This window comes from Cetorhinus maximus, chromosome 11 (assembly GCF_964194155.1).
Source record: "Cetorhinus maximus chromosome 11, sCetMax3.hap1.1, whole genome shotgun sequence".
Lineage (NCBI taxonomy): Eukaryota > Metazoa > Chordata > Chondrichthyes > Lamniformes > Cetorhinidae > Cetorhinus > Cetorhinus maximus.
This window is the reverse complement of record NC_135889.1, coordinates 65,732,352-65,804,440: the sequence shown is the minus strand read 5'-3', so window position 1 is coordinate 65,804,440 and position 72,089 is coordinate 65,732,352. Positions and strand designations below refer to the sequence as shown.

Here is a 72,089-nt window from a genome sequence, read left to right as displayed (position 1 = left end):
ATGGTAGATGAAGCCGTATATGTAAGAAACTTCGGTAGTGGTCCAAGTTGGATCCCAGGAGTTATCGTCGGTGAGACCTTTCATACCAAGTTGACATGGAAGGCCGGGTCATTCATAAACACGTGGATCACCTGAGCAGCAAGGAGACGGTGCCAGTCAGTGTTGCCACCAAGGAATGTTATCGAACCCATAAGCACAGAAGTACCTGATCGACCTGTTATAGACATAACTCATGTCTCCATTGAATCAAATAGTAATGAACTGCTTGTGCCAGAAGAGGTACCTGTTATTGCAGTTCCTGTTAGTGTCGATCCTGCAGGAGAGCCTCAGGCTAATAGAGTTACACTACTCTACCCGAAACAGAAAATCCCCTCTACAGCTTGATTTGTAATTGCTGGGCCTATGTGTATAAGTGTATAATCTGAATTCATGACAAAGTGCAAGCGTGATTATTTCTACGGTTTTTGATTTATTTTCTATTCACCTGTATAAAGTAGTTTGTGTAAGGAATGTAAAACAAGGAATTAAAGGGGGAGGGATGTAGTGATTGTTGCTGTAAGGCCAGCCTTACTGAGTAAGGGTCAAGTGGTCAGAACAGCCAATCAACACTGAGTGCGGGGAATCTCATAAAGGGATGGAGTTTTCCTAGTCTCGGGAGTGTATGCTAGAAGCAGGCAGCTAATCCAACAGCTCTGTAAATAAAGTTCGCTATTCAGCGAAAGAAGCCTCTCGGTTAGTACATCTCTACACTTGCCAAGCTGAGAATGATCTGTTTATTCCTTCTCTCTTTTCTGTCCATTACCAATTCTCAGTCCAGGCTAGCATTTCACTCTAGTCCCAAGTGTTCTAATTTTGTTTCTTAACCTCCTGTGTGGGACCTTATCGAAAGCCTTCGAAAAATCCAAATGCACCACATCCACTGGTTCCCCCTTATCTTTTCTACTGGTTACATCCTCAAAAAACTCCCGACAGGTCTGTTAAACATGATTTCCCTCTTCATAATCATAAATCCATGTTGACTCTGTCCAACCCTACCATTATTTTCTAACTGTCCAGTTATCACATCCTTTATAATAGATTCTAGCATTTCCTCTGCTACCGAAGTCAGACTAACAGGCATGTAGTTCCTGAACTAAGTCCCACTTATCCATTTCTCTTTTCTTTACTGATCTCTATTGGTTCCCAGTCCTTCAGTACACTATTCAAATTCCTTATCCTTATTTACAAATTAATCCATGGCTTTGTCAAGCCCTCATTCCAATCTGTGCCCTTCAGCCCTCTCATTCTAGCCCCTGTGCTTCCCACACTCTGATAACAGAAGCAAATTAAGGCCATTACTACCCTGGGCTATAGAGATCAATGGTTTGTGCCGCCTGAAATTCACAGTCCAGCAGTGATGACTATGAGAACAACTTACATTTATATAGTGCCATTATCATAACAAATTGTCCCAAAGTGCTACACAGAGGCATAATCAAATAAAAGTCAGGCCAAAAGAAGATATATTAGGATAGGAGACCAAAAGCTAGGTCAGAGCTTAAGCACAAGAGAGAGGTGGAGAGTAAGAGGGTCTTAGAGATCAAATCACTGGCTGTGGGTCATAGCTGACTCAAGGCACATGAACCTATGGTGAGGCAAAGGAGCGGGGAATGCACAAGAGGTCAGAGTCAATGGAACTAAGAGTTCAGGGGAGGATTGGAGGAAATTACGGGGATAGAGATGGGGATGGGTAAAACCATGAAGGGATTTAAACATGAGGATGAATATTTTAAATTTGTGCTGCTACCGGACAGAGCCAATGTAGGTCAGTGAGACAAGGAAACCTAGTGCAGGTTGGGATACTGACAGCAGAGTTTTGGCTGAGCTGAAGTTCACAGAATCTCAAAATGATGTAACAGAGGAGGCCATTCAGCTCATCGTGCCCGTGTTTCTCTTTGAAAGAGCTATCCAATTAGTTCTACTCCCCTACTCCTTCAACAGACCTGAAATGTTTTCTTTCAAGTATTTATCCAATTCCCTTTTGAAAGTTATAATTGAATTTGCTTCTACGACCCTTTCAGGCAGTGCATTCCAGATTCCAGATCATCATAACTCACTGAGTTTACAAAATAACCTAATTTCCCCTTTATTTTCTTTTACCACTTACCTTAAATCTGCCAGTGAAAACAGCTTTCAGAAGAAGATGCAAGATAGAAGGCCGGCCAGGAGAGTGTTGTAATAGTCAAGTCTGATTTACTAAAGGCTTGGACGCTGGTTTCAGCAGCGGAAAGATGTTGGGGTGGGTGAAGTGTTACTGTATAGTAGTTACAGGTAATCCAGAGGCCTGGGCTAATAATTCAGAGAACATGAGTTCAAATCCCACTATGGCGGTTTGAGAATTTAAATTCAGTTTACAAAATATATAAGTAAAAACTGATGCCACTAAATGTGACTGTGAAGCTGTCAGTTGTCAAAAACATCCACTGGTTCACAAATATCCTTTTGGAAAGCAAACCTGTGATATTTCTCTGGTCCGACCTATGTGTGACTCCAGTTCCACATAAACGTTGTTGGTGCTTAACTGGCTTTGAAGTAATCTAACCAGCCACTCAGCTGTATCAAACTGGACAAAGAATAACAAGCAACACAGTGGGAGCTCTTTCACCTCAAGCCCTGCAATGGTTCTAGAAGGCGGCCCACGACCAGGCCAATGAAACTGGGCAATAAATGCATTTGTTAGCAATGCCTATGTCTCAAGAACGAATCTTAAAAATGGGCTTTGGAAGGAGTGGAGACAGGTGACGTCATGGAACAGAAAGTTAGATGGTGCAGCCCATTTATCCCTGGAGCCCAGCCTTAAATTTCTTGTGTTGTCTAAACATCAGTCAGGGTGATGAGTTAGCAAGGAAGGGCTGGAATTGAAATTGGACATGTTCAACCAGGAAGTTGTGGGAAAGATGGGCCTCTTTTGGAGGCAATTGGACATTAAAAGATTTTGGGGAGAAACAAGAGCTTAGAGATGGGATGGCAGATTGCAAAAGCTTTCTGAGCAGAGTCACGATTATGGTGGTTTCAAAAGGGAAAGGAACACTGCCTGAAGAGAGGAAACCATTTACACATCAGCTGGAGGTCAGTGGTGATAATGGGGTCAAGGAAACAGGAGATGGACTTGGGAAAAAGAGAGAGAGAGAAACGAGTGTGATGGAAGTTCAGGGCGATACAGGCAAGCCTGAGGCATGGTGTGGTTTGGCTTGGACTTGGGGAAGGAGAGTAGAAACAATGAAGCCAGATGAATAGAGGGTCTCTAGGTGACCAAGTCCATAAGCTTCTTCCACTTGTTGTTGGAGGTGAGGGTGAAGGGGGCAACAGAGAAAGGTTTAAGTAGATGGTCAGTAATGGAGAAAAGAAATCCAGGGTGATCTTGGCTCTCAGAGATGAACCTAGAAAAGTGGGCAGTTTTGGCAGACAATGATGCCTGCACAACACACTGTGATTCAGCCAGATAACATCCATCTTAGTTTATAATCATACTCTGTGGTGGTCATATAATATGGAAACAATAGACGCTATGATGTATACAAAAAAGGAAAATGGAGTATAGTGTCCTACCTCATTCTGTAGGGATGAAAGAATGTAGCTTATATGATTATAAGATCATAATAAGAAGTGTCACTGTGAGACCAACGGGAGAGGCAAGAGTTCAGCAGGGATAAAAGGGGTGGAGGAGAGAGTGAGAGAGTCACTGCGAGACCGACGGGGGGTCTCCAAAGAAAATCAAAGTGTGACATCATAAGGAAACACCTAAATGATTAGTTGCCAAGTGTTTTCTTGTTTATTTTTCAAAACAGTATGTAGCTGGGGAGTCTTATATTGTATTTTTATGTAAGGTTTATACTTAATACACCTTACTGGTGATAATGAGTAGATTTTACCAGTATTAGTAAGGTTTATTGATAGTAGTAGAGTTTATTAGCATTGGTAAAGCTTTTTTAGTATTGGTAAGGTTTATTAGCAGTAACAAGGTCATTAATTAATAGAGGATTGTCAGGAAGAGATATTAATGTATATAATGTTATTGGAAATTACTTTTTTAAAATAGAGGTTTAGTTTGTGTGTGTTAATTGAATTAAAGCCACCTAGTCTGGGTGCTTTGATGTATAGTAGTTCTGAGATGTAAACAGTAGGTAGAGGGTACATTTGCATTTTGTTAAATAGCACATTCAAGAGTGTGAGTGAAATCTTGCACCTAGCTAGGAGACACCAAGCAATGTTTATATTACTAACAAAATTGGCACTATGAAAGGAGTTCAAAGGGCCTGGTGATACAATGAAAATTTACATTCAAAGGGGAGGGCTGGGTATAACAGAAAGGAGTTTTGTGTGTACAGGTCAAAGGCATGTAAGATCTAAGCCTGTAAGTCTACAACTGTCTACAAAGGAACTAAATTGAAAGGAACCTCATTTTGAATTTGTAAGATGAAAAAGCTTTGCCGGGTGTCTGGTTAAGTCTATTGGTTATTGTTGCCTTACTAATTTGGGAATTTGTTATAAGTTATGATAGCAGTAATTTGTAGCCATGTGTCTGTGTTTAATTTGTTGTAAATTAATAAATGTCTCATTTAGTTTGATATAAAAATCTCTTGAGAACTGGTGGTCTTATTCTTTAATTTAGAGCTGCAACTCAAAATATACCAACTGAAAATATACGTTATGACATTTGTTTAGAGTTTCCCTCTGGGCATTTAAATAACTCAGCCTTTACAAACTGCTGTGTCATAACAATTGGGGGCTCGTCCAGGATAATATTTATAATTCCTTGATTGGTTTGGAATTGGTGAATCTTAAGGTTATGAGTATGGGAAGCACTTTGAATTCAGGAGTTGGTGAGGTTTTTTAAAAATGGTGAGACTGCAAGATGGCTTTGGCAATTGCTAAGACATGTCTGGGAGTAGAAGATATAATTCTGATTGTGTTGCAACAAGTAACCAAGAGCAACTTAACAGGGTTAGCTGATGAGTTAAAATTGGGGTTATCTGCGGGGGCTAGGAAATCAGATATAATTAAAAGTATAGCACAGCATCTACAGTTGGAAATGAAACCTGACACCAGTGAGTCACAGCTGGAGGAAGTGAGAATTCAGTTACAAATCAAGACACTTGAATTTGAACAAGCAAAGGAACTGAAAAAGCTCGGATTAGTAGCAAAGGACAGAGAAATGGCTTTTAAAAGGGAATAAGTAAAATGGGCAGGAGAGAGAAAGAAAACAGGAAAGGGAATTAGAAATTGTGAAGGTAGAGGAGGAGGAAAGAGAAAAAGAGAGATGGAGAAAATTCCAACTGAAAATGTTGGCAGTTAAAAAAAGAGATACCAGGAGGTAAGGAAGGACTTATCTCCAGAGTAAAACCCAGTGGGGAGATGTTTAAATTTGTACAAGCTCTTCCAAAGTTTGAGGGAAAAAAGATATTGAAGTATTCTCTATTTCATTTGAGAAGTTAGCTAAACAGATGAAATGGCCACAGGAAAACTGAATGTTATTATTAGTCGAAGTTGGTAGGTAGAGCACATGAGATTAATGCTTCGCTATCAAATGAAATGTCGGTGAATTATGATGCAGTGAAAAGGCTATTTTGAATGCATATGAGTTGGTTCCTGAAGCATACGGGCAGAAATTTAGGAATATGAGAAAACAGCCTGGGCAAACTTATATTGAATTTGAAAGAGTAAAATGAAGTAATTTTGACCAGTGGATACGGGTGTTCAAAATAGAGTCAATGTATGCAGCTCTTAGGGAAGTCATTCTTTTGGAAGAATTTAAAGATTCAATCCCTTCAGTAGTGAGAACTCATGTGGAGGGACAGAGGGATGATTCTGTGAGACAAGCAGCAGAGATAGCTGATGATTATGAATTAGTTCATAAAGCTAAACCTTCTTCTCATCACCCTTTCAGATAGAAAAGGATAAAAAGTGGGAAGGTGAAAGGTAGTCAGGGAAGAGAAGTAGTAGCTGGAAGTTCCCAGAAAGTTTTTTCTTAAAATAAAAGAAGGTAGAAGTGACATTGGAAAATTGAGGTATTTTCATTGTAATAAAGTGGGGCACACGAAGTCAGTGTATTGGAAATTGAAGGAAAAATCTGTTGGAATTATTGAGGTACAGAAAAGCTCTGGAAGTAAAAGTACTGTGGGTTCTGAGGTTCAGGCACAGGAGAAACCATTGGTTTGTGTACAGGTGAAACAGGGAGAATCAGTGAAAGGGAAAGGAGTGGAAATGTGTTCCCAGTTTACTCAAGACAATTCTGAGGAGCAGGTTGCAGAAATGTTTAAAGACTTTGTGTGTGAAGGGAAAGTCTTTCCATGTGTACAGGGTGGAGTAGGTAAAGATATTAAAATTTTAAGAGACACGGGCTAGTCGATCTTTAATGTTGTGGGATAATGATATTTCTTGTTCAAAGGGAGTATTGCAGGAGCAGGTAATAATAAGTGGGGTTCATGGAGCTGCTAAATCTATTCCATTGTGTAAGGTAAATTTAAAGAGCAAATGGAGGCCAGATGAAGTTATAGTTGGAGTGGTGGAAAAATTGCCCTTTGCAGGCATTCAATTTGTTCTGGGTGATGATATAGCTGGATTGTAAATCTGGGTAATGCCTATGGCAGTTGAGCAGCCCATAGAAGTGTTTTGAACAGAGGTATTACAGAAGGAACATCCTGGATTGTTCCCTGATTGTATTGTAATGAGATCAAAGGCTCATAGGGAAGAACAAGATAAACAAGAAAGGCAGGCAGTTCAAAGGCAAGAAGGTGGTGTCAAAATCCAATTAGCTGGCATTGTGTTTGATAACATTGTTCAGGAGGAAAGACTACAGGACAATTCAGCTGAAGTGTTAACTCAAGGAGGTTAGTGGAGTTACAGTAAAATGATTTGCAATTAAAACAGTTATATCAGAAATCTTATTCACAAATAAAAGCAAAATGTATTCCAGTATGTTATTACCTTCAGGGAGATATTTTAATGAGAAAATGGAGGTCAGATCACGTCTCAGCAAATAAAAGCTAGAGTGAGGTATATCAGATTGTTATCCCATTAGGGTATAGAAATGAGATTCTGAGAATTGCTCATGAAATTCCATTGGGGGGACATTTAGGAATTAAGAAAACACAGGAAAAGATACAGTTTTTTTTGGCCAGGATTGCGTAGGAATGGAGTCAAATTCCATAGAACCTGTTATACATGTCAAATAACAGGAAAACCACAAGCAGTGATTAAGCCGGCGACTTTAATCCCAATACCTGCATTTGAAGAACCTTTTACCAGGGTCATGATTGATTGTGTAGAACCCTCCCTGAGATTTAAAGTGGAAATCAATATTTATTCACAATAATGGATGTGTCTACCAGGTTTCCTGAAGCGATACCTTTAATAAATATTACAGCTAAGCTGGGAAAGGCAAATTTAGCTATGCATGATGTATGTATAGAAGTTTCATCTTCAATAAGGCAACATCTTTATAGATTAGGTCCAGAAAAGTTCTCATTAGTACAAAAAGAAATTGATTTAATACTTCAAAATGATATCATTGAGTCTAGTCGCAGTAACTGAAGTTCGACTATTGCACTGGTACTGAAACTGGATGGGACACAAAGACTGTATGTGGACTATCGAAAAGGTGAATGCAGTGACAAAAGTGGATTCATATCCTATACCATGGCTGGAAGATTGCATTGAGAAAGTGGGACAATTGAAAATATTGACTTGCTAAATGGATATTGGCAGGTACTGATGTCAGAAAGAGCAAAGGAGATAACAGCTTTTGTAATGCCAAGTGGACTATATCATGGCATTAAGGTCATTGGCATTTGGTATGAAGAATGCACCTGCAACATTTTAAAGACTGACAAAGTAATTGCAGGTCTAAGCAATTGTGTTGTTTATATTGATGATCTAATCGTTTTCAGACAGATGTGGGAGGAGCATTTACAGCATCTGGAAGAATTATTTACTCAAATACAAGCAGCTAATTTGGTGATGAACTTGGCTAAAAGTGAATTTGCAAAAGCACAAGTTACATATCTAGGCCAGACCATTGGACATGGTAAAGTGGCTCAGAGAGATGCGAAAGTCAAGGCTTTCGCGGATTTCCCAGTGCCTACAACAAAACAAGGAGTTTTGAGATTTCTGGGCATCAGTGGGTTTTACCAGAAATTTGTACCAAATTTTAGCAGAGTGGTTGCTCCACTTACTGAACTATTAAAAAAAGAACAATAAGTTTCAATGGACACTGGAATGTCAGAAGTCATTTGATAGTTTGAAAACTGTATTAACTACAACACCAGTTTTGGAAGTACCCAATTTTGCCAAGCAATTCAAGTTGGCCGTTGATGCAAGCGATATAGACATTGGGCTGTAGTGCTGCAAGATGATGACACTGGAATTGAAAAACTGATAGGGTATTTTTCACGGAAGATGAACGTACAACAGAGAAGATATTCAACAATCGAAAAAGAGACTTTGGGTTTGGTGTTAGCATTGCAGCATTTTGAAATTTATGTTGCAAACAATTATCAGAAACAATTGTTTATACAGACCATAATCCTTTGAAGTTTTTGGACAAATTTCAAGACAAAAGTGCAAGGCCTTTCAGCTGGGGTCTATTATTACAACCATTTAATCTACAGATTATACATGTTGCTGGTAGAGAGAATCTATTTGCAGATGTGTTATCAAGAATTTGAAGCTTAAAGGTAAATTGGACATTTTTTGAAAACCTGGACAGTGAACAGGAGTGATTCCTGTTGATATCAAGGATTTGTGTATATATGTTGTTTTGTTAATGCATGCATCTGGTAATGTAATAGGGTAATAAGTATAGGGGATAGTGTGAGATGGATTATTAAAAATTAAGCTGTCTTTAAGAATTATGATGGTTCATCTTTTGATCAGAAGGGGATGTCAGTAAGAGATATTAATGTATATAATGTTATTGGAAATTATTTTTTTAAATAGAGGTTTAGTCTGTGTGTGTGTTAATTGGGTTAAAGCCACCTAGTCTGGGTGCTTTGATGTATAGTAGTTCTAAGATGTAAACAGTAGGTAGAGGGTACTTTTACATTTTGTTGAATAGAGCTTTCAAGAGTGGAAGTGAAATCTTGCACCTAGCTAGGAGACACCAAGCAATAATTATATTATTAACAAAATTGGCACTATGAAAGGGGTTCAAAGGGCCTGGTGATACAATGAAAATTTACATTCAAAGGGGAAGACTGGGTATAACAGAAAGGAGTTTTGTGTGTACGGGTCAGAGGCATGTAAGATCTAAGTGTGTAAGCCTACAACTGTCTACAAAGGAACTAAATTGAAAGGAACCTCATTTTGAATTCATAAGATGAAAATGCTTTGTCTGGTGTCTGGTTAAGTCTATTGGTTATTGTTACCTTAGTGGAGATTAATTTGGGAATTTGTTATAAGTTATGATAGCAGTAATTTGTAGTCATGTATGTGTGTTTAATTTGTTGTAAATTAATAAATGTCTCATTTAGTTTGATATAAAAATCTCTTGAGAACTGGTGGTCTTATTCTTTAATTTAGAGCTGCAACTCAAAATATACCAATTGAAAATATACGTTATGACATTTGTTTAGAGTTCCCCTTTGGGCTTTTAAATAACTCAGCCTTTACAAACTGCTGTGTCATAACAAGAATTGATAGGGCTGCTCCAATGTTGAGAGTGCACATCTTGTGCTATGTGGGGACTCCAGGATGCTTTCCGTGTCCTGAATAACTATTTGTGCAGGAAGTGTCACCAGCTGCAGCTCTGGCCTTTGGAACTTGAGCTGCAGCTGGCATCACTGTGGTGCAAGCACAAGCTTGAGAGCTTTGTGGATAACACGTTTATAGATGTGGTCACCCCACAGCTTACAAGTAGGGGAGAGAGGGAATGGGTGACCACCAGACAGTGACAATGGAACAGGTAGGTAATGCAGGAGCCCCCTATGTGCATCCCACTCTCCAACCACTATTCAGTTCTGAAAACTGATGAGAGTGATAGTTCATTTGGGGTCTGCAGCCAGAGCAAATTCCATGGCACCACAAATGACTCACCTGTACAGGGGAGTACAAGGAAGACTAGAAAAGCAACAGGTGGTTCAATAGTTAGGGAAATAGATAGGCATTTCTGTGGCTGCAGATGCAAATCCAGGATGGTGTGCTGCCTTCCTAGTGCCAGGGTCAAGGATATCACTGAATGGCTGCAGAGTACCCCAAGAGGGAGGGTGAACAGCCAGCAGTCATGTCCTCCCTGAAATGAACGACATAGGTAGAAAGAGGGATGTGGTTTTGCAGTCAGAATTTATGGAGGTAGGCCAGAAATTAGCAAGCAGGACCTCAAAAATAATAACCTTGGATTACTCCCAGTATCACACACAAATTAGTAGAGAAATAGCGGGATAAAGCAAATGAATGTGTGGCTGTAAGGATGGTGGAGAGAGGGTTTTAGATTTTTAGGACACTTAGACCAGCTCTGGTGGAGATGAGACCTATACAAGCCGGACAGGTTGCACCTAAATAGAGCCGGGATTGAGTTCCTAGTGGAGCATTTTTGAGTGCTATCAAGGAGGGTTTAAATTAGCTTGACAAGGGTGTGGGAACCAGGAGATAATATCAGAAAGGAATACCAAGGTGCACAAAATACTGGGATAGCACTAGAATAGGGAATAGTAAGCTAATGGGCGGGGGGCAGAGTAAGAGAGAAAATAATAAATGAAGTTTAAATCAGGGTTAATGTGCATATATATGAATGCGTGGAGTGTGGTAAATAAGACTGGTGAGTTACAGATGCAGATTGCCACATGGAAATAAGATGTGGCTATGGTAGTGATCTGGCTTAAAGAAAGGCAGGACTGGGTATTAAATATTCCTGGATACACAGTTTTCAGGAAAGGCAGGAAAGGAACAAAAGGGAGATGGATGACTGTATTAAGGAGAGCATTGTAGTGCTGAAGAATGAGGATAACCCAAATGGGTCAAGGAAAGAATCTATTTAACTAGAGGTAAGGAACAAAAAAGGTGCAATTTCATTACTTGGTATAGTCTATAGGCCACCAACTAGTGGAAAGGATGTAGAGGAACAAATTTGGAAGGAAATTACAGAGGGGTGCAAAATGTTTTGGAGTAGTTATAATAGGGGACTTTAATTATCCAAATATAGACTGGCAGAGTAGCAGTGTAAAGGGCAGAGAGGGGAATGAGTTCCTAGATTGTGTTCAGGAAAATCTTCTATAGTAGTATTTCTCCAGTTCAATGAGAAAGGAGGCCCTGCTAGACCTGATTCTTGGAAATGAGGTGGGCCAGGTGGATCAAGTGTCAATCGGAGAACATTTAGGAAACAGTGATCTTGGTTTAGGCTGGTTATGGAAAAGGGCAAAGAATAATCCAGAGTAAGAATAATTAATTGGAGGGAAAAACAATATCAATGGGGCAAGAACAGATCTGAGCCAAATAAATGATAGTCAAAGGTTGGCAGGGTAAACAGTTGTTGAACAATGGCTACCTTCAAAGAAAATGATAATTTGGGCATAGTTGAGGTATATTCCTACAAAGGGGCAAGGCTGGGCAAACAAATCCAGAGCTCCTTAGATGACAATGGATAAAAATTAAGATAAAGAAGAAAAAGTGTGCTTATGATAGATGTCAGGTAGAAAATATGGAAGGTTCAGAGCGGAGGTGAAAAAGCAAATAAGAGAAGCAAAGGCAGAGTATGGAAAGAGCCAACATAGAAAGAAATTCCAGTCTTCCATTCGGCATATAAATAGTAAAACGGTGGTAAAAAGAGTAGGGCTCATTAGGGACCATAAAGGGGATTTACGCATGGAGGAAGAGGGCATGGTATTAAATGAATACTTTGTATCTGTCTTTACCAAGGAAGATGCTACCCAGGCCATGGTGAAAGAGGTATTCAGGCACTGGAAGGGTTTAAAATTGATAATTGTACTTAAAGTTGATAAGGCACCAGGACTGAATGAGATGCATCCAAGGAACATAGGAGCACAAGAAGGTCATTCGGCCCATCGAGCCTGCTCTGCCATTCAACACAGTCATGGCTGATCATCGTTAATGCCTTTTCCCCACACTAGCCCCATATCCCTTTATCTCATTGGTATTTAGAAATCTGTCAATCTTAGCTTTAAACATACCTAATAACTGAGCTTCCACAGCCCTCTGGGGTAGGGAACTCCAAAGATTCACAATCCTCCGAGTAAAAAAAAAAAATCCCACCTCAGTCCTAAGTGGCTTTCCCCTTATTTTGAAATCGTGCCCCTGGTTCTAGGCTCCTCAACCAGGGGAAACATCTTACTGCATCTACCTGGTCTATCCTTTTAAATATTTTGTAGGTTTCAATGAGAGCACTTCTCCAGAGAATGCAGGCCTAGTTTCCCCAATGCCTCTTCGTAGGACAGTCCCACCATCTCAGAAACAAGTCTGGTGAGCCTTCGTTGCACTCCCTCTAAGGTAATAGGACCAAAACAGCACACACTACTCCAGATGCAGTCTAACTAAGGTTCTATACAATTGAAGCATGATAATTCAGATATGGATCAATAATGAAGTATACGGAGGGAAGTGAGAGTGGAAATTTTGGATGCACTGTCCATAATTTTTCAGACTTCCTTAGACTCAGGGGTGGTTCCAGAGGACTGGAGAATTGCAAATGTTACACCCTTGTTCAAAAAAGCATGTAAAGAAAAGCCCAGCAACCACAGGCCAGCCAGTTTGAATTCAGTGGTGGGGAAACTTCTAGAAACAATAATTAGGGACAAAAATCAATAGTCACTTGGCCAAATGAGAATTAATTAAGGAATGACAGAATGGCTTTCTTAATGGAAAATCATGTTTAACCAACTTGGGAGTTTTTTGATAAGGTAACAGAGGGAGTTGATGAAGGCAATGTTGTTGATGAGGTGTCCATAAACTTCCAAAAGGAATTTCCTACAACAGACCTGTGACCAAAGTTATAGCTCATGAAATAAAAGGGACAGGAAACAGAGAGTAGTGGTTAATGGATGTTTTTCGGACTGGAGGAAGGCTTGTAGTGGAGTTCCCCAGGGGTCAGTGTTGGGACCTTTGCTCTTTGTATGTTAATAACCTAGACCTTGGTGTACAGGGAATAATTTCAAAATTTGCAGATGATACAAAACTTTGAAGCATTGTGATCTGTGAGGAGGTTAGTGTAGAACTTCAAAAGGACGTAGATAAGTTGGTGGAATGGGTAGACAAGTGGTACATGAAGTTCAAAATGGAGAAATGTGAATTGATTCCTTTTGGTAGGAAGCATATTGAGAAACAATATAAAATCAAGGGTGCAACTCTAAAGGGAGTACAGGAGCAGCGGGACCTGGGTGTATATGTACATAAGTCATTGAAGGTGGCAGGACAATTTGAGAGAAGTTAATAAAGCATAAAGGCTTTAATAGGGCCATACTGTACAAGATCGAGGAGGTTATGTTGAAGTTATATAAGACACTAGTTCAGCCTCAGCAGGAGTATTGCATCTGGTTCTGCGCACTGCACTTTAGGAAGGATGTGAAGACATTGGAGGGGGTGCAGAAAATGCTCATGAGAATGGTTCCAGGGATGAGGAACTTCAGTTATGAAGATAGATTGGAGAAGTTGGGACTGTTTTCCTTGGAAAAAAGGGAGAGATTTGTTCGAGGTTTTCAAATTCATGAGGATTCTGGACAGCAGGGAGAAGCTCTTCCTACTTGCGAAAGGATCGAGAACAAGGCACAGATTTAAAGCAATTGGCAAAAGAAGGAAAAGCAACGAGTAAAAAACTAGAACACACTGTCTGAGAATGTGGTGGAGGCAGGTTCAATTGAAACGTTCAAAAGGAAGTTTGTGATGAATTATCTCAAAGCTGGAGCAAGAGGGAGAGGAGAATCCCCAGGAAAACAATGTGGAAGATAGGAAAAGAACAGAAATAAATCCATATGCTGCAAATCACTTTGGATTGGTTTTAGAAAAACTGGATGCCTGCTGAAGAGATTGAGTAAAGTAACAAAATTGAGGTTTTTGGTTGTCATTTAAAGTAGAAAGGGTCAAATTCTGTTCAGTTGTTTAAAGTATAAGTTGCCTACGAGAAAAAGTGTTTAGTTAATGTTCTTTTTTCTGTATTAAATAAATAAAATGTTTTAAAATGTGAAATCTTGTTGTATTGTCCTTTCTTTCAGCTAATAACTGGAAGTTTGAACTTCTCTTTAAACCATTAGTGGTGTCTACAGAGACCGTAACAATAAGCACAGGCATAAGTATTCTGGAAACTCTAGCATCCAGTCCACGCTGATGGTTGGGATGGGGAAGCATTGAAGACTGTTCTGATTGAAAGATAGCAGGCTGTTTCCCACCTTAGCTTCAGTAATGTCCATAATGTAAATATTTTAGATCTAGGCACAGATTGACTCCCCAGTGGGTAGTTAACCTAAAATTATGTTAATTTTGTGATTTTTTTCATCAACACATGGTTTTAATTCACCCACCCTGCTGTAGTGCAAAAGCAGAGGCAGAATAGAATCACTAAGTTGCAACTCACTATTTTGATCGTTGGACATTTGATGTTTTTGCAGGTTCTCCTGAGAGACATTTGATACTTCTTTTAAAATAATCAAAGTATATATCTAAAATAAAGTATAAAATTACGAAGGATATTACATTCACAAAAAAAAAAATGCTGGATGAAAAACTCTCCATTTAGGTTGTTGGTCAAGTTGTATAAAGTCATGGATTTTTTTTTTAATACAAGCCAAGTAAAACAAAGAAATCTTCAATTCTGAATTTAATGTTTCAATTCCATCCAGTTGATCCATCAAGAATGGTTCATTTTGCACACATCTCATTAGCACATTATGATTAAGATAGCCAGCTGCATCTATTTGTTTCTCTAAACATCTGTGCAACCAAGGGATCATTATGAGCTCCCATTACAAGTACTCTAGTTATTATCATTCTTGTATGGCTTCAATTGCTTTACAGAAAATTAGACTCCACACATGTAGAGTGTTCCTTGCAAAACAGTCTTTATAATTCATTAAAGTTCCATAATATTTCAAGTTTAGCAACACTGGAAATCTTCAGCTTTCTATAGTATCAGAAAACACCTGTCATATAAAGTAGCATACTTTTAGGACTGTCAGCTGTTTGGAAATTATATTCCATCATTCTGCAGCCATTGTTCATGTGGCAGCTTGGTTTAGTTGGTAGCACACACCTGCAAGTCAGAGGTTGTGGATTCAAGTCCCAAATCAGGACTTAAACACAACCTAAAACTTCACAGCAGCACTGTTGGAAAAGCCATCTTTCAGGTATATTAAATTAAAACATCTTCAGTTGGACAAGGATCCCATTGTACTACTCAAAAAAAAACCCCGAGTTCACCTAGTGTTATCATGAATATGCCTCATAACGAGCTCTTAACAAATGAAATGAATAATGAGCCAATCTGTTATTTGTAGGACCTTGCTGCTTATTTGCCAACACAAGAACAGTGAATGCATTTATTGGTTACGAAATGCTTTGAAGCATCCTGAAAATGAGATGAGGTGCTACATTTCTTCCCAAATTTCTATTAACTCTTTCTAATTACATCCCATATAAAAAAAAAATCACATTTCGGTAAAATCTTGCAGCATTTATGATAGTTCCTGATCACATGTAAAATAAATTTGCATAAATATGTTTCACAATTCACTTTCTTCCTTCACACTCTATTGTACCTCTCAACATTTTGGATTCCTGGTTCAACCTTCCATACCCTCTATGACTCACAATCCACGTCCAACAAATTAACACATTTGAAAGCCTCCTGACACTGACCTCAAGACCCAACCCACATTTTATCCATTCCTGCCCCCAACCCCCATCCCCAGCACCCAAACTCTTAAGAGATTTTGCAATCCCACAGGTCTAATATATGCAAAAGAACAGGTTTTCCCCCTCATGAAAACCCATTTACCAATACATTTTCAGAGATGTATAGTATTCATTACAACATTACAGCTTAAATTACTGTAAGGGCAAGCACCTCCGACTCTCCTGGATAGAGAATAAGTTAGTTGCTTTAAAACAGCATCTCCTCTGACCAAGTGTGAACTAGTGTCACAAGAGATCCGTTTGCCCATTTTGCAATTGGTATCAAAACAAAGTGCAGATAAACACAACAAGCACCTTAACATCGAGAGAGGGGAAGAAAATAAGAGACCCTTTATCAAAACTGCATGTAAAAGTACTGTTTGAAAATAATCTCCAACTACAGCACATGGCACTTGTCTAAAAAATAGATCTTTTTGGACCTGCTTTCCCAGGGTGTTGACTGAGTTCACCACACTGTTGGAATCAGATGTTTAGAAGTTAAAGCCTTATTGCAGGACTTGAGCACATACTCCAGGCCAACATATTTACAATGCAGCATCTCTTTAGTACCATACTAGAGGTGCCTCTTATAATGAGACATTAAACTGAAGCCCCAACTACATGTGCTGGTGATTTAATTGAACATTAAAGATTCCACGGTAATAAGAGGAAGATATTATTGTAGCAACCTTTGCCAATATTCTTTTTACCATCAAAAACAGATTAGTCATTTAGCTCATTGCTGTTTGTACATCTTGTGGAAAATGGCTGCTGGCTTTGTTAATAAAGCAAAGACTGCATCTCAAAGTAAAGTATTGCACATGAAGTGATTCAAGACATTTCTGATGCAAATCCATTCTTTTTTCTTGCCATACCCTAGGGTCTATTACATTTTGTATATTAAAAGTGGAAAAATCCAAAACCAACTTGAATTTATGCACCCAAAAGTATACACTCCATAAAATCTTGTTTATTTTTATGAACAGTAGCTTATGTTCCATTAGGAATTGACGTGGGGAAGCATGCAATTTTCTTCATTATGCCCAGCTAGATGCAAAAGATCCGATGGCACTATATCAAAGGGCTGGAGAGCTCTCCAAGATGCCCTCACCAATATCTATCCCCCAATCAACATCACTAAAAAGAAATATGGTGCGGGAGCTTACTGTGCACAAATTGACTGCTGCATTCCCTAGATTACAACAGTGACACCACTTCCTCTGCCGTTAAGCACTTTTGGATGTCCTGAGGTCATGAAAGTGCAAACTTTTTCTTTCTTTTGCAAATATTAAGTTGTTGATTGAATTAGGTGATTCAATCTTAACCGCTATTCTGTTTACTAGGGTCTGCTAACATGTTACTATGGAATAAACAAATTGCATATTTGATATTCTGACCCTTGTGAGAGTTCTTGAAGTAGCACAGCTGCAAAAGACACAAATATTTTATTCAAGTCACAAAAGGATATGATCTTTAGTTCTTGAGGTGCATTTCATAAATAACGCTTGTGTAAAGAATAGATGGTCAGACAACTTAAAAGTGCCTGACGCCACCGAATCCAAAAAGGGTATTTACAGCACACCCGAGTTTATAATGACCACCCTTTTTACATTTCCTTTCATTGCCACCCCAGCTGAATTCCTCTCCTGGATTAAACCTTGTGGTCTCGAGAAATGCCAATTAAATATAGATCCACCTAAGCTGCTTGAATATGAGATCATGCAGTACATGGCAGAGTACCCCATACCTATTAAAGCAGTGTATCCTGCGAATTTAGTGAGAAACCCCACAGCTTTTACTAAAACAAGTATTGAGATGCTCAGCCTGTTACTTTTGACTTTTAATTGAATTTAGGATGTCCCCAAGAGCAAAATGTTATCATAACTTTGGTATTTTGATGAGGGCACTACTTGATGGGAACACATTTGGAACCATCTCCCTCATAAGCTTTTGAAAATTGGGATAATTGAAGCTTGCAAGACTGAGATAGATTTTTGCTAAGTAAAGGTATCAAAGGATATGAAGCAAAATTTCCATTGATCTAACCAAGATGAAATGCATACCTCCATCCCAAAATGGTCTGGTGCTGGTTGTACCAGCAAAGCTGTACTGCCAAATTGTGGGGATTGCTGTGCATGTGCCTAGAATCAAGTTATCAGCCCTGATTTTAATTTAACCCACCCTGCAGGAATGGCACAGGTTCTGGTTGAATGTGTTTTACATCTTGTCCCATTTTACTCTTCACTGAAGAACCTAGTTGAACTAGTTAAAAGCATGGGTACTGTATCTGACACATACTTGCATACAGTTGCCATTTACCTTGACTGCCAATAGTGTTTCAGGAAACAGTTGATGAAGCTCTCGTTTATATATAGCAACTTTAGCACAAAAACATCCCAAGAGGCTTTATCGGAGGCCAAAACAAAAGGAGATATTTGGAGAAATGGCCAAAACCTTAATCTGAAGGAAGTTATAAGGAGATCCAAAGGAGAGGATTTCCTTGCCTCTGATGACAATGGCGGTAGATTCAATACATTACTTTTCAGAAATTCCTTCAGAGCCAAAGGGGGCATAAAATATGGAGGATGGTGATCTGGGACACATTTCCTCATACCAAAAGCTACAAAAACAGAAATGCGTTTGTCATGTAAAAGACACTTTTTGAACACTCAAATTATAACACCATTCAATTGTCCGAATAATGTAATTTGCAGCAGAAACAGTTAAGCACAAAAAATGCCCCAATTATGAAATGTCTTTATAAGATAACAGTTGGGGTTAAGTAATGTGGTGCTGGACTAAATTATTTTTATAAAAAAGTCAATTTTGTACATATTTACTGTGTATGAAGTAGTTAAAATTTAGAACAATTTAAAAATCTAACTGTAAACGACATAAAAGAATGGCATTGCCTACAACAGTACACCCAAGAAATTTAAATTATTTGCTTACGAATGGTTTGCAAGAAAGTTCAAACCCAGCTGAGCTCGAGAAAAATTCTCAAGATAGTCCTGCTACCAGTCATTGGGCACTTATCCTAAAAGAAAATCTATAACAACTGTTATTTAATCAGAAATATCCACAGGTGATCACTAAATAAATTCTAACAGACTAACTTTAATATTTTATATGTTGATTTAGATAGCGCCATGCATTTAAATGTGTAACGTTAATTCATTCTAAGGTTTCAGGTAGACAGTTGACCCACCCAAGTAATGAAATTTTACATTTTAAACAAATACATTGACACCTGCAATGAATTAAGATCAAACAAGGAAAAAAAACATTTCTGTAGTTCAATTTTATACAATTCAAATGGAGCCATAAAAACAACGGACACAAATTTCGCTGGCACTCAGACACCTCTTGGGCACTTGGAACACTTGAAGTGCTCCATGGGCTGAAGTTGGGTTTTCTCTAGTTTGAGAAAGATGCAGTCATTAATATTACTTGATGCTGTTAGTTTACATCAAACTCAAAGCAGATACTGTGTTGAAACTGTACCCACAGTATATATAAATACAGAGTTGTTTCAGTATAGGTTCTATTACTATTTTATAAATACAAATTGTTCTTTTAAATGTCTTTACATGTGGACAAATTATCAGACAAATGTTTATCCACAGAATTATATGTTTCATTTTGTAAGAAGTTTTTACAGTTTGCAGTAGAACACTAAATTTAAATAAGAATACTCATGTCATGTAGCGCAAATAAAGAGAAACATCAAGCCTTATTTGGAATGGGACACTAGCAAAATTACAATTTTGTTCCTTAAACCAGTAACTAGATTTTTATTTCATATTATAACACATTTTTCAATCCACATCATGATCTTGACCAATGCATTCCACTCATTTCCTTAAAATACTCTTCAGCTGTTACCCTACCTTCTCCAGTGTCTATGTTTTCTACTCCAACCTATTTCAATCAAAACATTAAAAGTTTTTCTGCATCTATTTCTAAAAATGCTCTGCTTCCTTCAGCCTAGATAATAGCATAATTTAATTAGTTCCTGGCCTTAGTTGGCACTCACACACACACACATTCAACAACTCATGGCAGGCAAGAGATACTAGGATTTACAATTCAGAAGTTAACTATCTGATCCACTCACCTTAAAGCCCTGCTTCTCTGATACAAATAAGCCTACTTCTCCCAAAATTTCCTCAAATTTTTCATCATACTCATAGGTTTGTTAAAGCTTAGCCAGAACAAATAGCTTGAGATAAAACAGAACAGCTTGGCTTGAAAATTACTTAGGATTAGTGGCTGAGACATTTTATTTTACCACACAGTACTACACCAGCCCAATAGCCTGTTTCCATAACATTTGAAAGGAGTTTTTTGATCACTGTCTTACATGAAAAGCCCCTCAATAATATGTTCTTGCCTCATTCTTTTTCAACTCTAATGTGAGACCCTTATTTCTTCAAGGGGACTGAGCTACTCAATGCTTTTATCAGCATCTTAAATGGCATCACACTTATGTTTAAAACATTTCACATGATTACATTTATTCAAATGCTGAATCTATTAGTGCTTTACATTCAAGAATTTCTATCACTGATTTGAAATCCTGACAAAATTACAGGATTTCCAGGTTATATACACAAAAGCAACATTAGATTTTGGCACACCAGTTGACAAGGTAGCTTTTTTAAAAATAGAACTTTCCTTCTATACTGAAAAATACCAGCAGAATTTGAAATTAAATGAATTAGGACAAGCTTTCCAGTAGAATTTATTGCTAAATCATCTCTTTCAAATATATTCTGTTATGTTCACAGTGACACCTACTGGATTTCAGCTGAACATAAATTTTCTCCTACATTATTCCCTTTCAATTGTCATTAAAATCAGAGTTGTTTTTTAATGATACAGTTAAGTACTGACCTAGTGATCTGCAAATTGTACAAGTTAGAAAAGTTTACAACCAAGATATCGCCTATAGATCCAACAAATATGTAATTGAACAGCACACATGCTGTACCAGATACAAACCTCAGCTGAAGAGGGGGAGTGGGAAAAGAGAGGTAATTGAATCTGTACTTGATAAAATAATTTATTTTCCATTTACATCAAAAGTAATCCCATTGCTTAACAATGTGGTAAACTGTCTAACCATATTAAAGGTATGTATTTACCTCATCCTTACAATTATGTACAATGTTTTAACGCTCCTTGAAATGTGATCATGCCAGTCTATCTTTCACAATGTTTTAATTTCAGAACATTCTGCAGCTGAATAAATACATTAATCAACTCCTGCTTTGAAAAGGTCTACAGTTAAGACTCAGAAAAAGCTTGTGCGTCTGTGGAAATGGAAGATGGTTCTTCATTATTTGCATTAGGTGATGCAGTTGCCTGGATGCCAGCAGTTGTCATGGAAACAGTTGCAGTATCCAAGATGAGGGCAGGGGTTTGTTCAGCAGGCGGTGCAGAGGCAGAAACATGAAAACCACCTCCTCCTGGAGAGATGGCTGAAACTGTTTCAGTTAGACCAGCCTTAGCCTCAGTAATCAAGGATGATTGTGAGGGAAGCATAGTGGGCATTGTTAGAGGGGGCAGTCCAGGAAGAGTTAGTGGCGGCAGCTGAGCAGCTGATGAAAAACCTAGAAGAAAAACATGATAATTACTTCATATTTTATATACTCTAATTTGGAAAAGGGTGTGTGTGCAGCACAGTGTCAGTGCAGCTGAATTTATGATCTGTAACCATTCTGTGATTATGATATTCAGAGAATGGGTTTTGTCACATGGATATTTTAAAAGGAAAAATTGAATCTTTTTAAATAATGGCTGAAACAGAAAGCAGTTTCCAATAAAGTGACAGAGTGCTGCAGCAGACATGTGCTGACACACTAACATTTTTTTAAAAATTTATTCATGGGATGGGAGCACCGTTTGCAAGGCTAGCATTTATTATCAATCCCTAATTGCCGTTCAGGTGGTGGTGAGCCACCTTCATGAACTGCTGCAGTCCATCTGGTGTACGTAGACCCATAGTGCTGTCAGGAAGGGATCCCCAGCATTTTTATCTAGTGGCGGAAAAAGAACAACAATATAGTTCCAAGTCAGGATGGTGTGCGACTTGGAGAGGAACTTGCAGGTGGCAGTGTTCCCATGAATCTGCTGCCCTTGTCCTGCTAGGTGGTAGATGTCATGGGTTTGGAAGGTGGTGCTGAAGAAGGCTTGGCGAGGTACTGCAGTGCATCTTGTGGATAGTACACACTGCGACCACTATGCGCCCGCAGTGGTGTAAGTGACTGTTTAAGGTTGTGGATGAGGCGCTGATCAAGAAGGCTGCTTTGGTCTGGATGGTGTTGAGCTTCTTGAGTGTTGTTAGAGCTGCACTCATCCAGGCAAGTAGCCAGTATTCCATCACTTTTCTGATTTGTGCCTTGTAGATGGTAGACAGACTCTGGGGATTTAGGAAGTGAGTTACTCGCCGCAGAATTCCCAGCCTCAAACCTTCTTGAAGCCACAGCATTTATACAGCTAGTCTGATTAAGTTTCTGAACAACAGTAACCCACAGAATGTTGATGGTGGGGTTTCAGTGATGATAACACAATTAAACATCGTTGATAGATGGTCAGATTCACTTCTATCTGGGGATAGTATCTGGGGATTTGCAAATAGTACTGAACACTGTGCAATCATCAGTGAACATTCCCGCTTCTGATGGAGGGAAGGTCATTGATGAAGCAGCTGAAGATGGTTGGGCCTAGAACACTACCCTGAGGAACTCCTGCAGCGATGCCCCGAGGTTGAGATGATTGGCCTTCCTTTGTGCTAGATATGACTCCAACCAATGGAAAGTTCTCTCCCTGGTACCCATTAACTTCAATTTTGCACGTGCTCCTTGATACCAAACTTAGCCAAGTGCTGTCTTGATGTCAAGGGCAGTCACAATCAACTCACCTCTTGAAATCAGTTCTTTTGCCCATGTTTGGACCAAGGTTGTAATGAGGTCTGGAGTTGAGTGACTCTGGCAGAACCCAACTGAACATAACTTTAGCAGGTCGTTGCTGAGCAAGTGTTGCTAGATAGCACTGTCAATGACACCTTACATCACTTTGCTGAAGATTGAGAGTAGATTGTTGGAGTGGCAATTGGCTGTATTGTATTTGTATTTGTCCTGCTTTTTGCAGGCAGGGTATACCTGGGCAATTTTCCACATTGTTGGGTAGATGCCAGTGTTGTTGCTGTACTAGAGCATCTTGGCTAGGGGTGCGGCAGGAGCTCAATCCTTCAGCATAGCAGCTAAATGTTGTCAGGACCCATAACCTTTGATATATAGAGTGTCGTAAGCAGTTTTTTGATACCTCAACTGGAGATAACTGAATTGACTGAAGGCTGGCATCTGTGATGCTGGGGATCTCAGGAGGAAGCTGAGATGGATTAACCACTTGGCATTGCTGGCTGCCAATGGCTGCAAATGCTTGAGCCTGGTCTTTTACACTGATTGCTGGCTCACTCAACATAAAGAATAGGAATACTTATGGAGCCTCCTCCTCCTCCAGTTAGGTGTTTAATTGTCCACCATCATTCATAACTATGTTGCAGCTTCACCAAGTTGGCTCTGCATTTTTAGATATGCCTGTTGCTGCACCTGGTATGCTCTCCTGATTCCCCTGGCTTGAATGCAATGGTAGAATGAGGCATATGCCAGGCCATGAGGTTACAGATTGTGGTTGAACACAATTCTGCTGCTGCTGATGGCCCAAAAGGAGCTCATAGATGCCCAGTTTTGAATTGCTAGATCTGTTTGAAATCTATCCCATTTAGCACGGTGGTAGAGCCACAGAACATATGGAGCGTATCCTCCGTGTGAAGATGGGACTTTGTCTCCACAAGGACTGTGCGGTGCTCACTCCTACCAATACTGTCATAGGCAGATGTAGATTGGCGAGGGTGAGGTCAAGTAGGTTTTCCCCTTGTTCTCTCTCACGCCACCTGCCATATGCTCAGTCTGGCAGATACGTCCTTCAGTACTCATCCAACTCGGTCTGTGGTGGTGCTATTGAGCCACTCTTGATGATGGACAATGAAGTCCTCCACCTAGAGTACATTCTGTGCCTTTGCCACCCTCAGTTTTTCAAGTGGTTTCAACATGGAGGAGTACTGTCTCATCAGCTGAGAGAGGGAAGTAGATGGTAATCAGCAGGAAGTTTCCTTGCCCTTGTTTAACCTGATGACATGAGAGTTCGTGGAGTCCGGAGTCAATGTTGAGGACTCCCAGGGCCACTCTCCCATAACTGTATACCACTGTGTCACCACTTCTGGTGGGTCTCTCCTGTTTTCCTAATTAGGGTTTCAGGTTTTTGGCATTGATTGAAGGGGGAGTAGAAGAAAGCAAAATATCCTAATAAATCTCCCAGTGACTTGCACAAGATCACCACCAGCAAAGGCCTGGCAGTCTTTACAGATATGGAATAGTGGGTAGCACATGGAGATTTAAAAAGGGGAAAAGAACCAACAGAAATCATGAGAAGATTATTCTAAAATATTTCCCACTTAAAATGAAAATAGCTCCATTTTAAGTGAGTATTCAGATTGGATAAAGGACATTTACAGTACTCTATAAACATACCAGTGGGTGGAGGTATCACACCTATTCCTGGCAGGGTCACTGGAGCAAGGTTTTGTAGGGTGATATTCAAGTTGGGTAGGTTGGGCAAATTAGGGAGTCCACTTGATAATGGCATTAAACCTGCAAATATTGAAAAGTGCATATAATAATCAATGTTAATAACGTGAAGAATGCTGTACATGTGGCACCTCTTTCAGAAAAATTAATAGCACTTACATTATAATTAATTTTTTTGTTCGAATAGTTATAAACATATAGAACAGTACGATGCTTATTGATGTTACCCAATTCATTACAACATTTAGAATTTATTTACTTTTCAAAAGATGACCAGCAATTAAAAATGTGCAACATTGTCAACTATTTAAAAATTAAGGCACTTATGAGCTGACTCTTAAATCATTGAAACAAGTTACATGCCAACTGAAAGATAAACGGACACTCGGTGCATTAAACCCATTTAAGCGATACCAGTAAGCATGTGTTATTGGCTAGAACATGGAGTGATGATGTTGAATGATAAATATTTTTATGCTATGTGTTAGCCATAAATATATACATTTGCAGCTAATAGTTTCACCTAGTAGACTATATTTTAAGTAATTGTACTGAGTCAGTGAAGTTTTCAGCCTGGCACATTTTGGCAATATATTATGATGTACATCACTAATCCATTTTGTGGTATAAGTTTTTTTTCTTTGAAATGCAATAAAGCAAATTAACATCTATGCAGAAAACAAAACTTCCCTCCAGCATTACACCAACTTATGATTCTTATCCTATAATTAGAGACTTACCAGGTAGGGTGGGATCAGTATTTATATTTGTTGGTACTGCACCTGGGGATGGATTCACAGATGAAGGCAACAAGGGAACTGTTGGAACACCTTACAAGTTTAAAAAATAGAGATTTACTAAAAGAAAGTCTCAATGTTTTGAACAAACAACCATTGATTCCCAGCATCTCCTGCAACAGATGAAATGGGGAAAACAATGCTCTCTTATAAAATTTACAGGATATTTCCACAGAAATGTGTTACTCTTGCACCAAATATATCTAACAGGTTAAAATTGCAAGCTTTTTCCAAAAATAACTGCTGCTGGAAATGGACAAAATTTACACTGTGAATAGGTATTCTTAAGCACTCCCTCTTTTCTAAGAAGCTGGAAACCCATGAATAATTCTGTATTGTTGGTCCAGTGCATAGAATGTAGCAGTGTAAGTGTTCACTAGTACACTATGTAGATTATGCATCACGGTTGGCTCAGCTGTATAGGACAGCAGGAGGAAGACCGGGAAAGCAAACTGATGGGGGATTCTACAGTTAGAAATGCAAACATTTCTTCCAGGATAGTACGTTGCTTCCCTGGCACAGGGTGAAGGATGCCATAGCATGGCTGCAGAGGGGAAAAAGAGTGAACAGCCAGTAGTCAATATCCATATTGATACCAATGGCATTGGTAGAAAAAGGGATGAGGGTCTGCAGGCAGTTTTCAGGGAGCGAGGAAAGAAACTAGGGGGACAGTATTGATAAAGGAGAATATTACTGTGTTGGAGAAAGAGAATGTTCGAGAGGGTCAAGGGCAGAACCTGTTTGGTTAGAGCCAAGAAACAATATAGGTACCATTACAATACTGGGTGTATTCTATAGATCAACTAGCGGGAAAGATTTGCAAGAAAATTAGAGAGGGGCAAAAACAGTGGAGTAGTTATAATGGAAGACTTCAATTATCCTAATATAAACTGAGATAGCAATAGCTTAAGTGATAGAGAGGGGGAAGAGTTTCTCAAGTTTGTTCATGAGAATTTTCTATACAAGTATGCTTCCGGTCCAATGAGAAAAGATGCATTGTTGGATCTGGTTTTGGGGAATTAGGTGGAACAAGAGGATTGAGCATCAATAAGTGAACATTTAGGGGAAAGTGATTATTCTATCATAAAATTTAGGTTAGTTATGGAAAAGGACAAAGAGTAATCCAGAATAAAATAATTAACTGTGGGAGGAATAATTTCAAACAGGTGAAAATGAATTTAGCCCAGGTAAACTGGAATCAAAATTGGCAGGCAAAACTATAATTGAACAATAGATTGTCTCTAAAGAGGAAATAGTGCAGGTATAGTCAAGGTACATTCCCAAGAGGGGAACAAAGGTAGCACAAACAAAGCCAGAGCTCCCTGGATGAAGAAGGAGATGAACAGAAAGATGAAACAGAAAAAGGCTGCGTATGACAGATATTGATAACGCAAGTGAGAACCAGGCTGATTATGGAATGTTCAAACAGGAAATGTAAAGAAAAGTAAGAGTGGCAAAGAGAATATGAGGAGAGACTGGCATCCAACATTAAAGGGAATGCAAAAGTCTTATATAGGCATATAAATTGTATAAAGATGTTAAAAAGAGCTGTGGGGCAATTAGGGACCAAAAAGGGAATTTATGCATGGAGGCAGAGGGCATGGCTGAGGTGCTAAATGAGTACTTTGCATTGGTCTTTATCAAGGAAGGTGATGTTGCCAAAATTGTAGTGAAAGAGGAGGCAGTTGAGGCACTAAATGAACAAAAAATTGATAGAGGGAGGTATAAAGAAATCTGGCCATGCTTAAAAGTTAAATGGTCGCCAGGTTCAGATCAGGTGGATCGAGAACAATACGGGGGTAAGGGTGAAAACTCTGGAGGCACTGGCCATAAATAGCCCTTAGAGAAAGGGATGGTGCCAGAGGACTGGAGGACTGCAAATGTTACACCCTTGTTCAAAAAAAGGTGCTAGGGTAAACCCAGCAACTACAGGCCTGTCAATTTAACCTCTGTGGCAGGAAAGCTTTTAGAAACAATAATCTGGAACAAAATTAACAGTCACTTGGAGAAATTTGGATTCATTAAAGAAAACCAGCATATATTTGCTAAGGATAAATCGTGCTTAACTAGTTGATTAAGTTTTTTGAATTAACAGAAGGCACTGATGAGGCTAATGTGGTGTACATGGACTTCCAAAAGGCATTTTGATAAGGTGCCACATAACAGGCTTTCCAGCAAAGTTGAAGTCCATAGAATAAAAGCGACAGTAGTAGCATGGATAAAAATTAGCCAAGTGACAGGAAACAGTAGTGGTCAATGATTGTTTCTTGGACTCGAGATAGGTGTACAGTGGGGTTCCCCATGCGTCAGTATTGGGATCACTTTTTTGTGATCTATATTAATGATCTATACTAGGGTGTGCAGGGCACAAATTCAAAATTTATTATGTCAATACTTGGAAGCACCGTCAACTATAAAGGAGGATAGTGATAAACTTCAAGAGGACACAGATAGGCTGGTGGATTGGGCGGATACATGGCAGATGAAATTTAATGCAGGAAAGTGTGAAGTAATCCATATTGGCTGGAACAAGGTATGGCAATATAAAATTTTCAATTCTAAAGAGGGCAGAGGAGGCTGGCGCAAATTGTTGATGGTGTCAGGCAATTTTGAGAAAGTGGTTAATAAGGCATACGGGATCCTGGCCTGTATAAATAGAGACACATAGTACAAAAGCAAGGAAGTTATGATAAATCTTTATAAAACACTAGTTTGGCCTAAACTGCAGAATTGCATTCAATTCTGGGCACCACTTCAGGAAGGATGTTAAGGCATTGAAGATGTTGCAGAAAAGATTTTTGAGAATGGTTTTGGAGCTGAGACACTTCAGTTATGTGGATAGAATGGCTAACCTGGGGCTATCCTCTCAGAAGGTTGAGAGGAGATATGATAGAGGTCCTCAAAATCATGGGGGGCGTCTGGACAAAGCAGATAGGGAGAAACTGTTCCTATTGACAAAGGGATTGAGAAACAGAGGTCAACAATTTAAGGTTACTGGCAAAAGAACAAGAGGCGACATGAGGAGAAACTTTTTTTTTATACACAGTGAGTGGTTAGAACCTGGAATGCACTGCCTGAGTGTGTGGCGGAGGTAGATTCAATCAAGGTTTTCAAAAAGGAATTGGGCAATTATCTAAAGAGAAAAAGTTTGCAGGGCTACAGGGAAAAGACATGGGAGTGAGATGAGCTGAATGGCCTCCTTTAATATTATCATTCTATGACTCTAAGTGACTTTGAACACAAAGGATAATGTATAAACGTTGTTACAACAATTTTAATAAAGTGACATTATATTTTTTGTTTTTTCAAATATGAAAGGTGCATAGCGCTAGAGCTGCAGAATTTGTCCTTCCAACCCTGATTATCTTCGGAGATTATTTTGAGCTATACATCATGTGGAAGAAGTACTAGTGGCGCTTGCTGTGTGAAGTCCTTAACTGGGAGTTTGCAATTTATGGTTTAATTTTCCCCCTAAAGCTTGCCAGTACACAAAACAAACCTGGTGACTACACTGTGACAAGAATGTCCAGAGCAGTTTTGCCTGTAACTAAGTTAACGTACTATATATTACACTTAAAGATAAAATATCCTTCTGATTAACAACCAAAATAGTACCCTATTGCACTGCCACCCTGGGTTTTACATAATCAAATATAGCTCCTAAACTGATTTCTTATCAAACCATTTAAGAACATATACTAGTTTCCAATTATGGGAATAAAACAAGTCAAAAATACATGAATAGAACTCAGTTGATCAAACTATGCTACATGATCGTGAATATGCTAAAAATGTTTCTATAAGTATGTACTGTATAATAAAGTGGAACAACAATGTAAATATGCTAATGAGAGCAAACATTGTGTTCATTAAGAGCTCTCACTCAGGGAAAAGTAGAGAAATCAAGTTTTTAAAAATTCATTCATGGGGTTTATGTTATTTTCTATAGTGTAAATATTTTGGTTTGCTGTCAAAACAATCCCTGGTTTTCCATTCCATGCACTAATTTCATTGAAACAGATGAGAACAGGATGACCTTTATAGTGTCTACAGTTGTGATCTGTTCTGTTAAGGGGATCATCACTTGAGGAGAGGGAGGGGAAGAAATACTTTCAAAACTTCCCCCACAAAGATTGTTTTATAATTGAGAAGTTGCTTCAGTTTCTGTACTTCTGGCAGTAGAGAGAAAAATGATAAAGCTGACTCAATTATATGCCTGATGGGTCCTTACACTATTAATCCAAACAGGATCAGCATCTTTCTTGCACCAATTTGTTAATCCAGATGATCAAATATATGTAAATGACACGTGCAATAATTTTTTTCATAACATTTTCACAGCAAAAAAAATTGGGGAAAAAGTTACTTTAAATGCTGCATTTTAAAGCAAACCATATTCATGCAAATTAAAAAAGTCCCAAGATTATTGTAGTTAAGATACTCAAACTAGCATTGATGCTTCCTCATAATGAGACTTGGTTGCAGGAAGGGCAGGACTGGCAGCTCAATGTTCTGGGGTTCTGTTGTTTCAGACGTGATAGAGGGGGAGGGATGAAAGGGGGAGGAGTGGCATTACTAGTCAGGGAAAATATCACAGCTGTGCGTAAGCAGGACAGCCCGGAGGGCTCGTCTACAGAGGCCATATGGGTGGAGCTGAGGAACGGGAAAGGTGTGACCACACTAATAGGGTTGTATTATAGACCGCCCAATAGTCAGAGCGAATTGGAGGAGCAAATCTGTAGAGAGGTAGCAGACCGATGTAAGAAACAGAAAGTTGTGATAGTAGGAGATTTTAACTTTCCACATATTGACTGGGACTCCCATACTGTAAAAGGGCTGGATGGCTTGGAGTTTGTCAAATGTGTTCAAGAAAGTTTTCTAAATCAATATATAGAGGTACCAACGAGAAAGGATGCAATACTTGATCTCCTATTAGGGAACCAGACAAGTCAGGTGACAGAAGTATGTGTAGGCGAACATTTTGGGTCCAGTGACCACAATGTCATTAGTTTTAAGTTAATTATGGATAAGGATAGGTCTGGTCCTCGAGTTGAGATTCTAAATTGGAGAAAGGCCAATTTTGTGGAAATGAGAAAGGATCTAGGAAGAGTGGATTGGGATAAGTTGTTTTCTGGCAAGGATGTGTTCAGTAAGTGGAAGGCATTCAAAGGCGAAATTTTGAGAGTGCAGAGTTTGCATGTTCCTGTAAGGATTAAAGGCAAAGTTAACAGGCATAGGGAACCTTGGTTTTCAAGGGATATTGGTAATCTGGTTAAGAAGAAGAGAGAGGTGTATAGCAGGTATAGGCAACATGGAGCAAATGAGGTACTTGTAGAGTATAGAAAATGTAAGAAAATACTAAAGAAGGAAATCAGGAAGGCAAAAAGAAGACATGAGGTTGCTTTGGCAGATAATGTGAAGGTAAACCCGAAGGGTTTCTACAAGTATATTAAAAGTAGAAGGATAGTAAGGGACACAGTTGGTCCCCTTGAAGATCAGAGTGGTCGTCTATGTGTGGAGACTCACGAGATGGGGGAGATCTTAAACAGTTTTTTTGCATCAGTATTTACTCAGGAAACTGGCAGTGTATAAGGAAGGAAGGGAAACAAGCAGTAGTGTCATGGAACATATAGAGATTAAAGAGGTGGAGGTGCTTGCTGCCTTACAGCAAATAAAGGTCGATAAATCCCCCGGGCCTGACATGATATTCCCTCGGACCTTGAGGGAGACTAGTGTAGAAATTGCAGGGGCCCTGGCAGAAATATTTAAAACGTCCTTAGCCACGGGTGAGGTGCTGGAGGATTGGAGGGTAGCTCATGTTGTTCCGTTGTTTAAAAAAGACTCCAAAAATAAACCAAGTAATTACAGGCCAGTGAGCCTGATGTCAGTAGTAGGTAAATTATTGGAAGGTATTCTGAGAGATCGGATATACAATTATTTGGACAGCCAAGGGCTGATTAAGGATAGTCAGCATGGCTTTGTGCATGGTAGGTCGTGTTTAACGAACCTTGTAGAGTTTTTCGAGGAGGTTATCAAGAAAGTAGATGAAGGAAAGGTTGTGGGTGTTGTCTACATGGACTTTAGTAAGGCCTTTGACAAGGTCCCACATGGGAGGTTAGTTTAGAAGGTTCAGACACTTGGTATCCATGGAGAGGTTGTAAACTGGATTCGAAATTGGCTGTGTGGAAGAAGACAGAGAGTGGTAGCGGATGATTGCTTCTCAGACTGGAGGTCTGTGACTACTGGTGTGCCTCAGGGATCTGTGCTGGGGCCATTGTTGTTTGTTGTCTATATCAATGATTTGGATGATAATGTGGTAAATTGGATCAGCAAGTTTGCTGATGACACTAAGATTGGAGGCGTTGTGGACAGCGAGGAAGGCTTTCAAAGCTTGCAGAGGGATCTGGACCAACTGGAAAAATGGGCCAGAAAATGGCAGATGGAATTTAATGCAGAAAAGTGTGAGGTGTTGCATTTTGGAAGGACAAACCAAGGTAGGACATACAAAGTAAATGGTAGGGCACTGAGGAGTGCGGAGGAACAAAGGGATCTGGGAGTTCAGATACATAATTCCCTGAAAGTGGCGTCACAGGTAGACAGGGTTGTAAAGAAAGCTTTTGGCATACTGGCCTTCATAAATCAAAATATTGAGTATAGGAGTTGGGATGTTATGGTGAGGTTGTATAAGACATTGGTGAGGCCAACTTTGAAGTATTGTGTGCAGTTCTGGTCGCCTAACTACAGGAAGGATATCAGTAAGATTGAAAGAGTGCAGAGAAGATTTACTAGGATGTTGCCGGGTCTTAAGGAGTTGAGTTACAGGGAAAGATTAAACAGGTTAGGACTTTATTCCTTGGAGCGTAGAAGGATGAGGGGAGATTTGATAGAAGTTTACAAAATTATGAGGGGTATAGACAGAGTAAATGCGAGTAGGCTCTTTCCACTTAGATTAGGAGAGATAAACACGAGAGGACATGGCTTTAGGGTGAAAGAGGAAAGGTTTAGGGGGAACATTAGGGGGAACTTCTTCACTCAGAGAGTGGTGAGAGTGTGGAACGAGCTGCCATCTGACGTGGTAACTGCGGGCTCACTCTTAAGTTTTAAGAATAAATTGGATAGATACATGGATGGGGGAGGTTTGGAGGGTTATGGACTGGGTGCAGGTCAATGGGATTAGCAGGATAATATTTTGGCACAGACTAGAAGGGCCGAATGGCCTGTTTTCTGTGCTGTAATATTCTATGGTTCTATAATCTGCAAATAAAAAAGTAAATTGCTCGCTTGTCTCAATAATTGCTAAACACCTCAGTGTACTGGGCAGTTGCTGGCCCTCAGTGCTCAGCAGAAGGTCTGGCAAAGCATTACACATGGCAGGTTGTGAACAGTGAGATAAAAACAGACACAGGCAGTCAGGCAGAGGATTATGAAACAGAATGCTTGAGGTTGTCAGGCAGCAAAAGGCTGTGGGGAGAATAGGCATAAGTTAGTCAAGCAAGACAATACACTGATGTGGAGAAATGCAGTGTGCTCATTATATCTGTATCATGGAAAGCTGTACTAATTGAACAAAGTGCATCTGATTATAACTGTTATTTTATATGCTCATGAGCTGTGAAGGAAGTAATATTGAGCTTCATCTCACCAAGTGTTCCCTTGGTCTGACTTTGGAGAGATTGAAGTAGTACATATTAAAGGCACAATATTCAATTCAGAGCATGAGGAGATGTGACTGCAGTCACAAATGCCCCCCAAAGGTTATTCTCTCATGCAAGTAGATATAATAAAGTGAGTCAATTCCATAATAGTAAGATGGTCAGACTAAGTTACAGGGTGACTAATGCCACTGAGCCATAGAATGCATCTAAAACAGATCTTAATTTGTGACGGCAAGTGTCTCCCTATATTTTACATGAGCAATCATGTGGAATAAGAAATGGCAAAATGCTAATCCCTGCACAAATAACATGAACAGCTGCAGTTGGACTCATAGAGCAGGATTTTCCCTTCATCAGGTGGCCGGGAATGGCTGCGAAACAGACCGCAGCCCGCAATCGGGCTCTGACCGCAATTTCACGCTGGTACAGGCGCAGGGGAGCACACACTGAAAGTTCCCCGAAGGGAAGCTGAAGAATTTTAAAATGAAAACTAAAGATTCTAAAAATAAGGGAAACATGTCCCCACATGTGACTCAGTCACATGAACAGGGACATAATAAGAATTATGTTTCCAAATTTTCTTTTTAATTTACTGTTGGAAACCTCATCCCACCCGTGGATGAGGTTTGCTCAAAAATGCAAAGGCCGCCTGGCCTATTCGCCCACCCGCCAACCGTAAAGTTGGACGGCAGCGAAAAATGGGATCAAATTAATTGATTAATGGTCTTAACAAGCTGCTTAATTGTTGGTAGGCACGCTGCCAACTCTCGCGCATGCCCACTGGCCGAAATATCTTGTGAATGCCCATCGGATTAACTCATTTGTGTGGGTCTTTACTGATTAAGGAACCCAACATGATGAGCAGTCCAGAAGTTTTAGAAGAATACAGTTTGAATTATCTTGAGGTTGGCATATAATTATCCCTAATTTTTGGGGGTAGGGGAGCAGAGGAAAGATTTTAAATGAAGGTATCAGAGAATGAAGTTTTTAAAAAATAAATTCCAGTGCTTGCATAAATGCTACTAATTCATACCTGTATTAAGAACACTATTAACAGAAGGGGGAGCAGTACCCAGTGAAAGTCCTGATAATCCCTGCTGGAGGCTGGCTGCAGCAGATGATGAGGTAACAGCAGACAGCTGAACCTACGAAGATAGAAGTGCTTATCTAACCATCATACAACAAATGAACTCAAACTTAAAACTGCAGCAAATTATCCACAGTACAAAATTTGAAAGTACACCGCCACATTTATTACAGGAACGAAAACAATTGCTTGGATTCTGTGGTAGTAATGATGGCAAAACTGTCACACCTCTGAAATGGACAGCAATTCTGGAGTCAACACATGCAGTTAAATCCAGGAGTTGCTGTCAGTGATCCTATACGTCCTTCCCCATGGGATGCGCTGAAGTCCCCCCACATTGAAATCAAATAGATATAATTGAACCGATGAAAACTTGCCCTTATACTCTATTAGTCTCGTTGTAGAAACCCTTGAAACGTTACACCTTTTTGGATGAGGTATAACCCAGATTTTTAATGGCATACTAAGTTCATAATTACTTCTGAGCAGCCTCACTGATTCTGAAGAACCAGTTTTTATGGAATGTCAGATTTCTCCATTATGATAAAAAAAACATTTTCAATACAAGTTTTTAAAAAAAGATGTTTGCTATTTTAGTTTCTACAGGGAAAGGCAGTGGATTGGCACTGGGCGAACTGCTCTTGCGGAGAGCCAGCACGGACATGGCAGGCTGAATGGCTTCCTTCTGTGCTATGTGCTATAACCATTCTATGATTCAACCTTAATCCCATGTGCATGTCCCAATCATTTATTATGCTCTGTAAAAATTTAATTCAAAGTTAAAAAATTCAGTGCAATTTACTTCCTGGTTTGTTGCCTGCGAGAATACTTCAATGTGATTGGCTGCCTATCCCGTTTGATGGTATAATTGTTGAACACCTGGAGATCCCACTGACTAGCTGTCAGATTCAAACTGACATCAGGAAAGAAGGCATCCATGCCAAGTCTTTGTGGATGGTTTTCTTCAAGGTCAGTGGTGAGCACTGTTGCGCCACTGATCATGAAAATGGAGCCAATATATCTAAAATTTCAGTCATCTTTAGTATATTAAAAAATTTTTTATACAATAACACTATGGAAAACAGATACAGCACAGCAAAAGTTTTCCAATTTTTATTTGCATAAAATAGCTTAAATATTAAGAGCTTTAAGGAAAAAATTAACTTTGTAGATGATCATAATCACAGGAAGGATATTTTCAGCCAAACTGGGCAATTATTGAAACATTTTTAAAAATGTACTTAACACCAGATTGATTTTAAGAAAAAAGGATTGTAAATCAGGATTATTGTAACACCAGAAATGTAGATATGACTGGATAACTAGCTAATGTGCAAGCAAATCTCCCAGTTCTGTCAAATAGTCTACAGAATATTTTAAAGAATATTAATGTAAGTTCATGTTTTTCATTGTATAAATGTGTAAATTACATTAATTCTCTATTAAAATGAAAACAGGTGTCTGCAAACTTTACTACCTTCAAAGATGTACACCTTTTCATGAATTGAAACAGCCATCTGTTTCTGAAATCCTTGTTAATTGTCTTTCAATTTTTTTTTTACACTAAAACACAAAGGCCCATCACATTTTTCAATTCCACATAAAAGTAGAACCAAGCTTTTCATCTGCACACAAAATAAACATTTCTTTCAAAGTATCTTCAAGATAAAACGAATCAAATATTACCTCTGTGAAACCATCCTTTAAAGGACTGACTGGTGTACCAGGTTGCTGTCCCGGAAGACTTATTTTTTTACCCTCTGCGAATGGACGGGTTGGAATTCGATGCAAGTAGCCATATCCAATCCCACACCCTAGGCTTAAAACAATTTGTGTATGTTATTCACCAAATTCTAGAAGATAAATATTAAAATAACAAAAAATAGCTGGAAATTCTTGGCAGGTCTGTCAGCATTTGAAAAGAGTCTAGGTTGAGATATTTAGTCGACCCAAAATGCGACAAGGAAAAGGGTCTCTTCAAAATATTATGCCCATTTTCTTTCTTTTCACGTGTTTATGCAATGTAGGCGATGCTAGCAAAGCTAGCATTTATTGTCCATCCCTAACTGGCCTTGAGATAATGATGGTGAGATGGCTTCTTGAACTGCTGCAGTTCATGTAGTGTAGGTACACCCTGTTAGAATCACATCTACCAGGACAATATTTTATTTTAAGATTTGGAAGGACTTTGCATTATTTGGACATTTGGAAGCTGACTTGGATTTTTTTTTAAAAAGGTCATAAGTTCACCTTGGACTGTGAACAAGCACGCCTTTTCCAAGAAATCACCTGATCAGCGTGGCACTTAGAGGGGCAGCTATTTGCTATTTGAACTGCAATCTCTTTAAAGCAGTTTTTTTTTTCCATCAGTTAAAGGCAAAGGCCTGGTGATTTACTGGAAATCACCTGAAGGAGGAGCTTTATGTTTTGAACTTTAAAAAAAAATTGATTTGGGAATGAACTTAGAAGGAGAAAGCTACCCAGCTCGCACTGTCTTTGCCTTGCTTGAAATAGGGTGGTTATCAGTAATCAGCTAGTGGCACTTGTCTTTAGAAATCAGGGAGTTGAGAGGAGAAGGATTGATCCGGCTCTATTTTCCTCCACGCCAAAGCTCGGTTGACAAGAACCTTCAGGCATCTATTGGGACTAGCGATCTGTCTTTACACGAGGGAGCTCCAGATCGAGTGTCAAAACCCTGCGAATTTTATCCTTTGTTTTATAAAGTCTTTTCTTCAACCGCCCATCTCTGCAGAGACCCATCTGTTTGTGCGTGTGCGTGTGTGCATGCACGAACGCTGGGGAATTTTAAGAGGGATGGATAGTTACACTTCCAGATTACATATTATGTGTTAACCTTTTTTAAAACAAGTTACAAGAACTGAAGTTTTGTTTTATAATAAATCAATCATTCTGAGTTTATTGAAAGAAGCTCAGTTAAAGTCTCTTTTATTCTGGGTCTAACAGTAGCGAAGGTAAATCATTGGTGAGAGAAATAAACTTTTAAACTAATGGTGGAGTAGTGGGGCTAGATAAACTACGCACTCCTCCCATCCTGGGTGTAACAACCCACAGTTCAGTCTGAATGCTATGGATAGAACACGTACGTCCAGAACTTCCTGGTTTTGAATTGTTACCCTCAACAAAATGAGTTTGCCTCTTACCTGCCTTCTCCACCCCACGTAGTATTTGGTGTGATAACTACTTCTCGGCAGTTATCGGTATCTGTATTGTAGACATACAGCTTCAAAGCTTTTCCTTCGTGTGTCTCTATCAGAGAGAAGAGATCTTCAGACTAGGGGAAAGAAATTAATGTATTAGTGATGCTATTTTCTGGATCCATCCAATGCATATACAAAAACATACAACCAAAGTATGCAGATAAAGACCTTAAAATTAGTGCACTCTAGTATTTCCTGAGCAAAATCCTACATATCTATGTCCCTAAGTTTTATGCAGGTTATTCATAATTCAGTTAGAACATTAATATAGGAATGCAATGCAGTACCAGCATAACTAAGTGCGATTCTCTGCACAGTAACCCAACGATTCACTGACATATGATGCACTATACAACCACTCTGTTAAATGTTAATTATCCTAATTCCACAGCTTAAAAACAAGGTATCTTCACAATAAGCTTTGGCTGTTTATACTTAAGCAATCAATGCCTCTCATCAAACAATGGATTTTCATGGTAACTTCATAGAAACTTGTATATGCATTCAGCACTTAAGAGCCTCAAAGTGCCAAAAACTCCTGGAATCTTCAACAAAATTAAAAGAAATTACAGCTTTGCACATCATCAATATTTAACTGAAAAGGTAACTGTCAGGATTGAAATAAGATAGAAGGGAAAATGTTACAGAAACTCTACTCGTGTGTTTTATGGGAATCTCTCATCTGTCAATTAAGTTACAGCTTTGGAAGACCAATCAAGATGAGGGCACTTAAGTGGAGTTACATACAAGCTTGTCTCTCTCTGTTGCAAACGAGAAGAAAAATATGGGTGTTTTAAAGAAGAAATTTGCATCATTTCATAAGCTAAAAAAGCATTCATGATTTTTAATTGAAATTTACATCTTATAAAATTCTCTCTTTGGAGAGCAAGGAAAATTCCAGTCCTGATACATAAAATACCATATATGCATGCAGCTTCCCAAACCAATGCAGAATCTTTATGGTGTTACAGAAAATTATTTAAGTGACAGAACAGTCAAATTTTGATGGTTAGAAACGGCTTCAAAGATAAACGTTTTCTAAACTCTATAGGTTTTGTATATACAACATGAAACCATATAGTCTGTTCAATTTACCTCATTCATGACAGTATCTGCTCCAATTATGTAGTCTGTGTGAGGTCGCAGACCAGCTAGTGCAGCTGGAGAATTTGGTTCCACTTCCTGGTTAAAAATTAAGCACATTATGATAACATAACTGTTTTAGTTGTGTAATTATTGCAAGTTAAATGATCCTTCCGATGTTGAACCTAAAAACAGCTACTCCAAAACCTGTTCATGCTTTAGCTGAAATCTCATCAAGATGCATTAAGAGTAACTCCACCTAAACAACGAATTTGCAAACACATTAAAATACTGCAATCTACAATATAAAAGGTTTTCACTGGTTCAACTAAAAGTTTGAATAATTTGGTCCCAATAATCAAAAATTAATAACTCGTTAACGTAGCAAACTAATGAAATTTTATACCAAATACATACAAGATTTCAGTGACCTGTCACAGGTATAGTTAAATACATACAAGATTTCAGTGGCCTGTCACAGCTGCACTTTAAAGGACGGATCATTTCACCTAAACTAACAAATGTCACAAAACAAACTTCAGCATGCTTACTTCAGTAAGTATGTTGTTTAAAATTGCAGGATTTTGATGTAAATTAATAGTGCCGCTCACCTCTAAAAATTAGCAAAGCTCTAGCTGAAACCCTATCCTTAAATAGTCAAGACAACACGTTCAACTCAATTACAAATCAAGACCATGGAGGGATATAAAGGTGAGGATTTTCAACACAATGTGGACATAGGCAATCAAACAGGTCGACAAGATCTTGGGCAATGGGTATGAGGGATTTACTGCAGAACATAAAACGTGAGTTTTGGGAGGCAGATGGAAGGTCAGAAAAGAGGTCATGGAGGCAACAAAAACTTAGGTCAATTGCAAATGGCATTTACATTCGAAGCTGAAGACCATAGCTTTGACCTTTGAAATAGTGAGCTTGGAAGTAGTTAAGACTCACACAAGACTGAATGCCAGATAAGCAGTCCATCAGTACAGAGACAGTCAAGCTAACAGAGGTATTGGAAAGGTTGAGGTGGGCATCATCATTATACATGTGAACACTGGCCACATACTTGTGGATTATAATTACTGAGAAGCAATATGTAGACGAAGAAGATGAGTGGACCAAGAGTAGGTGCTTTTAGGAATTCGAGGTGAGTAGGAAGAGAAGGCATTTGGTTAGGGAGGAGTGGAACCATGCTGGACAATGGAGATGGGAAGCTGGAGGACCATTGAATGGTTCCCCATTTTGAATGATCATTCGTGACTTTGGTTTGGTTTGAGCCCATTGTTTAGTTTTCTTTCTCCAGCTGTTCTAGGAAGAGGCTAATGAACTAAAATACAATTGCAATATGAATTTGAGTTCTCCACTTAGAATTCTGTAGCTCATTTGAAATGGTCAGATGCATTCTGGCCTATACATTCTATGCTCCCATGATCTACTCGGATAGCCATTTTAGAATATAGAAAATAGGGAAGATGTTCCTCATAACATAACATTTCAGGAGCTTCCCATAACACTTGTTGTAATATGAACAGTGTGGTAAACTAAGTTTCTGATCCAAATGGCTCAATGATGGGACAATAGAAATTATTCACTGCAGGGCAATAAAGATGTTACCTAGGTTCAAATCTGAGTTATAAACAGAAGTTAGAGAAATTATATCACTGGTCACTGAAAATAAGTTTAAGGGAGATAAGATGCACATTTTACAATCAATGAAAGAAATCAGAAGTACAAAAGCAAAATACTGCGGATGCTGGAAATCTGAAATAAAAACAAAAAATGCTAGATATACTCAGCAGGTCAGGCAGCATCTGTGGAGAGAGAAACAGAGTTAATGTTTCAGGTTGAAATGATCTTTCATCAGAACTGAGCTTCAACTTTGCTGACAAGCCTGTTACGCGGCACTTTATCAAACATCTTTTGGAAGTCCATGAACATCACATTAACCATGTTACTCTGTTACCTTATCAAAAAACTTAACCAAGTTAGTTAAACGTGATTTGCCCTTAACAAATGCATGCCTGCTTTCCTTGATTAATCCACATTTGTCCAAGTGACTTAATTTTGTGCTAGATTATCATTTCTAAAAGCTTGTTCCTCCTCATTCCCCAAAACCAGAAATGCCACCCCCACCCCCCACAACATTCCCACACTCATTATAACTGCTGTATAATTTCCTTGCAGATTAGTCCCTCTATCTTTCCCACTAGTTAGTGGCCTGTAGAATAGGCCCAATAGTGTAATGGCACTTCCAATGTTTCTTAGCTCAAACCAAATAGATTCTGTCCTTGACCCCTCTAGGACATCCTCTCTCCAACACTATTATTATCCTTAATCAATCTCCTCCTCTTTTCTTCCCTTCCCTATCTTTCCTGAATATCTTCTATCCTGGAAAATTTAGTACCCAGCCCTATTCTCTTTTGAGCCAAGTCTGTGTTATTTCCATAACATCATATTCCCACGTGGTTACCTGCGTCTGTAGCTCACCAACCTTATTTAGCACATTCCATGCATTCAGACACATACACAGTAAACTCAGCTTCGGTATTATTGCATTCCTTTGACCCCACCGAATGCCTTACAATTTCTAGTACCATCTGTCTTTCCCAATTCTTTGTGCACTTGTTTTTCCTCTTTAATGTTACTTCTTGGTTTCCATCCCCCTCCCTAATAGCACCAGCAAACTGTTCTGCAAGGACATTTGTCCCAGCTCTATTCAGAAGCAAACAGTCCAGCCTGTACATTTCCTATTTCTCCAGAACCAGTCCCAATGACCCTGGAATCTAAAGCCCTCCTTCCTGCACCATCTCTCCAGTCACCCATTCATTGTCTCTGCCCTCCTATTTCTATACCCACTAGCATGTGGCACACCACCCTGACTTGGAAACAGAATCGCCATTCCTTTGTCATCGCTGAGACAAAAGCCTGGAACTCCTGCCTTAACTGTACTGGAGGATTACGTACAGATTTCGGTCAAAGTGGATCATCATCACTTTCCCAAGGATCATTAAGGATGGGCAACAGCTACTAGTCTTGCCAGCGACGCTCACATCTCATGAAGAAGTTTGAAAAAATCATATTTAACTTGAAATTGTCCAATTGAAGTTTAGTCCAATAAAAAGTATTTTTAATGAATCATAGTAGAAGCAATTGTTCATGATCACATCCGTATAAAGTAATTGGGAAGGTGTCCTGCGGAGTGGCAGAGTCGGATTGCTACTCGGGTCCTAGTTTCTTACCTCGAAATTTTTTAACTGCTGCTCTCTCCATCCACCCGCAAGAAACTTTAACAATTTTAAAATTGTTGTCAAAGATAATTATTGACACTATTGAGGTAATTACCTTAACCTTGTTCAAAAAACATAAGCAAAGGGCCAAAAGCAAAAATAGCTTCAAAACTATATTTAAAAAGAAATAATTCTGATAGTATTGCCTTTTAATCTGAGTGGCGAAGAAAATATCGTCTTTAACACTGCATAATTTTAATACTGGACTTCAACCAAGAAACAATTTAACCCTTACACCCCACATCAGAATTAACTTACCAACACATGCCACACATTTTCATTAGCTCCCTCAAAACTGCAGAATCGAATGCTGACTCCTAGCAAGCCTTGGCCACCCCACATGTTGCTGGGAGTTACTGTAGTTTCTCTCAATTTGAGTGTCTTGCTGCTGTAGACAACCATTTTAATTGGTTTCTCCACATTGGCTTTCAAAAGATCTTTCAGAGTATCATTGTCCTGATTCTGAAGTCAAAACATAGGAAATACCTTTTAAATTTATCCAGCAAATCTAACACAAATAAAATGCTTCCAAAATTGAACTTTGCTCATTTCTCCCAAACCTCACCCAACAAAGTAAATCTTTTTATCACCAGTTAACCATCTAGCACCCTCAACAACTACTTTTCATGAAAAATAAGAGAAGCTAATTACCACAACACACTAGCTGGGCATTAACAGAATGAAATATATCCCTATCCATAAAATTGAGAGTTCTTGTCATATGGGACTTTGAATGGTAAATACATTGGGCGTGAACTTCCATGGCGTGGCAGAGTCAGATTGTTACTCCGGTCCTAGTTTCTTACCTTGAAATCCAGCTGATCCTTTCTCGCCCACCTTCCAACTCAGGCCATGCAAGAACTGTGCAGGGCAGCACACTTCCGAGGTCTTCAGTCCAGGGCTGCAGAGTCAAGGCAAGGAAGCTACGCCCACTTTGTCCAGCACTAGCTGCCATAAAGCAGGTAAGTTTAAAGGTCCAACCACTTTCAGAAGCCATGGAGAATATAGGTTTGTAAGCTAAGTGGGTAGGATTGGGGTTTCAAGTGGTCAGTGGAGGGGTGTAGGTCAGTGGGGGGGTCAGTACTATAGTTACCCAGGAGTTAGAAGTGGTTTTAATTCTAATTTTCCCTGGGTAATTATTGCTGTAAGATAGTTGGAACCATCCAAAGTTTGTTGATATAAATCGTACTTTCAGATGGTTCTGATTTAAGGGCAATTGCCCAAGGGAAGTTTAAACTTCCCAGGGTTGGGGGTGGGTGGGGTCGCCCAGCGCATCTTTGGGGGTAACCCCTCAGTTGCAATGCCCTGGAGCCTGGAAGTTAAGGGCCATTGTCAATTACTTCTTGAACTTGTGCAAATCTGCCCAACAGTCGGACTGGATAGGCCTCTCTTGTTTTTTGCTCACCAGCTTCCATTTGGAAGGATACCAATTGTGCAGTCCTTCTGAATAGAGCATCAGTAGCCACCATAATAGTGAGCAGCATCCTGACTAATACAAAAAAGATAATCTACTGCCGCCTGGAATAATCCAAATATAAAGAAATTCAAGGTAGCTGTGATCTTAACTGTTAGAGATGTTGCTGTTTTCCAAGTGAAGTGGGCTTCAGGTCTTCAACCAGCAGCTGCCAAGTTTCCATAATAGCCTCTGGGGCAAAGGAGAAAATGCACTGATAGTTAGAAAGGCCTGTAGGCCCATTCTGAGTGGCCACCAGCAAAAGAGACAGACCTGTCTTCTGGTCATATGTGGTGGGGGGGGGAACGGGACACAGACAATCAGTACCATAGGTTACCCAGGAGTTAGAAGTGGTTTTAATCCTTCTAACTTTTCCTGGGTATCTATTCTGCTGAGAGAGTCAGAACCATCCGAAGTCTCAGGTTTAAACTGGTTTCGGATGGTTCCCAGTGCAGGGTAATTGCCCATCGGAAGTTTAAGCTTCCCAGGCAGTTCCCATGCTGTCCTTGCTTGGGGACTTCTTGGGAGGGGGTGGGGGGGTTAAATCCCCCAGCGCATCTTCTGGAGTACCTCCAGGGTACAACCACTCCCGCCAGAGAACGAAAGTTCTGTGCCAATGTCAATTACATGTCATAATTTCCAAAATAGAAACTATGAGCTTAGCATTTATATACCAATGAACAATTGTCAAGCATTAAAAATCACTACTTTTGTTCAATCTTTTTATTTCCAATTACAATTTTAAAACAAAAAGCACACCAGCAAAGACAAGAACCTTATTATATATATTACAATGCTTCAAGTGAATGCTGGAGCTACTAAATCCTCAGATTTGGTATTAAAATCTCATGAATATTAAAAGTTCGATTTCACACACGCACACAAATAAACATTCTCAGAAGATCCATACCCAACATTGCAAAAGTGGAAACCACAGTGGAAGCAGCATTTATTTTACATTTAGAATGCACTACTCAACAAGTATTTAACCCAATTAATATGACTTACCATAAATTCTGCAATTTTTCCTCAACAAAATGCATTGGGATAAAAATATATGAAATAGAAAAATAACTGTTTTAAGTTTAGTGGCAAAATCATAGCTCACTCCATAAGAAAATAAACTGCTTACCAATCTAGCATTCCCAATGGAAACAACAAAATCAAAGAAAGGCTCCAGTCCAGCCCTGTGACCAGGAGAATTTTCTTGAACCTGAAAGCAGAAGATAAAAATATACTTTTTAAAAGATACAAAATATTCTAAACTAAATACCTAATAGTACTGTAAAGAAGTCCCATGAGCCCATTGTATTCATCCAAGTGTACAACTAAATTAGCACTTAACATCTGAAAATTAACGTTGGAAATCCACAAGACAAGCAAAAACCTGCAGCTCAATACAAAAAAACTTTGCACTGATAGATTCTGGCATATAGGAGCATGCTCACTTGGAAGAGCTAGATTTACAGCCAAGACGTTAGCTAGCTGCTCCCACTTCGCTTTGTAGTTAACCACCAGCATCTGCAAGCAACTGATGAATACGATTTCCTTTCCAATTTTCCCTCCTCCACGTAGGGATTTGCTACAGTCTTTGTTAAGAAAAAGTGAACCTCATCATGTCCCTCACTCACTCCACCACAGCACCCTTGTGTTTGCCAATTTTTTAAGTTACTTTGACATAATCCAAGTTGTCTCAGCCATCACAGCAATGTCTACCGTATTCACGGCTCCCAATACAGTGTCCTATACATTGGGGAGACTGCTTTGCGGAACACCTTTGCTCAGTCCACAAGCATGACCCAGACCTTCCTGTCGCTTGCCATTTCAACTCACCAGTTTGCTCTCATGCCCACATGTCCATCCTTGGCCTGCTGCAACATTCCAGTGAGGCCCAAAGCAAGTTGAAGGAACAGCACCTCATCTTCCGATTAGGCACTTTAAAGTCTTCCGGACTTAACATTGAGTTCAACAACTTCAGACCATGAGCTCTCTCCTCCATCTTGACCCTTTTTTAATCCAATTTTTATTTATTTATTTGTTCATTTTTTTTTACCTTCCCCACCCCCCCCACCCGCCAGGGCCACCTGTCACTTGTTTCTATATTGTGCTTTCACAGAGCACTAACCCTTCTGCTATTAACGCCTGCTGCTATCTTACCTTTATGCCACTATCTGCATCTTCTTTACACTTTACCACTACCATTAACACTCCCTTTGTCTTGTGTCCATGACATCTTTGTCAATCTCTGCTTAGCTGCCACCTATCCCTGACCTTCTATCTTGCTCCACCTGCTCCACTCCCCTCTTAAACAGAATAAAATCCATCACATCACATTTCTACTTCTCTTTAGCTCTGAAGAAGTCATTTGGGCTCGAAACGTTAACTCTGTTTCTCTCTCCACAGATGCTGCCAGGCCTGCTGAGCTTTACCATAATTTGCTATTATTTATCACAGCAATTTTACTGGTTTCTGATTTGGATGTATAGTGAGTGGGTTGCAAATGCAGAAGCTCACTTAATGTTAAAATCACAAAATCAGCCACTGCTCCACTTCAGCATCCTGTTGTGCTCCTGCCTCAGGCCAGGGTAGTACTTCACTAAAATCCATACTTAGACGGTCTCAGAACATTAGAATCACTTTACTCAGATGGAACCTAATCATCTTAAGCTATGTGACAGCAGGTCCGTATGGAGTTCTCAAAGACTCACCTACTCATCTGACAGAGTGGCCATTGCAGAATACAACATAAAGGCCAGCAACACTCTGCCAAAAAGTGCCTCATCTCCATAAGGCCATAAGACATAGGAGCAGAAATTAGGCCATTCGGCCCAACGAGTCTGCTCCGCCATTCAATCAAGGCTGATAAGTTTCTCAACCCCATTCTCCTGCCTTCTCCCCTCTCAACTATAACTCAACTATATCTCAACTATAAGTCCTTAGCCAGAGGTACAACACTCCCACAGAACAGTGAAATCCATAACCCCAAACAAGACTGGATGTGCTGCAAATGAATCCTAAGACTGCAACACATGCTGCCAAGATGTTAACCACTTCGCTACTGTTCCCAATGGAAGTCCACCTCTTAACCCAGAGATACCAATACATGCCAATCCAAATGGACATAAAATATTGAAAACCAAGCCACGAACAATGCTGAATTTTTTCTTTACTTGCCTTTTATCAAAAAGCTGTTCTTTTCTTTTGGATGGCAAAGCTAGAGCAAAATATTCTTGTCTTTGGCTGAAGATGGGCTGACAATTCCCTTGTCACACCACCATACTGCACCCCCCTCCCCACCTCCACACGACAAAACTATCAATGGAAATCTAAAGCAAAAAGTGAAAAGGTGAAAACACATAGGCAAATTAGCTTTTGGAGGAACAGATAAGCAAATTTTAAAAGGTAATGACAGACAGACATGATCCGAAATATGGACAAATCAGGAACCCCAAAACAAACAATATGAAACCTCCATCAATTCTTGGGAAGATAGAGGGTGGTACCATGTCTGCAACTCCATATTTTAATATTGGTGTTGCCTTTGCAAATGCAGAAAAAACACCAACCCTTACAATAGCAAACCCTAGTTCCTCTAGCCTTTGGACAGCAGAAGATTAAATGTCAATCATTTTTACTAGAAGTACAAATTAAAGGGTCTTATCTGCTAACACAGATTTTATTTGATTACAGAACCTATGACTTGCAGTTCATCTGCTCAAAAATTTCAGAAGCAACTCACATTTCTGAATTACTTAACCTGCAAACTTGGACCAGTGACTTCTATGAAAAAGGTATTGTAACAGACTCTTTATTTATCTATCTTGAAGCCAGAAGAACGGTGAACTGAGAGCAACGGTGACACAAATTCAGAAACAGTAGCTCTTGGCTTAATACACCAAAATGGACTTCAGAAGGTATCAGGGCTCTTATCTCAGAACTTGCCTCAAGGCTTTCATCTATTTTGGGACAAAGCCAAGCTGAGTTCACTTTAAAAACAGGGTCTCCATAATGTGACAATCGCATTTGATTTTGTTCCTTTTCCTGTAGTAGCAAACAACACAAGATCTGAAGCAAAAGATTTTGTGAGCTGGAAGCCCGTCAGTTGATATTGATGAAGGTTTAGGTCTTCTATTAAACTTCATGGATAAAGTTTACAAGAAAAAATGATCTATTTGATGTCAACGAGGCTTGGTCAGACTTGATAAATTTTGAAAGGTGGACGGTCACTCCGTAGAGGAATATATCATAGACTTTAACATACTGTAGATTTCAGAAATTCAATTTGGAGATTCCTTATTCAGTGCTCGCATTTGAAATGCTGGATTATGCTAAGGTGTCAATTATGAATAGGCTCCTGGTCTTAATTGGTGTTTGGTTCTCAGAAAAAGACCCTTTTGGATCAATTGCCTGCTGCTTTAGAAAGAAATCCTAGGGAAGCAGTGATTTCTAGCATTGATGGCACAAATGGGACATTCTCAGGTGTATCAAAGAATGGAGGACGCAAAGATTGCTGCATTTTGAGAATGTTCGGATACAGGCACAAGCACCAGTACAACAGAAGAGTTACAGACAGAAGGAACATGAATAAAGGCATTTTTAGCAGATATGGCAGTCGACAGAATCAGAGTAGCAATAATAGATGAATGTACCCCAGGAATGCCTCGGGAACAGTTAACAGGTGCTTCAGATGTGACTCAAACTATCATTAAGCAATGAACTTAGCCAAACAGTAGGGTTTTGAAGCCACGTCTGACACAGAATTCCAAAGTTGAAGATGGTGAGTCTGAGGAAATTGTACCAGTCACAAGAAGCTCTAGTCCAGTAATGAGTTCATTAGTCACAGATTCATTTAATTGCGCCATGTTAGATAGTGGTTGCAGTAGTAAAGATCAAAGTAAGTTCAGGGTGTGTGAAAGTTCCACTTGTTTCAGGTTTGGGAATGACAATACATTGGAGGTCACTGAAAACAGTGGTGATTCCATGCAAAATAGCTGGTGTAAGCCACTTTATTTGTGATGAAACCTCTGATGAGATACCCTTGCAGCTGAGTTGCACCCTTCCATGAAAAAAGGCACAAACAAAACTGGACACGGAACATGATAAAGCTATGGTTTTTGGAAAGTCAGCGGATCTGCAGTATACCCAATCAGGGCTGTCACAGATGGGAAGAGGTGGTGGGATAACTTTTCCCCTTACACCTCTCGACTGAGCACAACAAGATGTATTTTGAGAAGGAGTGGTTTAAACCTTTTGAGTGTTGTGGCTTTTTACATAATAGACAAGAAAAGGTTTTCTGGTAAAATTATATCAAAAGAAAGGATAAATGTTTATTTACACAACACCCAAAATGTAAACTCAACAAAACATTCGCTCCCTCAAACACACAGATGCACATACACACAAGAAAATACGAGATGAAACGCGCACGTAGATTACCAACGTGGTAACAAGAAATAAATCACATATTCTTAACCAGTCCTTTTAAGATGAAAAGTGTTGCAGGCCTGAAGGATTCTCTCCCTGGGTTCTTTGAAGACAAATAGAGGCTGTAAGTTTCTGGCGTTTTTTTTTTAATATACAATATTGTGGCCAAGTTTCTGTAGAGAAGAAATATAATCTTGCAGGTGAAAACAAATTTGCCCCTTTTCACTGCAAGAAATGACTGTCTGTTCCGAGAGAGGGTTCCTTTCTTCTTGCTGAATGATGGTCTCTCTGTCCTGCTGGTCCCAGGCTGCCCTGCTGGGTCACCTTATGGAGTAATAAGGTGTTGACCACCCCCCTCTCCTGCTAATTTTAGTCATGTAATGGCAGTTTTGATGTATCCCATAAATGGGTTGGAGCCGAGGTGATCCGTACACAATTTTTATGGGGGGGGGGGGGGGGGGGGGGGGGGATGGTTGATATCACATCAGCATACCATTTATGATTAGCTCACTGAAAGACCTTATCTGACATTCCATCATGGTGCCGACAGGTCTGGTAGCTATTGACTTTTAAATCTCCCACTGAAATGGCAAGGTACAGTCAATTTGCACCTGAAAGATCCATTTGCATTTTTAAGTAACTTGCCAGACATTTTGACTGTCTGCCCAGAAACCACAAACAGAAGTCACCTGATTTTATGGAAACCATTTTGAGAATGTGCAGTGTCCATTATTCCATGTTGCTCCCTTTAGGAAAATACAGAGTCCACTGCCCAATTATCTTTATGGGCATGACATGACTGTCACAGGGCATTATTGTATCCCCTTAATAAGATCTGACGTTTCCAATTAGAATGTTACAAAAGTGTTAAAGGCATCAGGTGATAAGAACCCGAGATAAAGAGGCAAATTGTCTTAGAAGTTATACAATTTGCTCATCCTTCTTCTCAGATTAAAAACCTTGTTAAAGGATGGAGGTGTGGTTGATGAGTATACAAGCCTCATTGAAGAGGTTAGTTAACAATGTGACATATGTAAGTAGTATCGGGGGACAATGCGACATCCCATTGTAAGCCTTCCATTGGCACAAAACTTTAATAAAGTAGTATCCATGGATTTAAAGGCGTGGGACAATGACAGGAACATTTTCATTTCATGGTTTCCAGAAATGTAGAATTTCTATACCAGATTCAGTCTTTCTACAGTAATATATGGCAAGGACAAAAACATAATTGCAGATAAAGCTAAATTTCTGGCTGACAATGGGGGGGGGGGGGGGGGCGGGGGGGGGGTGGAATTCACTAATGAAGAGTTTAGAAACATGCATGAAAATGTGAACATTAAGGTCATGAACACCACAGCTGAAAGTCCTTTCAGCCATGGACTCAGTGAAAGAAAACATGAAGTGATTGATGAGATGTTCCGTAAGATCTTAGCCAATCAACCAAACTAGGTTAACAACTGCCCTAGCATGGGCAGTCGATGTAAAGAATTCACTTCAGATGGTTGTGGGCTTTGGTCCTTATCAATTAGTCTATGGGAGGAGATACCTTCTGTGCTGTGTGATAGACCCCCAGTCCTAGAAGGGCCTGCATTTTTTCTTCACACTTGAATGCTCTGCATTGCAGGCAGAAGGGTATTTATCAGGTCAGAAGTCTCAGAGAAGATTCAGGGAACTCCAAGGCCTAGCAACATGAGATAAAATTTAATCCTAGGGATTTAGTATAACTATAGAGAGTCAAAAAAGAGTGGAAAAGTCCAGGTCAGGTGATAGGGTGTGATGGGAAGACAGTGGTTCCCAATGTGGTAGTCAAACTATTATGCATCTCAGTTGATCGGGATTGATTACAAACTTTCAGAATCCTGTTAGGAACTAGAGATAATTTAAGTAAGTTATATTTGTATTTGTGGGTGTTAGGAATAAGTTTTAGATTTAAGTTTAAGTTTAATTTGTATTTCTGTGTCAAGGGAGAACCTGAGTTTTAGTTTCACTTTAAAAGATGCCTGCATTTTAATGAGGTTTACAACTCTTGAAGGGGAGTTAAAACAAACACAAGGTAGAAAAAACTGTGCTGTTGCTTAGCAACAGGGGTCCAAAGAGAGGCGTCGCACACAGGCACAAAGAAACCGAAAGCAGTTTGAATTCAGTTGGTCAGTGTGCTCTAAAGTTGAAAGGAGTTGCCAGCAGAAGCAGCATAGGAGAGGGGCAGATAGCCAGACCCAAACTAAAGTTGAAGCCAAGTGCCAAGAGAAACTGGACACAGGAGAGGGAACTGTAGAAAGCAGGTTCTAAAAACTAAAGAAGGTGGTCCCCAAATACAGGGTGTGAAGCAAAAAAGGTCCCAAGAGGACAGTTAAGTCAAAGGACAAGGACAGGAATATGGGAAAGGTCCTGTTAAGTTAAGTTAAAAGCAAGGAGCAGAGAGGAAGGCTCCAAGTTTAAAGAGAAGAAAGCTGCAAGAAGCAGACAAAGCAAAATAGACTTGCGAGGAGCCAGGAGATCCAAGGAGACAGCCAAAGGTTTGTAACTTTTTACTATGGGCATGTGAAGCAGTGGTGTTCTGTTGGCACCGCTGAGTATGAGAGAAAGTGTGTAGAAGAAAACTTGAATGCACGTGGTGATCCAATGGTGAAGAACATTGGAAGGAGAGTTCGAAATCCTGGGGGTGGACCCTTTGCAAAGGTGTCTGAGAGAAAGTATTGTTTGGGAGAAGATTCCAAAGTGAGGTCTTCAAGAGTGGAGATTGGAAACCACCATGCGAAAGACTGAGTTTAGTGAGACCGGTTGACTCACAGTGTGATAAGTATCTGGGGGAAGTTGATGAGCAATCTATAGCATCTGTTTGGGGTGGCATCTATCAGTTGGTTTGGTAAGCCTAAACACAGTAGCCTATTGGTTTATATGGGCTGTGTACTTACTGTGAACATTAGAGTATAAAATAGATTTTGTTACTTGTGTTATCCTTACAAAACTGTAAAGGTATAGTTGTGGGTGAAAGAGTGTTATAATATAGTTCATCTTTTCTTGTTTAATAAATGTTTTATGCTTTTGTTAGAAGTTTATCAGCTGAATCCTGTGACTCTGTTCAGTAACCGCCCACCACGTTTCTAAACAAAAAAATAAAAGTTAGGATCTATCAAGCTGGGTTCCATCCTGGGACCTGACCTGTCCAGTAATAACATCAGCTGAGATCATAACAATCCAAGCAATTAATAGAAGGCAATGAGGCACCCTGTACCTCACATACTCATATGTTTGACAGATATGAGGAACAGCATACAGTAGATAACAGGCAGAGTGATACCAAGGCACAGAGCAGGGCCGTTGTAACCAAAAGACAACCGCCTACAGTTGGTACTAGGGTGACACACATACCAGAAGGGTGCAGTGAATGGAGGGATGTGACTATTGTAGGGAGAGCAGGGAAAGCTACCGACAAGTTCAAATATTGGCTAAATGTCCAAAATGATGGATAAAAGGCAAGATCTATGGACTGCCAAAATGAGGTGAAACAGTGGAAAACAAAGGAACACAATGCAAGTTCTCAGTGATCTGGGAGCGACTCTTGCACTAGGAAATAATCACACGCTGGCGACAGAACCTCTGATCATGGGAGGGAAAGATCCTGTAGTAATAGTCCGGAAAGACACAGAAGCTTGCCTAGATTAGTGTAATCTAGAACAAGGACTACAGAACAATCTAGGAACACTACTAAAAGTGGAAGCCCTTCTGACCAGGCGGTTTTGGTGACTGCCAACAAATCAGAAGATAAATTAATGAGACACAGGACAAAAATAGTTGGATGGCTGGAAGGAATTTGATGTTTCCTCTGAAATGCCAGAAAGGTAACAGCAAGTCTAATCACATAGATAGATATGTACAGAACAAAATCTGTCCAGATGGGACATAAAAGGCTAAAGCGAGGCTAGTGGCTCAGGTTTTGAAGAGAGACTTTGAAGAGAGGTCAAGATATTAGAGGAGTCTACTCTATGGTGGGAAAAGTAATCCTGAAAATTTTCTTGGCTCTGTTGGTCATACATTCGTGGGAATGTAGATCAAAGTAAAAGCTGAAATCTTCTCCTTGCAAAAATGCAGAGAAATGTTTTTGAAAACATCTAAAGCAGCAAGCAACGTAGAAGAGAACTTGTGGAAATTACAAATGCATTTACGGACTGAATTACGCGTTGACAGCATGGTATTTGTCAGTCTTGCTGATAGCAGGCTGTACTCAACTGAAAGCAGATCCAGCAATGTTCCACGGTGCCACAAAGGAAAACTCCCATGCATCTTTTTGATGCATGTCGATGATTTTCTGGGAGGAGATTCTGTAGAATTTGAGCAATTTGTTGCAAGATTGGAAGTCAAGCTTAGGGGGCCTTTAAATACTCAGGCTTAGACATTAAGCAGAATAGGTCAGAAGTAACAAATCAATAATCTTATCTAGAAAGTGTTACCCTTATCCCAATAAATCGGGCTAAGTTGTCACGGACAGGTGATCTTACATCTAAAGAAGAAACAGAGCAGTTAAGAAGCTTGATTGGACAATTGAATTGGCTATGCACCCAGACAAGACCAGATGCCAGTTTTGATGTATTGGAACAAAGTACTATTTTGAAACATGCTACAACTAAGGATGTTTTTAGGGAAAATAAAATATTGAACAAAAAAGAGAAACCTGTACTCAAATTTCCAGCCTTGGAAGGTCCCAAAGGACATGAAATTAGTCCTTTTTAGTGACGCTTTTCATGCCAATCTTCCAGATGGATATTTGAGCACAGCTGGCTTTATAATATTCTTGGTGGGTGAAAATAGAAAAAGTTGTCGCTCAGCCTGGGAAACTAAGAAAATAAAAAAGGTACTTCAGCTATGTAAACACTCTTTATTGTAGAAGCAATAGATCTGGGTTTCTACTTAGCAAATATCTTAGATGAAGTTCTATACAAGGCGTGGTCTGAGAATAGTTTGCCATTGAATGTTATATAGATAATCGTACCCTGTGGGATAACGTACTGCCGATAAAAAGTGTGACTAAAAAAAATTCAGGATTAACCTTGCTAGTGTAAGAGATGCTATAAAGAAAGAAAATCTCCAAGATAAAATGCATTGACACAAGTCATCAATTGTTAGATTTCTTTACAAAAAGGAATGCTTGCACAAAGGGACTATTGGAAGTCCTAGAAGACGAATGTCTTGCATTATGATGTGGTGTGCAGAACATGGAAAATCATTTTTCTCCCTCTTTTCTTCAATTTGTTTTGAAATCTTGTTTGTGTTGTAAAGTTTTGATTTAAAGAGGGGAGCCTGTTAATAGTATTCTAATTGTATTATTAGAGTTAAGGATAGACAGGTGACAGGTGGAGGCCATTGATTGATCAAGTACCATGAGCATATATAAAGAGGCACTGAGGTGTCAGCTGTGGCTCAGTTCATAGCACCCTCACCTTTGAGTCAGAAGGTTGTGGGTTCATGTCCCACTCCCGGAAACCAAGAACTGTGAATGTACTCGAAAGAGTTACAATCTGTGACTGTTGATAACTCGAAAGAGTTATAAAGAGGCACTAGTTCTGGTATGATAGCCAAGTGGTTATGGTACTAGGCTTGTAACCCCAAGATCAAGAGTTCAAATCTCACCATGACAAATTATGAAATATAAAGAGGCACTCATTTGAGGACATTGTTTGTCCTGTGGTTACATCCACTCCCATGTGTCCTTGGAGGGGGAGCACAGTGTCTACTGGTATGCTTAAGGCCGGTGCTGGAGTGCATCATCATCCCCCAAAATGTCACTTTCATTTGAAGTTTGATATGGTTCCTTTAAAGTTTTGATTTTTGTTACATTGCTTCTTTGAGGGGCTGTTAATTAGTTCACTAGTTTATCTGTTTCACTATTATACTCAAAACAGTATAAAGAGACACTTTTTTTGTTACAGTATCCCTTTAAGGGTTGATTCATTTGGTTAATTAGGTTAAATGTTTAAAGTTTGCTCAAATGAGCATAAAGAGACAGTTGTAACCCAAAAGCACATTGTTCTCTGGTTGGGCAGGGCCTGGGTTGAACACCTGCTCAAGGGTTTGGATGGCACAGGAGTGGTGTTTTTCTGGACTGACTTTTCACACATCCTCTTGACTATTTCTTAGCTGTGGAGGTCTTGTAGCTCACTCCTGCCTGGGAGTGGAAGGCCCTGGGTTCAAACCCCACGGAAGGGAAGTGTTCATGATATGATTCAACATTGGCAAATCCTTTCAATACTCCACTCCATGCAAAACATGATATAGAGAGATACTTCTGGGATACTGGGTGGTGATTAGGGAGGAGGCAGACATTTGTAATATTGCATTCTTAAATCTAGTATTAAGCAAAAAAAATGGCATCTGATTTCCTACTTCACCATCTGACTTCAGAAAGAATTAACATGTAGGAGTAAAACATCAAGGAATGAAGACAGCTTATAAATGAGGCTAGTTTTACATCATGGCATCCATGGTGATCTCCATGACCGTTGTAACCTCCATGGCAAGCACGATTTTGCCAAGTTGTGTGATATAAAAAATGGGCTGACATGCTGTCAAAAAAACATTGGTTAAATGTGCCTTAAAATAAAAAGCTAAGCATGAGACTAATATACTTGCATCCAATTTTGCAATGCAGTTCTGTCTGATATTGAGGAGGCTCAAGCTTTAATTTCTGGTATCCTAAAAAGTGCTTAATGCCTCTGTACTGTCAATATTATTATGCTAACTCTCTACAAGCACAGAAATTAGATGTAGATAGAGCCAGATTGATTTTCTCAATCCTACAGCCATATATGATTTTTGGGCATTTCTCTTGTAACAAATCTTTAGTCATAAGCTACCATACAAAATCTTCAAGAGCATGAGCTCTTTGAAAGAGAAATATTTTGTGCTTATTAATGTGAAGGATGACAGTACGCCTAAAACGAACATTTTTACACTTCTGGCAATCATTCTCAGTAATATAGAGCAGACAGGTGCAGATCTCTTTACTCTTCTTGAAAACTGTTCCTCAATCCTAACCTCAATAATATATTTTTCCAAAAGTGCATCAGTTTTCTTTTTAACACTGGTTCTTACTATTATGACTTTTAATTTGAAATCAAGTTCCAGAACTAGGAACAACTTTTAATAGCTCTTTATTTCTTCTGATTAATCTTAATTAAATGTTTACTGTTCTTGTCCTTATGGTTAAAATACTTCATGGGCTTACTGGTCCCCATCTCAGTAACCTTCTCCAGCCTTACTATCCCCACCGCCACCGCACCATCACCCCCCGAAATCCCTGTTCCTATGATTGCAGGTTCTTCCTTTGCCCCACAATTGGTGGCCATGACTTCAGCACCTAGTCAAGAATTCCCTCCCTAAATGACTAGTGCTTCCTTTTTAAGGCCCTCCTTAAAATCCACCTCCTTCAACAAGCATCCTAAATTCTCATTTTTTGTTTTGGCGTCTATTTTTCCTTAAGCTTCTGTCAAACACTTATGAACATTTTTCTGTATTAAAAGGCACTACATAGATGCAAGCAGTTGTTCTTAAGAACAGTTACCAAGCAAGTCAGTGTTTCTCTATTTCTGGTCCTTGCCACTAATATTACAGAAACATTTACTGAAATGTTGGAGAAGTTCACGGACCTCTGAAATTCATACATGTATGTGAACCGGGCTAAGCAACAGGTCAGTGAAGTTGAGTTGACATGATGGATTGAAGCATCAGGTGTCCCCATGACAACAAAAGCAGATGGTATTTAATTTATAAATGCTCAATACAATCTAAAATAAAATAGTCTGAGTTATTAGGACAGATGGTCATTAAGGAGAACATTTCAAAGATTGTCATTTGTAGCTCAATAAATTTGATCCCCAATTCACTGTTCAATAAAACAAAATCCAAGTAGTCAGAAAAAAAATCAATATTATTTTCTAAATGATAATAAGAGATACCTTTTAACGTAAAACACCAGCAACATTGCAAATGGGTAGTCTAGGGTCTGGAGTATGGTTGTGATAGTTCGCAGTTAATGTAGTCTGTTCTTTATAGGTTATTGTTAAATTTCTCTAATTCAAGGTCCATAAATTATTTGTAAATTTCAGGCTCCAAGTTCAAATCCAGGAAGCACCAAGTTTTTTTTTGTAAAGTTTGCTTTACAAATCAAATCAGATCCAAATGAAAGAGCAACAGCTGGATTGCAAGAATTACAGAATCACATAATTGTTACAGACAGGAGGCCGCAATTCGGCCTGTCGTCTCTGTGTCAGCTCTCCATAGGAACAATTTGCCTAGTGTCACTCTCCCACCATTTCCCATAGCCCTGCACATTTTTCCTTTTCAAATAACAATCCAATTACCTCCTGAATGCCTTGATTGAACTTGCCTCCACTAAACTCTCAGACAGTGCATTCCATATCCTAACCACTCGCTGCATGAAAAAGTTTTTTCTCATGTCACCATTGCTTCTTTTGCCAATTGCCTTAAATCTGTGTACTCTTGTTCTCTATCCTTCCACCAATGGGAACAGTTTCTCCCTATCTACTCTGTCCAGCTCCCTCATGATTTTGAATACCTCTATCAAATATCTTCTGAACCCTTTGTTCTCCAAGGAAAACAGTCCCAACTTCTCCAATCTATCTACATAATTTAAATACCTCATCCCTGGGGCCATTCTCATGAATCTCTTTGCACTCTATGCACATATTTCCTAAAGTGTGGTGCCCAGAACTGGACACAATGCTAAATTTAAGGCCAAACCAATGGTCCATACAAGTTTAACATAACTTCCTTGCGATACTGCACCTCAGCTCCTACAGGCAATGGTGACGATGGTGGTCCCATGAGCCATCAATCTGGTCAGGAGGAAACGACTCACGTTCCTCTGGCCTGTATATTCTGCTGTGGATGGACAACTTCACCATCTCAGAGGTTAAGGAGGTGCCTCCTCGCAGCAGACGTGGTATACAAGAATGCTCCACTCCAGTTAATTAATGTGCATGTCCCAGCTCAAAACAGCGAGCAGCTGGCACTCCTTCAGCAGTTCGTGCTGCTGCTGGTGACGCCCAGGCCAGTCATTCTGGGTGGTGACCAAAACTGCATCATCGATGCAGCTGGATGATCTGGCAGGGCTGACAGCAGACTGGACACCACGTCCAGACATCTGGTGGAAACAGTAAAGGATGCCAAGTTGCACGACATCTTCAGCAGCCCTGCAGATGGAACGCAGCATAGATACACCTGGTCGCGGCCAGACGGGTCCATCCGTTCCAGGATAGACTCCCTGTTTGTGTCCCGAGTGTTCACAGTCAAATCTACTGACATCAAGCTGGTGTTCTTCTCTAACCACTGTCTCCTACTGGCCGATTATCACTAACAGGAAGACCAGAGGGTTGGCAGGGGGACATGGAAACTGAATGTACAACTGCTGGCCCCAGAGAACATTAAGGAACTCAAGAGGGATTACAAAGGTTGAAGAACCGTGAAACCCCTTTTTGAATCCCTGATACACTGGTGGGAAGCGATCAAGGAGAACATCAAGAAGTTTTTCATCCTCAAAGGTGTCCAGAAGGTTAGAAAGGAACAGAGGGAAACGTCCCAACTCCAGAAAACATGCAGAACCTGCTCCGGCTGCAGTCGATTGTTGGGGGCGGGGGGATCAATGTCAAGGAGGAGTTCCAAGAAGTGAAGAGCCAGCAAGCCTCACTCTTTGCTTCGGAGGCCTCCAAGATCATCTTCCGGTCCAGATTCCATTCCGTGGAGCAGGATAAGACGTGTTCACGTTTCTTCTTCCAAAAGGTACACAGAGAGAGCTCTGTGATCAGCAGCCTGAAGGAAGAAGATGGTTCAGTAAAGTCATTGCAGTCTGACATTTTGAGGATCAGCAAATCCTTTTATGCCAGATTGTATGATGTGAAGCCCACAGACAGCATGGCCTCCCAGTCCTTCCTGTCCTCTATCACAGAGGTCTTGGACAACAGTACACGGGAAAGTCTGGACAAACTGTTAACTCCTGATGAACTGACCAAGGCCCTTGAGTCCTTCGAGAAGTGATGGCTTACCGGCTGAGTTGCATTCGGCTCTGTGGGACTGGATCGGCCCAGACATGCCAGAAGTGTAGGATAGTATACTTCTGGCCAGCAGCATGTCAGAATCCATGAGGAAAGGCATCATCACCTTCATCTACAAGTGGTAGGGGGAAAAGGGAGGAAATTAAAAATTGGCAACCCATCTCACTGTTGAATGTGGACTATAAGATTCTGTCCAAGGTCATCATCAATCGGGTCAAGTCTGCTATGGAGTTGTTGATCCACCATGATCAACCTGCGCTGTACCCAGCAGCAAGATCTCTGACAGCCTCTCGTTACTCAGGAATACAATTGCCTATGCACAGGACAGGGGTGTGGACATCTGCCTCATCAGCCTGGATCAGGAGAAGGCCTTTGACAGTGTATCGCACACCTACATGGTGGATGTGCTCTCCAAAATGGGGTTTGGGGAGCGAATCTGCAAGTGGATCCAACTGCTCTACACAAACTTCTGTAGTGCAGTTTCAAATCAATGGGTGGGAATCAGAAAGCTTTCCAATTAAATCTGGAGTCAGGCAGGGCTGCCCTCTCTCCCGTCCTCTTTGTGTGTTGCATAGAACCCTTTGCTGAGTCCATCAGGAAGGATCTGGGCATAAGAGGAGTGATGATCTCAGGCACTCCAGTCAAAGCCTCCCTGTACATGGACGATGTCACCGTCTTCTGCATGGGTCTGCTGTCAGTACGCAGACTGATCAACATCTGTGACCAGTTCGAACTGGCCTCTGGAACCAAGGTAAATCGTGGCAAGAGCGAAGCCATGTTCTTTGGGAACTGGGTTAACCGTTCCTTTATGCCCTTCACCATCAGGTCAGACTGCCTGAAGGTGCTGGGGATATGGTTTGGAGGGACCAGGGCAAGCGTTAGAAACTGGAAGGAGCTAGTGGCTATGGTGAAAAGAAAACTGGGCACGTGGGAGCAACGCTCCCTCTCCATTGCGGGCAAGAACTTGGATCATTAGGTGTGAGACACTCTCGGTGTTGCTGTACATGGTGCAGGTCTAGCCCATTCCTCACTGCTGCACTGTGGCGATCACCTGAGCATCTATCGCTTTATCTAGAGGTCAAAAATGGATCGTGTTCGCAGGGATATGATGTACAAACCTCTAGATAAAGGAGGAAAAAACGTGCCCAACATCGCCTTCAACCTGATAGCCACCTTTGTGTGGCTGCATAAAGCTGTGTGTAGACCCTTGGTATGCAAACAACAAGTGTCACTACGTGCTGGGGTTCTAACTGTCCCCGGTGTTGCGAAGGGTGGGTCTGGCCACGCTGTCGCGGACCCAAGTAGTTGGACCGTGCCGTACCACCTGTCCCTCATGGAAAAATTTATGCAGAGAAACACCTTTGACCACAAGTCTGTCAGGCAGTGGTCAGCGCGTAACGTCCTTGAGGCCCTGTGGGAAAAGGAGATGGTAGATCCTGTTGGATGGTTCCCAAGCAGACTGTCAAAGTCATTTGGCAGAAAGCCTCATTACCAGAACTTTCCAACAAGCACCAAGATATAGTTTGGCTGGTGGTGAGAAAGACCCTCCCTGTCAGGTCCTTCCTACATGCCAGGAGTCTCACCCCCTCTACACGTTGCCCTTGAGGTGGCTGTGGTGGAGAAGAGACCGTTGTTCACCTTGTGGAATGTGCCTTTGCAAAGAAGGCCTGGCAAGAGATGCAGTGGTTTTTGTCAAGGTTCATCCCGAGCAGGACTCTGTGCTCTACGGGCTGTTCCCAAGGACACACAACAAGACAAGCATCAACTTGGTGAAAGATGCTCTTTGGACCGCCCGAAATTTGTTGGTCTTCCAGTGCAAAGAGTTGTCCCGAACTGAGTGTTGCAGACTGGCACATTCCAAGGTCCAGGATACGTGCTGAGGGATGTACTAAAGCTTGGGGCAGCTACTGCAAAGGCGCAATGAGGAAAGGTCGCTATCGAAGGCCTTTCAGCCATAGTACACCAAGGGACTGGGAATTGTATAGGCCCCTCGGGCTGTATGACTCACATTGAATGTATGCAGTGAATACTACATTATCACAATTGTACTGAAGTACCTCAGAGTGCAACATGATCTATGTAGATAACTTGAATACCATTGCACTGACTGTAATGATCATGTTGAAAAGTCTGTAATGTTCATTGATTGCATTGAAGCACCTCATGATCTATTTGGAAAACTTGAATATGATTGCACTTTTTGTGATGGCCATTTTGAAATGTTCTTTCAGATATTTTATGAATAAAAGTATATTTTTCCAAAAAAAAAACTAAACATCCCTGTTAATATTATTAACCACACTCAACCTTCCCTGCCACCTTCAATGATTTATGCACATCTACACCCAAGTCCCTTTGTTCCTGCACCCCCTTCTGAATTGTATCCATTATTTTATGCTGTGTCTCCGCGTTCTTCCTACTTCACTAACACTTCTCTACATTAAATTTCAGCTGCCACTTTTTCGTGCATTCCATCAATCTTGAAGTTCTACACAATCCTCACAGTTCACAATGTTTCTGAGCTTCGTGTCATTCACAAATTTTGTACCCTGTACACCAAGGTCTAGGTCATTGGTATATAATCAGGAAAAGCAAGTGACCTAACAAAACCCAAGGGAACTCCAATTCAAACATTCCTACAGTCCTAAAAACATCCATTAACCACTACTCTCCATTTCCTGTCACTCAGCCAATTTCGTCTTCATGTTTGTACTGCCCCTTTTTACTCCACAAGCTCCAACTTTGCTCACAAAGTCTGTTATGTGACACTGTATCAAGTGCCTTTTGGAAGTCCGTGCACATCACATCAACAGCATTACACTCAACTACCCTCTCTGTTACCTCATCAAAAAAACTCCAGCAAGTTAGTGAAACATGATTTGCCCTTAACAAATCCATGCTGGTTTTCCTTAATTAATCCATATTTGCCCAGGTGATTATGAATTTTGTCCTGCATTATCATTTCTAGAAGCTTTCCCATCACCAAGATTAACTGACTGCTTATAGTTGCTGGGCTTATCCTTACATCCTTTTTGAACAAGGGTGTACCATTTTTGCAATTCTCTAGTCTCTGATACCATCCCCATGTGTAATGAAGATTGCAACATAATGGCCAGTGCCTCTGCAATTTCCACTTTCTCCTCCTTGGTTGAATCTCACTTGGTCTTGGTGCTTTATTAATTCTAAGTACAGTCTATCAAATGCCTCATCAATTTTAGAACCATTCAAGTGTCTGAATTATCTCCTCAGCACTTGTTCCTTGGTAAAGATAGATGTAAAGTATTCATTTAATACCTCAGGCATGCTCCCACCCCTCCATGCATAAATCTCCCTTTTGGTCCCTAATTGGCCCCACTCCACCTTTTACTATTTATATGCCTATAGAAAACTTTTGAATTCTCTTTTATATTAGCTTCCAGTTTCTTTTCATTCTCTCTTTGCTTCTCTTATATGCTTTTACAATTCCCCTCTGAACCTTCTATATTCAGCCTGGTTCTCGGTTGTTTTGTGCACCCGATGTCTGTCATAAACAGACTTCTTATTATCTTTTATCATCCAGGGAGCTCTGGATTTGTTTGCCCTGCCTTTCCCTTTCGAGGGAATATACCTTGACTATGACCAAATTCTCCTCTAAAGGCAGCCCATTGTTTGATACAGTTTTTCCAATCAACCTTTGATTCCATTTTATTCAGCCCAGGTCCATTCTTATCCCATTGAAGATGGCTTTCCACCAGTTAATTATTCTTAATCTGGATTGCTCCTTGTCCTTTTCCATCGCCAATGATACAATGATCACTGACCATAAATGTTCCCTTATTGACATTTGATCTACTTGGCCCATCTCATCCCCAAGAACCAGCTCCAGCAGTGCCTCCTTTCTCATTGGACTGGACACATACTGCTGCAGAAAATTCTCCTGAACACACTCCAGGAACTCTTGCCCATCACACTACAACTATCCCAGCCTATATTCGGATAATTAAAGTCCCCCATTATAACAGCTCTATAATTCTTGCATCTCTCTGTAATTTCTTTGCAACTTTGTACCTCTACATGTTTCCCACTGCTTGGTGGCCTACAGTCTACACTGAGCAAATTAATTGCACCTTTTTGTTCACTATTTCTAGCCAAATAGATTCTGTCCTTAATCCCTCTGGGGCATCCTCTCTCGCCAGCACTGCCATGCTTTCCTAATCAATTCTGCCCCCAGTTCTCCTTTCCTGAGCACCTAGGAATATTCAATATCCAGTCCTGCCCTTCTTTGGGCCAGGTCTCTGTTATAGCCACAACATCATATTTCCACATGCTATCTGCACCTGTAACTTATAAACCTTATTTACTAAACTCTGTGCATTCACACACATGCACGATAACCCTTATCTAGACTTTATTATTTTCTCTCATACTCTGAACCCACCTGACAACTTACCATTTCCTCTTAGTCCTCTCCTATCTAAATGTGGAACTATTCTCCTGTCTAGCATTGCCTTGTATTCTAACTTTATGTACCTTATTCTTCTTTTCTACTTCCATATGCTGGTGCCTTTCCCCCTATAAATTTAATTTAAACTCTCCCCACGAGGACATTGCTCCCAGTCCTGTTGAGGTGCAGCCGTCCCTTTCAAATAGGTGCTTTCTAACCCAGAACAGGTCCCAATGCTCCAAGAACCTGAAGCCCTCTTGAAGCACCACACTTCAAGCCTCACACTGACCCTCGCTATCTTCCTATTTATGTCCTTGCCAGCGCATGGCACCGGAAGTAATCCAGAGAAGTCTTATTTTTCCCCCCCTAGCTCCTGAAAAGGGAGGTGCCAAACCTTTTGTCGCAAATTTGCAACTGATCCGAAATCCCTCAACACAAACTGTTAAGCAATGTGATAAAATTTGTAGTCTACAAAACACAATACAAATGATGCTAAAGATCCAATTATCTTTGTAGTTATTTGATTTTTTTTTCCTGAACAATGAAGATTTTCAAGATAAACCATCATTAAAAATATATAAGTAAGCATGGTATGTGCCAATTATGGGAAGACAGGAGGAATTAAAAGTACAGAGAAATGCTACTTCAAAACTGAAAAGATGGCTGTTTGGTCTGAATGGATTACAATGAACAAGGTTACCACTAAAACTGACAAGATAAACAAACCCACAATTAGGGACAGTTCAATAAATTAACAATTGCACAGTTACTCTATAAACAAGAGCAACATGTTTGTAACGGAGGTAACACGATGACATTAAAACATAAAAACAAAGTCAGCACAGCCATAAGTCAACTTTTACCAATGACAATACATTAATACAAAAATAAACAAGTCAAAGTAACGTGTCAATAACTTAGAAATACAGGATATACCACATTTCTGTGCACTATTTTAAAAGTATCTTGTTACATCAAGAGTTTGACAAAGGGCAATTAACTTAAAGCAACAGCCTGTCTTCTCTTTACAGCTGCTGAATGATGTCCAGTATTGCATATTTTTAACATTGTTTTTGTTTCTCATTGAAGTAGGCGTATAAACATTTAGGTTACCAATACACACCCTCAAACAAACATCTGTCCACTTTCTCTGTGGGTAGGGCCGAGAAATAAATCAGTTTAAGCAGAGAGAATTGAGTTAATCTTCCAAGCCCTCAACACATTAAGGTTGTTGCACTTTTTAAGGAAAACCTTAGTGGTTACCAGCTTGTTGTGTGCCCGGAACTGCGAGGCTCTAAACTCCACTGACTTGTCTTTTAATTGCATGAAGATACAGGCCACAAACAAGCATGTCCCAGGGGTTGAGATAGCTCGAACCGGGGCGGCAGTAACTCAGACCCATGCTCGGCCTCCCTGAAGCTCTCAACCCAACATCCAATAGTTCAGATACAGTAAAACTCACAAAGATCAGCGAGTGAATGATTTCACCTTTAGCTGGGTGTTACTGAACCACCCAGGATGGGTGAAAGCAGGAGTAGCCCGCGGCCCAGACCCCGGCCTCGCGTACGGACTGCTACCGGTAACCCGCCACTCCGCTCGGTCAACGCAGAAAGAGCCGATTATCAGCAAGAACCGGACCGACACTTTAATTAACAGTTACATACTCGGAGAACATGATATCCCTCGCTGCCTCCACCGGGTATTTCCACACTCTGTGAGCCACCCATTGCCAGCTGGACTTGGGATGTGATGTTTCCACAGGAAACTCCAGATCCGGATCCGCTCCTGCTCAATACGTGGCAACGACAGCATTCTGGGAAAGGGCAGACACGTCAGTGAATCTGACCTGGTCCTGTCTGAACTAACCTGGTCCTGTCCAAACTAGCTTGGTCCTGTCTGAACTAACCTGGTCCTGTCTGAACTAACCTGGTCCTGTCTGAACTAACCTGGTCCTGTCCAAACTAGCTTGGTCCTGTCTGAACTAACCTGGTCCTGTCTGAACTAACCTGGTCCTGTCCAAACTAACCTGGTCCTGTCTGAACTAACCTGGTCCTGTCTGAACTAACCTGCTCCTGTCCAAACTAGCCTGGTCCTATCTGAACTAACCTGGTCCTGTCTGAACTAACCTGGTCCTGTCCAAACTAGCCTGGTCCTAACTAACATGGTCCTGTCGAAACTAACCTGGTCCTATCTGAACTAACATGGTCCTGTCCGAACTAGCCTGGTCCTGTCTGAACTAACCTGGTCCTGTCCAAACTAACCTGGTCCTGTCCAAACTAGCCTGGTCCTGTCTGAACTAACCTGGTCCTGTCCAAACTAGCCTGGTCCTGTCTGAACTAACCTGGTCCTGTCCAAACTAGCCTGGTCCTGTCTGAACTAACCTGGTCCTGTCCAAACTAGCCTGGTCCTGTCTGAACTAGCCTGGTCCTGTCCGAACTAACCTGGTCCTGTCCAAACTAACCTGGTCCTGTCCGAACTAGCCTGGTCCTGTCTGAACTAGCCTGGTCCTGTCTGAACTAACCTGGTCCTGTCCGAACTAACCTGGTCCTGTCTGAACTAACCTGGTCCTGTCTGAACTAGCCTGGTCCTGTCCAAACCAGTCTGGTCCTGTCTGAACTAACCTGATCCAGTCTGAATTAACCCGGTCCTGTTCAAACCAGCCTAGTCCTGTCTGAACTGACCTGGTCCTGTCCAACCCAGTCTGGTCCTGTCTGAACTAACCTGATCCAGTCTGAATTAACCTGGTCCTGTTCAAACCAGCCTAGTCCTGTCTGAACTGACCTGGTCTTGTGCAAACCAGCCTGGTCATGTCTGAACTAACCTGGTCCTGTCCAAACCAGTCTAGTCCTGTCTGAACTGACCTGGTCTTGTCCAAACCAGCCTGGTCCTGTCGGAATTAACCAGGTCTTGTCCAAACCAACCTGGTCCTGTTGGAATTAACCTGGTCTTGTATGAACCAATCTGATCCTGTCTGAATTAACCTGGCCCAGTCTGAGCTAACCTAGTCCTGTGCAAACCGGCCTGGTCCTGTCTGAATTAACCTGGCCTGTCTGAATTAACCTGGCCCAGTCCGAACTAACCTGGCCCTGTCCAAACCAGCCTGGTGCTGTCTGAATTAACCCTGTCCTGTCCAAACCAACCTGGTCCTGTCCGAATTAACCTGGTCCTGTGCGAAGCAACCTGGTCCTGTCTGAATTAACATGCTCCTGTCTTAACTAACCTGGTCCTGTCTGAACTAGCCTGGTCCTGTCCAAACCAGTCTGGTCCTGTCTGAACTAACCTGATCCAGTCTGAATTAACCCGGTCCTGTTCAAACCAGCCTAGTCCTGTCTGAACTGACCTGGTCCTGTCTGAACTGACCTGGTCTTGTCCAAACCAGCCTGGTCATGTCTGAACTAACCTGGTCCTGTCTGAACTAACCTGATCCTGTCCAAACTAGCCTGGTCCTGTCTGAACTGACCTGGTCCTGTCCAACCCAGTCTGGTCCTGTCTGAACTAACCTGATCCAGTCTGAATTAACCTGGTCCTGTTCAAACCAGCCTAGTCCTGTCTGAACTGACCTGGTCTTGTGCAAACCAGCCTGGTCATGTCTGAACTAACCTGGTCCTGTCCAAACCAGTCTAGTCCTGTCTGAACTGACCTGGTCTTGTCCAAACCAGCCTGGTCCTGTCGGAATTAACCAGGTCTTGTCCAAACCAACCTGGTCCTGTTGGAATTAACCTGGTCTTGTATGAACCAATCTGATCCTGTCTGAATTAACCTGGCCCAGTCTGAGCTAACCTAGTCCTGTGCAAACCGGCCTGGTCCTGTCTGAATTAACCTGGCCTGTCTGAATTAACCTGGCCCAGTCCGAACTAACCTGGCCCTGTCCAAACCAGCCTGGTGCTGTCTGAATTAACCCTGTCCTGTCCAAACCAACCTGGTCCTGTCCGAATTAACCTGGTCCTGTGCGAAGCAACCTGGTCCTGTCTGAATTAACATGCTCCTGTCTTAACTAACCTGGTGCTGTCTGAACTAACCTGATCCAGTCTGAATTAACCTGGTCCTGTCCAAACCAATCTGGTCCTGTTTGAATTAACCTGGTCCTGTCCGAACTAACCTGGCCCTGTCTGAATTAACCTGGCCCTGTTTGAATTATCCTGATCCAGTCTGAATTAACCTGATCCTGTCTGAATTAACCTGATCCTGTTTGAATTACCCTGCTCCAGTCTGAACCAACTTGGTCATGTCTGAATTAACCTGATCCTCTCTGAACTAATCTGAACCTGTGCAAATCCCAACTTGATCCTATCCAAATGTACCTGTTCCTGGCCAAACCAACCTGATCCTGTCCAAACTAATCCTCCAACCAGACTGATTCTGTCAAAACTAGCCTAATCCTGTCCAAACTGATATGTTCCTGGCCAAACCAACCTGATCGTGTCCAAACTAATCCTCCAACCACACTGATTCTGTCAAAACTAACCTGATCCTGTCCAATTAAACCAACCTGATCCTGTCGAAATGATCCTGATTGAATCTGCCTCCATCTCAGCAGTATATTCCAGATCCTAACCACTCACTACATAAAAATTTTTTTCCTGATTACCCATTGCTACTTTTCCCAATCACCTTAAATTGGTGTCCTCTGATTCTTGATCCTTCCGCCAACAGAAACAGTTTCTCCCTATCTACTCTTCCGGACTCTTCATGGTTTTGAACACCTCTATCAAATCTCCCTTAATCTTCATCAAGGAGAACAGCTCCATCTTCTCCAAGCTATCCACATAACTGAAGAACCTTATCCCTGGAACTATTCTCGTGAATCTTTCCTGCACCCTCTTTAATGCCTCAGATTGTGGTGCCCAATACTTCAGTTGTGGCTGAACCAGTGTTAGATATAGGTTTATCACAACCTACTTATCATAAGTACTCTATTCCCCATTCATAAATCCTAGGATCCAGTATGCTTTATTAACTGCCTCCTCGATCTGCCCTGCCACCTTCAATGACTTGTGCACATATACCATTTGTCCCTCTGCTCCTGAACTTCCTTTAGAATTTTTTTCTTTCTATTGCCTTTCCTCATTGATCCTAACAAAATTAATCACTTCACTTTCTCTGAACTAAATTTCAGAAGTAACTGGTCTGCCCATTCCGCATCCATGTCCTCCTGAAATCTGTCAGTTGCATTCATCAGATTTCAACGCATGATGGAGGAGCCCATCCGTGTTCAGTCTGAAGTGATAGTGCCAGCATGTGGTCAACAGTGGCAGGTTGGGGGTTGCCATGGAGACCTTGTTCCAGGACATTGGTTCTGCACTGTGCCAGGAGCTGCACTCCATCACTGTAGGCATTGGTTTCATCCATCAGTGGCTACGTGAGAGGGGGGCCAGGACACCTTGATCTCACTCCAGCTGCCCCTTCTCCTTAAGGAGTCAGCCAGGTGCCCTCGGACACCCACAGGGAGGAAGACCAGCAGCTAGGCACCCCGGGACCATCCACCCAGTTGACTCCAGGAGTGTCCAGCCGATCCCAATCCCCTCTTCCTGTGACCCCAACACCCCCAGCTCTACGGGCCGAGGAGGGTCCACCTGCCCCACAGCAGGATACCCAAAGCAGGCTGGAGCCCTCCAGGTCTCAGCCCTCCAGAGGACATCTGCCAAAGTCATCAAAGACAACAGGGCATAGCAGTCAGCAGGCTGCCTCCACCTCTGTTGCAGATGTCAGGGATGCACCCAGAAGAAGTGGTAGGGTTAGGAAAGTTTAAAAAATATTAGGAGCACAACGGTGGCACGGGTGTTCACCACATGTATATCATGCACCCATTTCACATCTCCTCTGGTGTAAGCCTCCTTTTTATGATGAGCTGTGTTGCTGTCAATCAGGTGTGACACCATGGTCTCTTCTCCCCACTTATCACAGATGTCGCTAACATGGGCCTCTCGTCCATATAGTCTGCTTCCATATCACCTCAGTGTGTGTCCGTTCTCAGATCGTTCCCAACATCAGTGATGCCTCATCCTTAACGTATAGTGTGCTTGTGGAAGGAACCTCGTTTACATGCTTTGCGGGGTCAGGTCACGTTCATTCTTGGCTGTGTAAGATTGAGGCAGAGATGTTCATCCATCTCGTTTGCATTATTGAAAGGTGACAGTGTCTTGTAGAAGGAGAGATGTCTTAAACACATGGCGATGGGTCATGTATTCTAGAACTCTGTGTGCTCTCTGTCATCCAGCAGTGTTTTCATGCTATGAGCCCATACTCAAAGCTCATGTGTTCTCCTGTCTGCCAAGTGCGTTTCCGACTTTCCGAGTGTGCACTTACTAAGCTCACCAATAAAATACCTTGCCTCTACAATGTGCCTAAGCTCTGCCCCTCTCAGCCACATTATTATCCTGGCGCTCGTACCTGCGCGTTTCTCACCCTGTAGTTGTCTGCATTGCGGCTCTTGTCAAAATGTATGGATGCAGCGCTGTACATCCCCTCATCTAAACACTCACCGAGGTCAGTGATGCTAATTGCAAATGGTGATTGTTGACAGTCAATGGAGCCTTTGAGTATGCTCTGGAAGCCCACATGGTAGCTTTAGACAATGTTGAGGAGAGCAATGGGATAGGAGCGAGGATGTACTGAAGCTGAAGTGTGCTCTTTATTAGCAATAATGCGTGACCTTGAGGGCTTCACAGTGTCTGAGCATTTTGGAGTTCGTAAGGGCCAGGGCTGGCCATGAGGGCACAATGTCTGTGTTAAAAAGGAGGCATTTTAATGTCTGGCAGGCAAGCATTTGAATGTCGTCATCCTCAGGTGGTCCACATCCATGGAAAGGTGAGGATAAACGCAGGCCAGCATCCCTAACTGCGGGTGCCAGATGTCAATGTAATTGAGAAGATGACATAGAGGACTGAGTCATCTCTGAATGGATTGACACCTGCGAAATGTCTTCGGATGCCTTAGCCCAAGTGTCACCTATCAGTATCACCATTGAGGTTACACAGAATGTATTGTCCCATTGCTGGAGATGGATCTCCTTGAGGAGCTTTGTCAGATTGAAGGCATACAGCTACGAGCCCACTAAGGATAGTGGAACAGCTCCTGCCTCTTGTAGGCTGCCATTGTGACTGGGATGCTGGAGAGATGCTTAAAGTGGCAGCACCTTCCGACGTCTGATGCCGGGACTCCCACCTCGAATTAGCACCTCATCTCAACAAGGACACATGCTCCCGAGGCTTCACCATCCTTCAAAGGATCAGGACAATGTGAGCTTGATGTGTAACTATTCACTCTCAGATTGAAGTGAATGGCTGAAATGAGAGGAATAGCAACACTGGAATTCATGTTGGCCCATGATGGAGGGCTCTTGACCAAGAGGAAACTCACTGCAACATGTCATCCTCCTTATGGAATCTGGTGGCTATGAGGGCCTTACATGTACGCCTGCCTCATCTGGCCCGTGCTATGGCCTCTTCCCCTGCAGCCTAGGCTTCCTTGACCTCATCCCCTTTGATGTCCTCCTCATCAGAGGAGACGTGCAACTCCTCCATGTCAGCATCTGGCTAGTCCTCCCCTGTTTGTAGTGTCAGGTTATGAAGTGCGCAGCAAGCCACGATGATCCTTGAGACCCCCTGGGGAGTGTACTGGAGTGTTCTGCCAGATCTGTCGAGGCATCAGAATCACATCTTTAAGATGCCTATGGTGTGCTCCACCAATGCTCGGGTAGCAACAGGATTCTGTGGCCACGTGGGCATCATCAGCCACATCCTTTGCAGGTACCTTTTGTCACCAAGGAACCAACCCTGGATCCTCTGTGGTCCCTTGAAGATGTCTGGGCTCAGAGATCCACTCAACATGTATGAGTTGTGGCAGCTTCCTGGGAATCTGGTGCAAACCTGCAGGATTTGTTTATCATGGTCATAGACCAGTTGGACATTAAATGAGTAGAAGCCTTTCCTGTTTATGTGTTGGAGTGTCTGTTGCCAGGGAGCCTTTATAGCCACATGAGAACAGTTGATGGCATCCTGCACTTGTGGGAATCTTGAAATCACAGCAAAGCCTAGTGCTCTGTTTTCCTGGCTTGCTTGATCTCTGTCAAAGTTCACATAATTGTGGACCTTGGCAAAAAGGGCATCTGTTACCTCTTGTATGCACTTATGCATAGAAGCTTGCAAGATCCTGCAGAGGTCCCTAGTGGAGCCCTGGAAAGGGCCATTCACGTAGAAGTTAAGAGCAGCTATGACTTTCAGAGCCACTGGCGATGGATGTCCTCCCAGTCCCTGTGGCATAAATTCCTGCAGAATATGGCAGATGTGAGCCACGAGATCCCTGGACATGTGGAGGCATCGGCTACCTCTTGCTCATCTGCAGATGTGCTTTGTACACCCACAGTCTTGCAAGCCGCCTATGCATGACATTTCTGTGAGTCTCATCTTCTGCGTTCAGAGGGTGCCCTGCTGCCCCTTGCTCATTAGCATGAAGCTGCTCCCTTTGGTGAGCCTGGCACCTGCAATCATACAGGCAGCAATAAATCCAGGCCTCATCTTCCTGATGGTCTCCTGTCTACAACATCAATGAGAAACAGACATGAGTCAGCATCAGCCTGCAAAGGTCCTATTTCTGTCCATGATTTGTCAGTGAATGTGGGTTCAAGGGCTTGGTTCTAGTGTTGGCAATTATTCGCCCCTGAAATCTTGGGCAGTGCAGGATGTGTTTCAAGGTGGTCCTTTCCTCCCCATCCCACCCCACACCCCACTTTACATGACCGCTATGAGATTGCTTTGGCCAGGCGCTTGAATGTGCTGCTTTCAGCCCAGGTGCTGGGATCCTCATTCATTGCCTTCTAATACTTCACTATTTGGAATACACATGAGAGAAAATGTTTAGTCAGGAACTGGGATTATTTGGGATTGGGGGCAGGGAGGGGGCGGCTGAGGCTTCTCTTCTGTAAACCTGCCAGATTCTAACATGAATCTGAAGCTTGTCCCATTGCCCAGTTGCACAGGACTTCGTTATCGCTTTGGGGAATTTCCTCACTTGAACAAGGGGTTAATACAAGGAGACTGATTTGTGACACTTTTCAGGATTAGTCT

General features: G+C 40.9%; 1 protein-coding gene across 2 annotated transcripts; it reads right to left on the bottom strand.

The window, feature by feature from the left end:
• Positions 1-19,635: 19,635 nt before the first annotated feature.
• Positions 19,636-64,842, bottom strand: gorasp2 (golgi reassembly stacking protein 2). Of its 2 annotated transcripts, none has more exons than XM_078552149.1 (10): positions 64,689-64,842; positions 44,240-44,320; positions 41,913-42,116; positions 38,377-38,463; positions 37,225-37,355; positions 35,750-35,882; positions 34,010-34,121; positions 25,265-25,306; positions 24,468-24,587; positions 19,636-21,485 (listed from the first exon to the last, which is right to left on the bottom strand). In XM_078552149.1, exons 1-10 carry the CDS (start codon positions 64,749-64,751, stop codon positions 21,160-21,162), a joined length of 1,299 nt encoding a protein of 432 aa, XP_078408275.1. In that variant the 5' UTR covers positions 64,752-64,842; the 3' UTR covers positions 19,636-21,159. The 2 variants fall into 2 exon arrangements, with proteins under 2 accessions (XP_078408275.1, XP_078408274.1); XM_078552148.1 differs by having other exon boundaries at positions 25,265-25,354; positions 64,689-64,841.
• Between the last annotated feature and the right edge of the window lie 7,247 nt (positions 64,843-72,089).

Bases quoted from the DNA above. Each gene is read 5' to 3' on its own strand.
- gorasp2 (XM_078552148.1), bottom strand. From the start codon at position 64,751: ATGGGTGGCTCACAGAGTGTGGAAATACCCGGTGGAGGCAGCGAGGGA. The intron at 44,321-64,688 runs GTATGTAACTGT...TTCTGCTTTCAG, and splicing joins AGGGATATCATGTTCTCCGA to GTTCAAGAAAATTCTCCTGG. The intron at 24,588-25,264 runs GTAAGTCTCTAA...CAATATTTGCAG, and splicing joins TACTGATCCCACCCTACCTG to GTTTAATGCCATTATCAAGT.